At 44.8% G+C, this 72,089-nt stretch overlaps 1 protein-coding gene across 1 annotated transcript; it reads left to right on the forward strand.

Moving 5' to 3' along the window:
* The first annotated feature begins 22,221 nt into the window (after nt 1–22,221).
* On the forward strand, nt 22,222–54,081 carry ENDOD1 (endonuclease domain containing 1). The gene is made up of 2 exons (XM_085621414.1): nt 22,222–22,609; nt 50,060–54,081. Exons 1-2 carry the CDS (start codon nt 22,319–22,321, stop codon nt 51,143–51,145), a joined length of 1,377 nt encoding a protein of 458 aa, XP_085477540.1. The 5' UTR covers nt 22,222–22,318; the 3' UTR covers nt 51,146–54,081.
* Nucleotides 54,082–72,089: the final 18,008 nt, after the last annotated feature.

Raw genomic sequence — 72,089 nt, forward strand, 5'->3', positions numbered from 1 at the left:
AAAGGATTATCGAGCCTATTGAGGCCTCGGAATGGTTGGCGCCCATAGTAGTCGCCCCCAAGGATGGAAATAAAATTTGTTTGTGTGTGGACTTGCGCGACTTGAATAGGAACATATGGGTGGATAGGCAGCCGCTACCCAACATTTCTGAGATGTTGACTGCTATGGGAGGTGGAGTACTTTTCAGTGTTATTGATATGTCGTCAGCTTATCACCAAATTGACCTCAGTGAGGAATCAAGGCACCTTACTTCGTTTGTAACCCCATTAGGTGCTTTCCGCTATTGCAGGATGCAATTCGGCCTGGCATCTGCATCGGTGGTGTTCCAAAGAGTCATGCAACAAGTATTTGCTGGAGTTGAGAATGTTCTATTCTTTCAGGATGACATGTTAGTTGTAGGGAGAAATGGTGAACATCATGACGCAGTAATGGAGGAAGTTTTAAAACGTATCGAAAGGCATGGACTAACTATAAAAAGAGAAAAGTGTCGACTGAGGAAAAGTAGTGTGACGTATTTGGGTCATGAGATATCTGAGGCAGGAATCAAACCTAAGAAAAGCATTGTGTCGGCCATTAATGATGCTCCTATTCCGATCAATAAGGAACAACTGAAGTCCTTTCTAGGACTAGCGGAATATTGCTCTAAATTTGTGAGTGGATTTACAGAGTTAGTAGAACCCTTAAGGCAATGAAAAATGGTGTTGTATTTGATTGGAATTAGGAGTGTGACAAAGCATTCAAATGTATAAAGTACTGCATACTCCATGCTCCTACTCTAGGACACCTCAATGTGAATGCCTATTTGTTCAAGGACCTCCCAAAGTTTTGCACGGGGGACAAAATTAAAAGCCGATTTTAAGTCAACGAATATCAGATAGAGACTGCCACCCTCCTTAGACTGAAGTCTAAGAATTTGATCAATGGACTACATATTTTTCCGAAAACCAGCCTGATACGCGCTCAGTATTCCACCGTCCTCCATTCAAACATGGAGGCATTCAAGAAGGACTCTGGCAAATAGTTTCTGGGTAACGTCTATCAGGCTGATTGGTCTATAATTAATCTGCAAGAGGGGAGAACCCTTCTTGTAGACAGGGAAAATTTCAGCCCCAAGCCAAGAGTCCGGGACCTTCATACCCCTCAAAATGGCATTAAAAATTACACACAAATAAGGTCCCCAGATGTTTGGCTCGTCCCGAAAGAAGTCCCAAGGAATCTTAGCTAGTCCTGGTGCTTTCCCAAAGGGAAGCTTCCCAATTGCATTTAAAACTTCTTGTAATGTAATCTCACAACCCACTTCATAAAGTATCCCTATAACTGCATTTGATAAATCAGCATTCAATCCCAGTAAAGTATAAGCCCTGAAAATAAGCTTTCCAAACAACTGCAGCAATGTTAGGCTCTAGGGCTGGCTTCCCCTCGCAGCTACTTGCGCTCACTAAGGACCAGAACAACTTCATGTCCCTATTGGATAATGCTGCTCTAATGGCAACCCATCTATCCTGTTCCCACTTCTTTTTTGCTGTCTTGACATTAGCTCGGTAGTGGGACCTCACTTGTTTAATTAAGGGTCGGTCCAGGCTTTTAATGGTTTTTATAAGACCTCACCTTTGCCTTACGGCATGTGTCGTCAAACCAAGTTAGTTTAACACCCTTGTTAGACTTGGAATGGACCAAAGGGTTAAACATATTAGTCAAGCTATTAGTAAGTTCAGCATACAATGCCTCAATTCTACCAGTGGATTCAGGAGAAACTGGAGCTCTAACAGTTTCCTCCAGAGCTGAAAATGGAGAAATAATTGACAAATATAATGCAGCTACCTTGTCCGGAGACTGCTTCATTGTGCCCCATCTAATTCTCCTTCTATTATTAGTAAGTTTGAAGTTATTAGCTGGAGAAGAATCAGAGGCCACAGGATTATAAAGGCCTGGTAGCTCCAGCTCCAGCTCCAGCATCAAGGCATGATGGTCACTATCATGTCTCGGTATGACAGCAAAGTCAACAACCCACTGCCATAACCTTGTCTTCACTAGAATGTAGTCCAAGAGGGAAGTTTGTCCTGTTCTATTAAAAGTTAACTTCCCTGGCTGATACGACCATTTTATGCTTTCAAAGAGTGTGCTAGGAGAACCGCATTAATCTGGAGTTAAAATCTCCCCCTATAACCAACTTTAAATTCAGGGGGGCTGCATCTATAAATGGGATTAATGTGTCTATGGTGGGGGATTCCTGGGTAATACTTACCGGGCAAGAGTAGATGTTGACAAAAGCAACTCTATTATTCGGGGAGAACGTAAGTACCGTGCACTGAATATCGTCGGACAAAGTGTCCAACTGTTCAACAGTGCAATTCAAATGGGTGGCAACCAAGGTAGACAATCCCCCTGAGGGCCTACCTCTTCCACCTGAGGAGGCCATCACATTATAATTCGCAAAACCCATCCTCACAACATCTTCCTTTGCCCAGGTTTCCTGAAGCATACACACCTCAAATTCACCCAAAAATTACTCCCAATCAGGGGAATGAAGCTTGTTTTTAATTCCGGCAATGTTCCAGGATAGGACCTTCAACCTTTGGGCACAGTTTAAGTTGCTACGCTGGGGATTACTGTTGTTAAGATTATGGTTTGCTGGGGCCGACAGGGCCAAGATGTCCATTCCAGGTTTACTCCCTGGGGCTTCAAACCTGCAAAGAATGAAAGTTAAAGAGTCAGATGGATGAGGGGCTGGCAGGTTAAGTACCAGCCCACGGGTCCCAAGATAGACTATATCTCCCGCCTGTAATTCTAATTGGGAGCCCTTTTTCTCCTCCCCACTTCCACCATTGTTGGTCTGACTCTTCTGCCCGCTTGGACAGTCCCCATGTTCCCCAACCACCCTCCTGGAACCATGTCCAAAAACTTGGGGAATGGTCGACCCAAGTCAGTCAACGTCCTCAAGTACCCCAAATCTATTACCAACTGGGATGTTATATAAAAAAGGTCTAGAGGGAAGATGTACAATTGGATGCACTTGGGGTCAATTTACTGGGGTCCTGTTGTTTAAGGTCCGAGATTAGCAGTGGGAGTAAAAAAAGTCCAAAGAATGGGCTTTGATCCCAGTATTTGGAACAAAAGGACCAGCCCACTGGGCTACTAAAGTATGTACAGTCGAAGTGTTGTTAAAGTTGATGACTATACAGTCCCCTTGCATGGATTTGGGGTTCTTACCCACCCAACCCACTCTATGGACCATTATTATTTCTCCTGCCCTGTTGTAGGAAAACTGCTTGTGCCTAGCCAACCAAAAAAAACACTTGTTCCTAAGATCAAACTGAGTTTCCTTCTATCCTTTTTTTAAGCTCAGGTACACCAGTCAGTATGACAACATAAGGAAGTGAAGCAGGGGGCATAGTAATGATTGGTTCTATTGATGATCCCTGTCCACTACCTTCTACCTCTACAGGGTCCACCCTATCCCATCCCGCCCCACACTCTAAATGGGCAGGTGTGCTTCTAGTTAGAGTCTCCTTATTCAAAACAAGATTAGGAGACTCATTCGTGTTAGAGGAGCTCACTAGTCCAGTTCCAGCTCTCCTCTCTTGGGCGATGGAATACCTAAATCTTCTAGGTGCCCCAATGGGGACTCGACTGGGTCTGAATTGGAGTTTCCCACCCCACTAGCAGCTCCACCAACAACCCTTAGCCCATTAGTGTGTGCCGCCTCTAAAGGACCCAAATTGCCCAGAAAGGGGTGCCTTATGTTGTCCGTCTGGGAACTACAATCATCCCTTGTCCCTATGGCAGAGGCGGTACTAACAATTCAGGTTGCCTGACTACTGGAGCCGCGTAAGTGGCCAGTACCTAGAAGGTTTAATAGCTGGGCCAGCTCCTTCTTAACAATTTCTCTCAATTGTACCTCTAAGTCCACTATCATCTTCCTTACCCAGATAGGACAGTCTAGAGCCGATTCACGATAAATCCCAACGTTTATCCAATTGTGCAAAACAGATGGGCACGGACACCAATTCTTCTGTATTTGCTTTATTTCCCGCAGCTTGCCATTACGCGTTTCGATCTCCTCAAGTGACCTTGATCACATGGTAAACACTCTGCAAATCATAGTTTTTAACCCCTTGGTGTCGCATGGTGTATTGCATTAGTGTTATTGCGAACAACAATTACCATTTTTTAAATCCCACTTCTGCCGTCAATGTCTACATAGGAAAACATTATCAGCTGAATCTTGTGATACAATATTATACTATCGTTACACAAATTGCCTTAATTATCATAATATTACATATTGGTTGACATGCATTGGTATTAATACCCTTATTAATCAAATGTTTCAAATGTTATCATGTTGAACATTGAGAAATATTTTCTTTGTGTGTGTTCGCGTTGGCTAACGAATCCATTAAAAGCCCTGTAATTCATTAATGCATAAATGCTTAAAATTTAACAGGCATGGGTTCTTGAGTTGTTTCCAATCAAAATATTAAAGTGCTGTGCATATATGTGGAACATCCAACTAAAGTGCTTGTGCTACCCCAAAGTGCTCAGTGCCTGATTATTAAAGTGCTATGTGTTATTATATAAAGCCTACGTGTTTCTTACCAAAGGCAAAAAAAAATGTATCTAAAAGGTTTCGGCAGATAACAGGATTGTGTGGAACTGTATATCTTCTATTTTACTAGCATTTAAGATTTTAAATTTAAGATTTAAAGTCAAAAGTAGATGTCAAAGTCATATGGTGAATAGGCATGGTATATGTGAGGTATGAACTACTCCTATGCTCGTGGCCAGTAACCAGCTAATGCTTCATGATATAGGTGCATGAGAGCCACTTGATTCTAATCCCTCAATCACATTTTATTAGATTTTTCATGCAACAGTCTATCAATTGCACTTAATCCACATTTAATATGTAGTAGCAGCATATAAATATATAAATATACATATCCATATACATTTTAAAAATGAATAAAACGTACATAAATGTGTAAACAAACATCCACAAAATACATAATACATCATCTTAAATTTGATTTCATAAGAAATTGTGCAAATCTTCACTGTTGTTAAGACCTGAGGGGAACTCAGTGTCTAATTCTAGAATCATTCTTGATTCTAATCTCCTGAGCACTTTCTCTCTGTTTCCTCCTCTTCGGAGTGGTGGTATGGCTCCGATTACATAATATGTGAGACATTTTAAATTGTTGTTGTGTTCTTTCTTGAAGTGTCTAGCTACTGGGTACAAGGGGTCTGAATTAACTATGGCCCTTAAGTGTTTGAGTAGTCTTACATAGACCTGGAGTTTAGTACTGCCTATGTATCGTAACTTGCATGTACATTCAAGTACGTGCACTGCATGGTCAGTTCGGCAGTTGTAATTTGCTTTGATAGGTATCTGTCCTGAACTGAACGGAGTAGAGTAATGAGTGGTATTAACTCCAAACTTGCTGGCCCTCCAAGAACTACACTTGAAAAAGCCTTTCCTAGGGGCTAGCCAAGTAGTCGATGGATTTAATTCTGGGCTATTTCTGACCAATGTAGTTCTCATAGAGGAGGCCCTGCTGAATGTGAGAGTTGGTTTGTTGGGGGGTTTTTGTGCCATTATAGTGTCTGTTAAGATAATAGGCCAATTTTTAGTTATTATCTGCCTACATTTATTTTCTTGCCGGCTATAGGTAGCTATAAGCCTGACAGTGAGGTCAACTAACCCCTTCCCTCAGTGGTTGGGTTATTTTTGGCTTTAGCCAATACATTGTCTCTAGTGATGGAATTAGCTCTCACAATTGCCTGGTCCAATATTATGACATGGTTGCCCTTGTCTCCTGCTGGCATTGTTCGAAGTCTTTCTCTGAACTGCATATTCTCCTAAGTCTTAAAAATTACCCATAGGGAATACTATTGATAAGGTGCCTGGGGTGGTGGCTTCTGGCATGTAGTGTTGAATTGCCAGCAGTTCCCTTACGATGCAGTGTTGTTTCAAGTTTATCTTTAGTGGTGTATACTTTGACATCAAGGAAATTTGTAGTGTGTTCATCGATGTGTGAAGTGAATTCTAGATTGTACTGGTTATGATTAATAGCTTCAATAAAGCTAACTGCACTCTCGCTGGTACCATGACATACTATAAAAATGCTGTCAATTAACCTCATCCACTTAATAACATGTAAATCAAACAATGCGCCATGTGTATTTTTGAGGACCTGCTCCTCCCACCAGCCTACATGAAGACATGCATAGCTTGGGGAGAAGCAGACCCCCATCACCACCCCTCTGACTTGTCTGAACACCTCTTTCCCAAATAAAAATAAGTTGTTATATAGGCACCATTTTATCAGTTCCAGTAACATTTTGTTATGATTCAACATCTCAATCGGTCTCTTGTTTAAAAATTATTGCACCGCATTCAATCCTGTTAGATGATCTATGCTTGTATAGAGTGATGTTATATCAAGCGTGATAAGCAGGTATTCCTTAGACCACTGTATTTCTTGAAGTTTCATTAAGAAATCACCTGTGTCCTTGATGTAGGACGTTAGATGTTATACATGTTACTGCAGAAAGAAATCGATGTATTGTGAAATGCGTTCAAAAAGCCAATTTTTTGCAGCAATGATAGGTCTTCCTGGAGTTGGTAGGACCTCCTTATGTATTTTGGGAATAAAGTATATAATAGGAAGTACCGTATGTTCATTATGCATGAAAGAAAACTCATCATTTGTAATAAGGCCCTCTCTTTTCCATCGAAGTAGATCTTTTTTCAGTCTTTCTTTAGTTCTATTGTATTGTTTAGTGTTGGAGGGTTCCTAACATTCTGCATTGTCCAGTTGTCTGTAGGCCTCCGTGATGTATAGCTGCTTAGGCCACAGTACTATATTTCCACCTTTGTCTGAGTTATTAATAATGATGTTATTGTGGTCCGTCAGTTTTTTCATAAGATTGTCATACTGTTTTTGTTGAAATATTCGTTTCCTTGTATTTTGTTTGTTTTTATGTTGCAGTGTCTTTAAATCATCCACTACCCTCTCATGGAATATGTTTATGACATCCTTGGGCATCATTGACATCAATGTGGAATTTGGTTTAAATGGACTCTGGGCTCTTGTTTATATACGAATCCCTAAATCCTGTAATCTTTCTTGAGTAGATATGCTCTCATCATTGTCAATTATTTCATCACTGGCCAAACATTGCATCGTAAGTAGAATGTTGGCATCAGATACTTGCAGATTTGGTTGGTTTGGACTATTATTGTGTCCTTCTTTACTGCTTGGATTTAATCCCTCTTTGATTGTGAAGAATTTGGCAAGTTTTAGTTTTCGTATAAACTTAAAGATAACAACTCTTGTTTGCCCATAATTAAAATTACTTTCAGGACAGTACGATAACCCTAATAACAAGAGTTGAATCTCTGCCTTACTCAATGTTAAATCAGTCAAGTTGATGACCGTTCTATCAGTCAACGTTTCTACTTCTCAATGCAATAATAACTTCCTAGGCAATTGACGTGATTAATAAATTGATATTTAAAATGTGTCCAAATAGTATAGCCAAAACAGTTTTTTTTTTTTAAATTTCACATTAATGTTTATTGTTAATATGATTCTCACGGAATCAAGGACCAGATCAGTAAAAAAAGGGATTCAACAGTGCATTTATACATAATGTAGACATTCAATGTAATAATATTCATCAAACAACAGTTAACATTAAAACAAATCAGTGGCCATATGGTTATCTTCTACGCGCGTTTCGGCGAAAAGTACGCCTTCGTCAGGAAAAGCCACAATTCTTCAAAAGGCAGTCTAGCGTATAGATAGCAAATAGAGGATTTGTCAGGAGGTAGCATGAACAGCCTGATAGTTAGTGCAATGCTATTGGCAATGTACTTTCACAGTGGACGAAAAAACGTTGCAGGGTATTGCTAGTGATGATCGTGAAACCTATTCTATTTTTTGGATGGCTTTTCAGGTATAGAGAGCAATTGATTTGGACGGACTGGGTATTGATTCATAGGTTCAGGATATTTTCTTTATGCAGCAAGATTCTTTTGCTGTGTTAGACGAATGAACAGTACGCTGATATCCGCCCGACCTACTGCCAAGCTAGCGTTTACAAAGAAGCAATCGGTATTTCACCACGCTGCAGATCAGGACATCTGTTCTCAAAACGAGACGCCCGGCATCCACACGGCATCCATTAAAACATCTATCAGCGTACTGTTCATTCGTCCAACACAGCAAAAGAATCTTGCTGCATAAAGAAAATATCCTGAACCTATGAATCAATACCCAGTCCGTCCAAATCAATTGCGCATAGTGAAAAACCAGAAAAAAAAATAAAAAATAAATACATAACTTAGCATTTAAAAAACCGTACAAATTCACTGAAAAAACCATAGGTTTCACACACGTTATAGTTAGGAATTATCATTTACAAAACCTTGCAAATTCACTTAAAAAACCATAGGTTTCACACATGTTATAGTTAGCTGTACATTTCACTCGTAAAAAACCAATGAAATTCCACGTTATAGTTAGATCAGGTAACTTTAACTTGCGCGACCGCAATCCACAATGTGTAATTTCAGATGTCATCATTGATGTCATGAGTGATGTCACTGACCATGTCATGAGTGATGTACTATGTGATGTCATCAGCAGTTTATTGTGGGCGCGCAAGTTATAGTTACCTGATCTAACTATAACGTGGAATTTCATTGGTTTTTTACGAGTGAAATGTACAGCTAACTATAACATGTGTGAAACCTATGGTTTTTTAAGTGAATATATATATATATATATATATATATATTCACTGAAAAAACCATAGGTTTCACACATGTTATAGTTAGCTGGACATTTTACTGATAAAAAACCAATGAAATTCCCCCGTTATAGTTACTGTAGGCAACTATAACTCACGCGACCGTAATCCTCTGCTGATGCTAATACTGTATTTAGACACTTATTTGCCCATGTCTTCTTCCATTAAATTTTAGCTATACATATATTACAAATATTTTTTTTTCATAAAGACACATATGTCATCAGCAGAGGATTACGGTCGCGTGAGTTATAGTTGCCTACAGTAACTATAACGGGGGAATTTCATTGGTTTTTTATCAGTAAAATGTCCAGCTAACTATAACATGTGTGAAACCTATGGTTTTTTCAGTGAATTTGCAAGGTTTTTTAAATGCTAATTCCTAACTATAACGTGTGTGAAACCTATGGTTTTTTCAGTGAATTTGTACGGTTTTTTAAATGCTAAGTTACTTTACGCCATTTGTGGCGTGCGCGCCCACTTAACGCAGTTTGTTCCGTGCGCGCACGGTGCGCTTCGCGCACCGTGCGCGCACATTGAGCACGCGGTGCGCTTCGCGCACCGCGTGCCCACGTTACGCTAGATGGGCCATGAACGCACGATGCGCTTCGCGCACCGTGCGCACATGGAGGACATATGATGAGCATCGTTGTGACAGGTAAAATATATGTTTTGTTTAGCACTATTAAGCCATGCACAAAAGGTGCACTTCGGGCACCTTTTGCACACGGGGTGGGGAGAATGTGGATATTTTTTTTTTTTTTTATTATTTCTTACCGTACGCGTACGGTAAGCGTAATCGGCGAAATTTTCGAAAAAATTAAAATTGCCTTTTTTCACTTGGGGGATCGTTGGGGACTCCCTCGACATGGCTAGGTGCATGGGAGCTGTGTAAACAGCCCCTTTACATGTTTTTGCACTTGGTTTTTCAACCCCCTGTCAGAGTGCGAGAGAGAAAATGGCGGCCGCCGCTTCCTGGTTTCGACCGATTCGAATGTTTACTAAGATCTAAGGGCCAATCAGAATCGCGCTCGCGCACGCCACCGTACGCGTACGGTAAGCGCACCGTAAGCGCACCGTAAGCTGGCTCAGATATATATATTGATTTAAAGGCTATTTTCTCAGAATCTACTGAACAGATTTACACCAAACCTACAAAAGGCACTTCCTTGACCTGAGGACTACCTCTCTGCCAAATTTCAAGTAATTCTGTTCAGCCGTTCGGGCTGTAGCTGTGTCTAAAGGTCCTATGGAAAAATGCATGGGAAAAACGCGTTTTGGGACCCCCCTTTTATCTCAGCCCCCGCTTGACGAATCCCCCCGAGACTTTCAGGGTAGGAGCGGAGCGTAGCGCCCCACCTATTTTGAAAAATTCACGAGGATTCGTCAACCGGCGCCAAAGTTATTCAAAATAGAATGTTGCGGATTTCCTATAGAAACGTGGTCCTAACTATAACTACCTACTGGCGACCGCCAGTAGGTAATATATATATATATATATATATATATATATATATATATATATATATATATATATATTGTCCTGATTTCAGGCTTACAAAGCAGGCGCTGACACCGTGGGATGTTCTGTCAAAGAGAAGTATTTATTCCATAAAGATCACCTTAGACGCGTTTCGGCGGATGAAACCACCTTGCTCACTACATCTGGTATCTCTGCAATGTACTGCTTTTATCTACACGCTCGTAGCACAAAATACAATGGTTGTCACAGCAACCGTCATTCTTCAAAGGACATAGAAGAAGTGATATGTCAAGCATGTTAATACACTCTGTAAAGCACCTAACACCAAAGCATATGTGTGATTTACTGTTGTTAAATTCACAACAAATTAAAAGGTGTGCTATTTACAAATGTGCAGGAGTATATTTAGAGTAAAGCCACTGAATTATAAAGTACAAGTGTAAAAATGTCAAACATAGCGTGGTTGCATCATATTCGGTGCCAGAGGTGGATTACGGAGACATAGAAAAGTTGCCGCTGCCGTGAATTCCACAATCATCAGGGTGCATATGTATAGTACACCTAATAATGCTGCCTTGGTCAAACTGGGAAACTCAACACAAGTGTGTGATGCTTCAGTTAGGTGAGTAAATGTACATGACACGTTAATGGTAACTTTAAGGTGCATTGTGGGTATAACACGATCTCATCTAGTCTCGTCTGGTATCTTGACTCAGGCATGGGAACTTAGATGGTGGATGGCATGGTGTATAGCCCTGGAGGGCAATGTTGGTTTAATACTGTCTCCTGTTGTGTGTGACAATTGTTGCGTAGCCTACGTTAACTATGTGTATACTCAAGTTACAGTGTGGGAATGATGGTCAAAAATATCAGATGATAAAAACGATATACTTAACAGTGAAAATAATAACATTTGTGCCAAATGAAAATATATACATAATAATAAGAAAAGAGAACCTAATGCTGCAGACAGGGTTAAGATGCAAGAACAGCAGCACATATATTGGTGTTATTACGAGGCTAAATTAAATTAAAGGTGTACATTCAGTGCCTCGTCAGCATTCATCCCATTTGGAATTGTACAATCTAATAGGGTAATGTACCTGGATTCCAGTCTCCTGAGTGACAATTGTCTGTTTCCCCCTCTTATGTTTTTAGAGATACTGTCAATCACAAATTAGGAAAGTTCCTCTGCTTTGCCCCCATGGTATGTGTTTATATGTCTTGCTACCGGATACGCTGGGTCATCATTGCTGATGTGCTGCAATATCCGTACATGTACGGGGTGTATGGTGCTTCCCACGTACATTTTGTCGCAAGTGCAACGAAGAACATATACTGCGAAATCCGTCTTACATGAGTAACTTCCCCGGATTTCGAGGGGAAGTTGGACTGTTCGAGGTTTAACACCGTGCTTGCAGGCCTTACATTTTGAACACTTCTGAAGCCCTCTCTGAGGTTTGAGCCAATTGCCTCCTTTGTTCTGTACAGGTGCGGAGCAGCCTAGTTCTTGATGCATACTTTTAGCTCTCCTGAATGTTAGTTGTGGGAACTTAGTGCACGTGGGGTCTATCGTGGAGTCACTACGCACTAAGGGCCAGTGTCTGATAGTATATTTCTTAAGTTGGTATGGTAAGTGTTATATCCTGTGATGAGTCTAGGAGTGTTGTCTATCCCTTTCTGTGTGTCTTGTTTCTTGTGTTTGAAAATTAGATCCTCTCTTTTGATTTTACCACATTTTTGTTCTGCTGTTGTCAGTGTTTTAGTCTTGTAGCCTCTATTCTTAAGTCTCGTAAAGAGACCCTCAGTGGAGTTTTTAAGACTATCATGTGTGCTACAGTTGCGTTTCATCCTCAGGCATTCCGCATAGGGAATGCTCTCTATGAGGTTAGTTGGATGAAAGCTGTAAGCGTGGAGGTTAGCGTTGCCAGATGTAGGTTTTCTAAATGTTCTGGATTGTACTTTGTCGTTCTCTATGTACAGTTCTAGATCTAGGAATACGATAGACTCCTTGCTGATGGTACATGTGAATCTCAGGTTGAGAGAGTTGTTATTAATCTCTGTTGCTAAATCTATTGTACTCTGTTCCGTGCCTTGCCACAAAATGAAAATGTCATCTATGTATCTGGTATATAACTTGACATTTTCAGACATAGGTGTATGGTGTATCTTCATGAGTACTTGCTCCTTCCACCAGCCCATATGCAAATTAGCATAGCTGGGGGTGAAGCAAGTACCCATGGCAGTGCCTTGTGTCTGTTTGTAGAAAAGCCTGTCGAAAATGAATATATTATTCTCCAGGCACCATTCTGCCATTTGTAGTAGCATGAGTGTATGTTGTATATATAAATAAATATATGTATGACAGTCCTGCCACTCCTTGACATGAAAGCAGGCACCAGCAACAAGAAATCCAAACAGGTAATGTTTATTTAGGCAGACGTGGACATCGGATGACGGGTTTCAGTGGACACAGCCACCTTGATCACAATCAACTGTGGTTTTAGGGGAGGCTCCCCATTTCCCGTAACCCAGGTCAGAGGAAGGCTGGGAGGTGTTTGTGGTGTCACTTTGTTTTCCAGCAGTGCGTGTGTTTTGCATTTTTAAACATTATATGGCATCTCATTCTTTTGTAATGTGACCCACCAAAGGAGTTGCTAACACTTACAAACTATCAACTCTTACATTAAATGTGCTGGGGTATATTTATGTGTCTGTCAAACAGTTTATGAAAGATTGTCACTTAGTGTCATCAATAAGGTAAACCACATATTGATATGTAAAAACATACATGTGAAATAAAACGTAACGGCGAAATGTAAAATGTTCTGGTCTTATTCATGTGTGATTATGTTTTTGTAAAGCACACAATCAATCTGGAAGCAACTTCGGAGCGCTGATAAAGTTTACAAATGTTAAAAAAGTTTAAGCACAATGTCACACATTTTAATGTAACACAAATAAGTGCCTTTGACTTCAAGTCTTCCCCAATTCCACCATGATGTGTTCCCAATAAAATCAAAAAATCAAAAACAGAACCCCGAATTCGTGGGAGTTTTCTATCATGGTGTTGGGTTCATTATTCTTTTTTTACTGCCCCTCACCTCGACGGACAGTAAAAACAAGAGCCTTTTGCCTGCCATCTGTAAATAGGATGAACAGTGGGATGCCTTACCTGTGACATAACGCTGCTCCCTCGTGCCATCAGAGGAAGGTTTTACTTTACTCCAACATAGTAAACTGTACTCATCGACGTGAACCTGGTGGTCTACCCACCTCTAAACAGGGGGGCCAAAGCAAGAGTTTGGCAGAAAGGTTACTTGATCACTGTTGCGATGGAGCACTCTCTCTCCTTCAAATTATATCTCTGCCCCTTAATGTCTCAAACATTCAATTAATATATCCCTATACAGAATACTAAAATAGATGCATGAGATCACGAGCTCAAACTTAACCAACATAAGAGAAAATGGAGCACATATCAAGTCAAGTCAAGTCAAAGTATGCTTTATTCGAAGGATATTCATAAAAGCAAGATACAATATACAATAACAGTTCATTAGATACATTAAAATACTATTAAATACAATACATTTCGATACTACATACTTTTGCAAAATCTAATTAAATTAGATCCATAAGGGAGACATTATTTCATTTGGCAGCGGTGCTGTTCAGATCAGATGCGGGTTGACATAATTAAAGCCCTAGATTAGACATTCCGCAATAATTACAGTGGATACTTTTTGTTAAAACAATGATATTTAAATAATTAAAAATTTTAAAAGAGATTACATACAATAAAATGCTAAACATTAGCAGGGGGGGAATAGTGAAAAGACTAGCAGTCTCCCCCGGTTCAAGAGAATAGTCAATTGACTAGCAGTCTCAATCTAATCATCCACGCCCATCCTAGATACTTTGCAGTGGCAATTGAAATCCAAGGCAATGTGCTGGTGCATATGATGCGTAGAGCAACACTGCCACTAGTAGTTCCAAGATTTTTACACATTGGAGTAAGCCATATACGCCGTGGAGCAGCATAGATTTCACAAGAAAACAAGAAATGACCAATAGTTTCATTTTTTGTACCACAGGCAGGGCAAACAGCACTATTTCCCGCTTCCCATTTTGTTGTTAAAGATCTAAGGGGAAGTGCTCCAGCTCTTAGTTGGAAGAGAAGCTTCCTATCTCTTGGCTTGGTTATGATATCCCAATAAGGCTCAAGATGGGGGTACATCTTGGCCTCTAGGAACTCTCTAGTCATGTTACCAACACTTGGGCTACACCAGTTCCGCTGGGCAACCTTCTCCCAATAAATGATCTTAATCGTACTTTTAGAAGGGAAGGTTGCTCCTGCAGGATCTTCCCAAAGAGTGCTCAAGCCAAGCTCAAGCAAGGATGCCCTAAGCGCTTTTAGCCAGCCTATTTTATGATGGAGATCAGTTCTTATGATGTCTAGAAAGCCCCCTGCGTAGTGGGAAAGCGCAGGCGTGGTCCATAACCTGCGCCAGTACAATATTGGGCGGAGCCGTGCCATATCTTCAATGGCTCTTCTGCCCAGGTCATACTTAAGGGGCAGCAGCGGGGTGCTTTTGGGAACGCCGGTAATGGCCCTAAGAAATGTATTCTCTGCAAGTTGAAGAGCCGGCATTTTTTCAAACCCCCACAACTCGGCACCATAAAGTACAGAACCCAGAGCTTTAGCTTCGTAAACCTGTAAAACAGGTTTCACAGGTTTAGTGAATGATTTTCTGTGTTCTGAGCTGATTGCGCCTGCCAATTGCTTATGTTTGATTGTTGCAATTTCAATATGGTGCCGCCAGGCCTGTGCATTTGATATATGCATACCCAAATAAGTAAAATTATTAACTACCTCCAACGGACGGTTGTTTAAGGTAATTTTTGTCTTGAAGCTACGATGGGGATTAAAAGTCATCAACTTCGTTTTTGTGATGTTTACTTCTAGGCCATACTCTTTACAAAATTGGTCAAAGATTGACAAAGCACACTGCAATCCACTAGGCGTTTTAGCTAGGATGAGTGTGTCATCCGCGAACATTAAAATAGGAATTTTAATACCATCTAAAAAAGGGGCATCCACTTGGGCGGAAGTCATACGTGCTACCACATCATTGATGTAGAGTGTAAAAAGGACTGGGGCCATTGAACATCCCTGTCTAACGCCCCTCTCCACTGGAAAATCTGAGGTAACTGAGCCTAAGCCACCCCACTGTATTCTTGCATAATTTGATTCATGGAGTCTCATTATCATAGATAACAAATCGTTTGGGATGCCCTGCTTCTGTAAAACCGACCATAGCTTTAGTCGAGGGACCAGATCAAAAGCGGCCCTTAGATCGACAAAGGCCGCATACAGGCTTCCTTTGCCGAGGACCACCGTCCTCCATTGAATCATGGTAAAACGAAAGACCTGGTCCACCGTACTTGTGGATCGGCGAAAGCCAGCCTGGAAGGTTGATAGGGCCTTGGTCTCTTCCGCCCAGTCCAGGAGCCTGTTGACGATCACACGCCCCACTACCTTTTGGATGGTATCTATAAGGCTTATAGGGCGGTAATTGCCTGGCAATGATCGATCTCCTTTCTTAAAAATGGGGATAATCACTGCACCCTTCCAGGATTTTGGTACTGATGCACCCAAGGCAATGGCATTAATAAGATGGTGGATGTATGAGCACCAGCGCTCTTTATCGTTAACAAATAGATCCGCTGGCACGCCATCAAGACCAGGGGCTCGTCCGCAGGCAACTGCATCCAGAGCCGTCATGATTTCACTAGGGCAGAAAGGTTTTTCTTTTGGGAGGTCTACACAGACTGTCTCATGCCGTTCGGTAGTATTAAAAACAGCATATTGGTTTTTAAAAAACTTTACCCATTCAGTTTCAGGGACATTGTTTTGAGGGGATTCAGGGCCACCTGATTTTCCCCATCTGACAATGTGCCAGAACTGTCGAGAATCCTTGCTATCGCTAGCTGCCTTCAGCTCAATCCAATGTTGCTCATCCCAGGCTTGTTTAGCCCTCACAATACTAGTTTTGTAATTTTTCCTCGCAACTTGGATTAAAGCTGTTTGCCCTCCCTTAATAGCATTGCCCAATGCAAATCTACACTCCCTGCATTCATCGTTGTACCATTTAGCTGGCTTGGGGACCCTGTCACCTTTGTCCTTGGCAGGCTTAAGGAAGTATCCCTTGATTGCATCAAAAAGGGAATTATGAATTCCTTCAACCCTATTCAGGCCATTGCTCAGTGTATTACAATCCTCAAGGTCTAATATGGCTTGATCAACACAGCTATTCATACTATCAATAGCCTGTTGGTTGATTGCAACCTTTTCCCAGCGTAACCTCCTCATGTTGTTGGTGGGAACTATCCGGGGTGGTACGAGCACAGGAAGTCCCACAGGCAAGCCAGTATGTGGCCACCACTTGTGTGACAGGCACAAAGGGTTATGGTCACTCTCCAACCTTCCATCCACATACATATTACAAATAGATGGCCATAACTTTAGGCTGCATAACAGATAGTCAATTCTGCTATTGTGCCTACCGTTATCAAATGTGCTTGCACCTTTTCTATCTCCACTAGTCCTGCCATTCAGTGCTCTTAGCCCCTTACCATAACATAGAGCATTTAAACCAATGATATCAGCGGACCATCGCACTATTGGCGGCAGCTCTAGTTTAGGCACGCCCCATAGTCGATCCTCCTCTTCTCCAAAGAGATCATCATTGCTAATCAAGGGTTCAAATGTACTATTAAAATCGCCCGCAATGATAATATTATTAGTCGGCGAGTGTATGTCAATGAGGCTATCAAGATCTTCAAGTACCTCTGACCTCCCACTCTTCTTCCTCCGGACATAAACATTATAAATGTCTACACTACCCATCTTTTCTAAGTCTAATCTGATTAGTTGGATATCCCTGCTTCTTGTATCAACAACTTTAATGCCCAATTTTAAAGTTTGACGAACCCAAACTACTAGGCCCCCCATAGGTCTGCCCCTTGGGCCTTGTACCGCAGGGACAAAATAGTTCAAGTAGCCCTGCATAAAACATGCTTCACATGCCCAAGTTTCCTGGAATATGCAAAGGTCAAATTTATTAACAAAACTCATCCACTCTGGTGATTCCATTTTGGAGATCAGCCCAGCAATATTCCATGAAAATAGGGTGCCTACTGATTCCTGGGTAATAACCCTAGCATTTTCTGGAGTTGGCAGGGCATGATCGACCAAGTGCTCAAGAGGATATGTATTTATCTCGGGCGCCACAGGTGGTGCTCTCGTAGACTCATAGGTATTGAGTCAATCAACATCCTCCAAGCTTCCTAACACCTCAAATCTGTTTCTTAAGGGGATCATTAAATTATGTTGGATATTGGATGAATCCCCCATCACAGAGGTGACAGCTGGTTTTGGTCGCGGAAAAAAATAGGTGAGTTCCCAAGTTGTGATTGATGAACTCCTATACAGCGTTTGCCAGTTCAGAATATGAGCAACAGCTCTTGGGTCCCTAAAGTTGATGAGGATAACATCCCCGTGTATAGTTTTTGCAGTGTTACCCAACCAGGGCAGGCGTCTTACGTGTAGGATTTCCCCATTAATATAGGAAGGAAGAGGACGATTTTGGCCTAGCCAGTGGATAACTTTGTTTTTTAGTTGGTGGTATCCTTCTGCAACATCCGGTTTTATCATAGGAACCCCTGCAAGCACAACTACCAGGGGGACTGCCTCTGGTGGTAAATTAATAAACAACGGACCTCGTGGTTTAGTCGAGGGATCTATGTTGTGCCCCGGTTTGACAGACAAATGACCCTCGTTCTTTGGAGTGTTTACAGTACAGGTCCTAACCCCAGCCATGGTTGTGCAAGATGATTTAGAGGTAATGGTACTATCTGAATAGCTAACCCCTCCCTTGCCTATTGATGTAATCAATTGAGTCGCTTGTTCATCTGGGGATGAGCTAGAAGAAACTGTAGCAGAAGCCAAAGCTGTAGATGGTATTTGTGAAGGGCCAGATGTGGTCATGTTTTGTTCCATCTTATTTCCCACTAGAGATTCAACTTTCGCTAGTCTTTCTTCAATGTTCTTTAGACTTTCTACAATTGGCAACATAAATTTTTCCATCAATTTGCCAATTTCATCCAGTAACTCCCCATTAGTGCCAACTTGGTTCAAGCAAGATGCAATACTACCTGTGGGGGGTTGTTTCAGCGAACTAAGGGTAGCATTATTACCAGAACAGGTAGCATTAGAGTTACTTCTAGAAGTGTTATTACATTTGTTTTTATGTAACTCAGAGACTATCTTCCTTTTTTTCCTGGGCACTGGGCCGGTCAGTGTGGTCTGACTATATATAATATCATTAGTAGATGTCGACTCATTAACTTGGGGTGATAACTCATGATGGGCATCCAAGATAGTATTTGAGTCATCAGGGGGAGGGATAGGGGAAAGAAGAATAGGTAGGGCCATGTCAGTGCTTTGTTCGTGCACGATAGACGTAACAGGGCTCCTAGTAGAGTCGTTAGTACCCAAGGGTAGCATAGAGTCCTGGAAAGAAGAAACCTCAATGCCCTTACATGGAGCTTCAGGAAATAGCGAGGTTGATGCCATATTTTTTATAAGTTCTATTGAACAACGGCGTCTGGCCCTAAGTTCTGCAAGATCGACCTCCCGGGCAGAGTCAGTATTAGGTTTCTTAAAATAGCTATCAAGAGTTCCCTTTTTCATCTGCTCACTCATGGCGTAGGGATATCAGTATTCACCGGAGACAGTACAGCACTCAATAAAGTTTTTGTCAACACCCAGCTGATTTCTACAGATTTAGTAGTAATAATAACCGCACATACCAGTTCTTGCGTAGTGTCTCCAATTCAATTCAATACATAGAGTAAATGGGGTGGGCCCGTCCCGGCCTCAGTCGGTCCTCTGAGGGCCACAGAGGGCCCGCCCTTTGCCCGGGCTTAGCCCGGCGCGTCCCGCCCGCGTCCCGCGAGGCGGGCCTCTTTTCCAATTTGTAGGCGCCTCCTGGCGCAGTCGCGGCGTCAGGTCGCCGCGCCGCCGCTTGGTCTGCCGGGAGTTGTGGTCCCCGGGGCGGCGACGCGAGGTGTAAGGCTTCCTGACACTGGCGCTGGTGTGTTTGCACTCCCTGGGCTCTTGGCGGTGGCGGCGTCAGCGTGGGCCAGGTCGCGATTCACGGCAGGTAAATGGCTGGTTTGTTCCCCCCTGCTCCGCCGGCCTCTTTTCCAATTTGTAGGCGCCTCCTGGCGCAGTCGCGGCGTCAGGTCGCCGCGCCGCCGCTTGGTCTGCCGGGAGTTGTGGTCCCCGGGGCGGCGACGCGAGGTGTAAGGCTTCCTGACACTGGCGCTGGTGTGTTTGCACTCCCTGGGCTCTTGGCGGTGGCGGCGTCAGCGTGGGCCAGGTCGCGATTCACGGCAGGTAAATGGCTGGTTTGTTCCCCCCTGCTCCGCCGGCCTCTTTTCCAATTTGTAGGCGCCTCCTGGCGCAGTCGCGGCGTCAGGTCGCCACGCCGCCGCTTGGTCTGCCGGGAGTTGTGGTCCCCGGGGCGGCGACGCGAGGTGTAAGGCTTCCTGACACTGGCGCTGGTGTGTTTGCACTCCCTGGGCTCTTGGCGGTGGCGGCGTCAGCGTGGGCCAGGTCGCGATTCACGGCAGTAAATGGAGCACATATCATTAATCTACCACATATAAACATTTAAACGTGTGTTCCGGAGTAGCGTGCTACTTGCCGCAAAATGCGTCAATGCCTCATCAGGGGTAGTAAGCGCTCTATAAATACAGTTTACAATTATAATGCTTTGCATTCACATACAAGTATATGTACACGTATATTTGTTTTCCATACAAATGATATGTTCCATTCATGGTCACATTCATTTATAAAGTAAACACTTTATCTCAGCTTTGAATGTACAAAAGGCCCATTCCCTTTTAAGTCAGGAATATGATAATGCTGTGACATCACTTCCTGTGACATCACATCATGTGACGCCATTTTGTATTACCTATGTTAATTACTCCCCCCTCTCGTTGTATGTGACTTGTGCCCTGGCATACAGCTAAAGCAGCCCAGACCGATTGGATTGCCTGTGCTTGTTTATTACTTGCAGTTGTTCTTAATACGATCCTCTCCAGAGGCGTAAGTTATGCCCTTGCATCGCAGGTGGGAGGCTCAAAACTTTCAGGAGGTTCCCATTTAAACCCAAGGCCAATAAATAATTGTAAGATACTGGAGAATTAGGGGCACCACATCGCGCCCTGCGATGGGGCATCATTCTGCATTTGGCCACTGGTAATCACTCAAAATGATGCTAGAGGATGAATGAGTGACGGAGGGATACGACTACTGTTCATATGCCCACAGGAATGGGGAGGTCTGTGCCTCTAGTATCGCACCGGGTGGGTAGGGGGCACCCCAGATCCCTTCAGTACCAGCAGGCTGTGCCTCTAGTATCGCGCCGGGTGGGGAGGGGGCACCCCAGATCCCTTCAGTACCAGCAGGATGTGCCTCTAGTATCATGCCGGGTGGGGAGGGGGCACCCCAGATCCCTTCAGTACCAGCAGGCTGTGCCTCTAGTATCGCACCGGGTGGGAGTGGGCACCCCAGATCCCTTCAGTACCAGCAGGCTGTGCCTCTGGTATCATACAGGGTGGGAGGGGGCAACCCAGATCCCTTCAGTACCAGCAGGCTGTGCCTCTGGTATCGTACCGGGTGGGAGGAAAGGGTCACCCCAGCTCCCTTCAGTACCAGCAAGCTGTGCCTCTAGTATCGCACCGGGTGGGGAGGGGGCTCCCCAGATCCCTTCAGTACCAGCAGTCTGTGCCTCTAGGATTGCACCGGGTGGGAGGGGGCACCCCAGATCCCTTCAGTACCAGCAGGCTGTGCCTCTGGTATCGTACCGGGTGGGAGGGGGCACCCCAGGTCCCTTCAGTACCTGCAGGCTGTGCCTCTGGAATCGCACCGGGTGGGGAGGGTGCACCCCAGATCCCTTCAGTACCAGCAGGCTGAGCTTCTAGTATCGCACCGGGTGGGAGGGGGCACCCCAGATCCCTTCAGTACCAGCAGGCTGTGCCTCTAGTATCGCACCGGGTGGGAGGGGGCACCCCAGATCCCTTCAGTACTAGCAGGCTGTGCCTCTAGTATCGCACCGGGTGGGAGGGGGCACCCCAGATCCCTTCAGTACCAGCAGACTGTGCCTCTAGTATCGCACCGGGTAGGAAGGGGGCTCTCCAGATCCCTTCAGTACCAGCAGTCTGTGCCTCTAGTATCGCACCGGGTGGGGAGGGGGCACCCCAGATCCCTTCAGTACTAGCAGGCTGTGCCCCTAGTATCGCACCGGGTGGGGAGGGGGCACCCCAGATTCCTTCAGTACCAGCAGGCTGTGCCCCTAGTATCGCGCCGGGTGGGGAGGGGGCACCCCAGATCAGTACCAGCAGGCTGTGCCTCTAGTATCGCACCGGGTGGGGAGGGGGCACCCCAGATCCCTTCAGTGCCAGCAGGCTGTGCCTCTAGTATCGCCCCGGGTGGGGAGGGGCACCCCAGATCCCTTCAGTACCAGCAAGCTGTGCCTCTAGTATCGCACCGGGTGGGGAGGGGGCACCCCAGATCCCTTCAGTACCAGCAGACTGTGCCTCTAGTATCGCCCCGGGTGGGGAGGGGCACCCCAGATCCCTTCAGTACCAGCAGGCTGTGCCTCTGGTATCGTACCGGGTGGGGAGGGGGCGCCCAGACGCAGCCCCCCTCAGCCTGACAGCGCAGGCTGCAGCTCCCACAGGTCCCCGCTCGCTCTCCCATCATGCAGAGAGCCTCGTCTCCGGCAGGCAGGGCAGGTCTGTGGTGTCACGTTTCACTCCTCCAGTGGGCTGCTCCCACATTCCTCCCCGCCCGGCCTTGCAGCGAAGCCTCTTCTCCGGCGCAGGTAGCTCGCTGAGCGCACAGCAGGCTCAGCCCTCACCACGGAGCGGAGGATGGAGGCGGCAGCCGTGCTGGTGCTCTGCGCCCTCGCCTTCTTCCCGCACCCTCTGCAGGCCAGGGTGCTCCGGGCCGACGAGGACGGCTTCGCCGAGTGCAACGTCTTCTTCAAGGAGCAGAGCCCGCCGGAGGGCTTCGCCGACGCCGTCAGGATCTGCCAGAAATACAACGGGGAGCCGCGCTTCGCCACACTGTACAGCACCGAGCACAAGACCCCCCTGTACTCCGCCTTCAAGTACACCGAGGCGGCCCCCGGGAAGGATGAAGGCTGGCTCGTCGAGCCCCAGGTAAGACTGCCTCCTGCCTGGCAACAGCCCCCTGGCGATAGGGCTTTTATGGATATAGCGCCTTGAAGGGCACTGGGAAAGGTATACCTTTCATTGTGATTTTTCTCTTAGCCATGTGTAGGTGTTTTTAACATTGCTAAATATTACTCCATTTTGTGACCTGAGAGGGGCGAAAAGTGGAGTCGACATTATCTGGATTACAACCAGTTACCCGCATTGCCCAGTAACGTGTGTGGCACGTGCATTCGCCCCATACGCTTTTGTTTGATAACGTTTCTACTGGCACGTATGTAAGTTAACAAGCGCCATCTAAATGTAATTCCCAGTGCCCCACAGTACAACTGCGAAGGCTCATTACTGCCTGCGATCGAGCAGAGTGTCCGCGCCTGTTCCTCCCGCCTCTGCTGTAACACATAAACCCGCACAGGGCGTGACAACCGGGGGAATTTAGCACTTCCCAGAAGCTGCTCGCACGAGACATCTACCAGAGGCACCTGTACTGCAGACAAACACCCCGTGCTGGTTCAGTCCACGCACTGCCTCGACTACCGTGGCGGCGAGGCGAGGGTGCCAATGTCATAGAAGAGAGGGCAGTGGGCCCACGGCCTCCTGGGCGGTGGCAAAAGACGGTCACAATTGGGGTGCAGTGGACATCTTACACTCCTGAGACCCCAACACTAGGTGGGTGCACTTGAAAGGCGGGTGTTCTATCCATGGAACTGTGCGACGAAGTGACCCGTGAGACACTTCTCCAAAAGATGCTGCGTTTCTTCCTGCTACAAGCTTTGACATATTACTAGCAGAGGAGCTTGGCCCACGCGCCCTGAAACATCCCTTAGAGTGCATTTTAGCGCTATGTATGTCTACAAAAGGAAGTTAACATAACAGGCAAACCGCTACACACGGAGCTGTTATCCTCTCACAGCTCAGCTGTGTCTCTGTTCCATCTTCCACGGTTCTCACGGGCCTATACGACACTAACCCCACTTTTTCTGTGACATCATTGGACAGCTACCCTCACACACAGTCCACCACATTCTAAAATCCACTTTTTTAAATAGTGCTTAAATTTCGGGTTAACCGGCTTCCAGGCGCCCAGGCTCGAATTGGAAATGCGACTTACTGCTTCATTGTTTACCCTGTTAGGCCATTTTTGCCAAGTGGGCACCTGTCAGCCATACAGGGCCTTAAATCTGCCACCACACCCAATGATGGTTCAACATTTCCCATGCTGCTTCTGCCTGGCATGCTCCTGCTGATTTTTTGGGGTAACCCTGCCCAGCGCCAAGACGCATACCCGAGTCAAATTCCCCATTTTAGCAGCTGTGTTTCTTCCCGGTGCAGTGAGGGGAGGATCAGCCAGCCAGCCCCCCACCTCCCTCCCATCCCTGCCAGCCATTTCTTGGCTCTCCTGACGTGACAGTGTTGAAAAAGCATGTTTTTGTCATGTCAGGAATTCTAAACCCGAGCCTGCCTCCCACTCACGTCTGCAGAAAGCAAAGTAATCATCGGCCCCGCAGCCTGCACTGGGTGGGGCTGGCTGCAAAAGCACTGCAGCGAAGAGCAGCTGACAGGCCCGTCGGCCCCGCACCGAGTCCCCGAGGCTGCGGCAGGCGCACAGAGCCGGCATTGTTTGCAGGGCTGGGGACGGTGCGCGTCTGGAGCGTCGGAGTACGTGACACAAATACAGCGCGCAGCTAGCTGTGGTTATGCGCCTGTGTTTGGGCTTCTCAATAAAGCGTTCTTGTATCCATAGACCGCACAGTGATGCAGACAAGCGCTCGAGAAAGGGGTGGGTGGCCTTCCTTTGGTGTGTGCGCGGTTCCCTTCGAGCCCCATTGTCTGGGCCGGCCTCCCGTCCCACCCTGGCTGAGAGCAGCCCTAACCTGGGAATTGGCTAAATAGCCCTCTAGGGGAGGTTGCTGCTTTGAGGTGGAAGTATTTAACAAGCCTTGGCAAAGGCAGCAGGTTTCACCGTTGTGAGCTATTGGCTTTGCCAGTATCTTTTACCCATGCTGTACGGCATCAGCAAAAAACAGAAAGACACGATGATGTGCTACGCTTATGAGCGCGTGGCGTCATGATGTCATGCGGCTGCAGCCCGTCATTCAGCAGGCACTCACATGCTTCACTGCACATGCATACACCTATTGAATGACAGGTGCCATGTTTTTATTTACTGATCCAAGATGGTGGACTGCACTTGAAGCAGTAAATAAAAATAAACAAAATGACTTGCACAAAAGCAGACTGGCCTGGCAGCAAATCGGAGCTGCCAGGCCCTCCAAAACAAGTAAAAAAAAGCCTTTTAAGAACAGGGAGGTGTTGGACCAGTAAGATTGGGCTGTGTGGGCTTCAGATTTTCCAATACTCAGGCTAGCATATAATGTTTAAATACATTATAGGACTAGCAGGGTGTAAGAGTCCATTCATGCAGCCACCAAAGGAGCAAACTACCAACTGAGCATTCTGCAGAAACTTAAACCCTACCTACCACACGAAGATGTAAAACAAGTGGTCCAAGCCCTAGTATTACCCAGACTGGATTATGGTAGTGCCACACTATGTGGCCTACCTAGATACAAACTGGCCTATTTAAGAGCCTCCCTCAACGCAGCAGCAAGACTTGTCCTTGGAACTAAAAGAAATGCGCACATCTCACCAGCCCTAAAAGCCTTAAACTGGCTACCATACGAAGCAAGAATCCAACTGAAAATTGCTTGCATGACGCACAAAGCGTTACACTTCAACACCCCCAGTTACTTGGCCTAAAAGCTAGAAAAATCAGGGGACAGCAGACCCGCACGAAGTGCGCTCACCGTGCTTCTGAAACCCCAACAAACCCACAGAAAGGAAACTGGGGCTAGAGCATTCTCGGCCATTGCACCCAAGATATGGAACTCTTTACCACCGGACCTTTGCCAAATTTCCTCTACCTCCATCTTCAAAAAAGAAGCCAAATCTTATCCACCGACTAAGTTCTTATCCTAAGTCAATATATCGGTGACTTTGAAAAGGTTTAGATACCAAACTCTTATGTAGATTGTCCTTCCTAGTATTGGCTTTATTCCAGTCCAATCCCTGTTAACCTATTTTTAATTTATGATATGTTTGGCTCTCACGCATATGTTTGCCTGTTGACCAGACCAATTGTTAATCGTATTCTCTTAATGTAAAGCGCTCTTATACCCGCTAGGGTCACGTTCGCGCGATACAAAACTTTATAAATAAATACATAGGAGAGGGGGCTAAGGGGCAAAGGAAGAGGAATGCTCGTTGGTAGGAGTGCTAAGAGAGAAAATGGGAGCAACATGGATCAGGTGGGGGGGCGAGCATTGAACAGTTAATCGGCTCACGAGGGAGAGAGTAACCGACGGGAGTCAATGTTAGACTGGGACAGAAAATAGGCTCAAGCTGCAAAAAAATGTGCTTCACATTTGTGAATTTGATACCTAGAAAAGTAGCCCATGTTTGCAAATTGAGGCAGTTTTGAACTTGCAAAGACAAGCTGTATAAGTATTTTGCAAGGTGTGGGAGATTGCATGGATTTGAGCTGCTGTAGGCCATGTTTGTTTTAATATCAGCGAAATCAACGGTAAAAACCGTCCCATCAGACCATAAAAAGGCCTAAAAACAGCCAAAACACAGCCCACACACTGACATGTCAGACCAGCCCATCGGACATTGCCTGATTGCCCTATAGGCCCGTCCGACCCTGGAGGCATGGGGTAACAGCACGGAGCATAGGGTTGTGTACTGAGGGAGAAGAAGCCGCACACGAGGAAGAAAACAAGAACATCTGCTGTCTGGCAGGCGAGACCTAAAACTACCTCAAAACAGCACAATCTTCAAAGTACATTAAATAAAAAGTAGTAGGGTTTGCAGAACTCCCAATTTCTCAGGGTCAGACGCACGCATTCTCTCTAGACACATTAAATGATGTGCTTGCCTATAGATAGGTACTTTGCCTGGGCTTAATTTAAAGGCTAGAGCTACTGACCCCTCTTCTCTTTTCTTTGTTCAAGCAGAGATGGCGCTGCACTCAGACCACTTCATGTTAAGCTGTGTATAGACGGTAAATCCCGTTACACGTAAAAAGAAAAGCCAGAGACCCCACCTGGAGCGTGCGATGGAAGAGGGGAGTTGTGGCTAACACCTGATCACAAACTCCCCTGGCTGCCACGTGAGGCTCGTTCTCATGCTAACAGAACTCCTGCACATGGTTCAAAGACAGAGCACAGGTGAACAGGGCAGCACACACCTCAGGCACACACACAGAACACCCACACAGAACACCAGGCACAACACTCAGCTTGGGGATTGCCCCTCGTCACCTTCAGCAAGTGCAGCCTCGGCTGTAACCCAGAGCAGCCGTTTCCTCTCCATTTTTGCTCCATATATCCCCGCCCCAGGAGCAGCCCTTAAACCCAGGCTCACAAGGCAAGAAATGGGCCTGCCTGCCCCTCCAGCTAAGAGTCTCTCTGATAAGCTGATTGTGCTTTGCTATTTATCATCCAGACTCACATGTTAGGCCTATAAATGACAGAAGGGTTACTGCACATGTACACATGGAGGTGCACTCAGCAATTATTGCACAGGCACACATCTTTAAGGTACCCCTGTGTCCTCAGTGTAGGAACACTGCTTGAACGAATCCATTCCCTGCTCAGAGCAGGCCCTTTTCAGTGCACTCCCGCCCCATACAGCTCAGCGTGCTTTTCAGTGTACTCCGAGTTGATCAGTGAGACTCCGTTGTGTTGTGTGTGGGCTCTCTCACTCAGGAGACTGTCACCCCTGCAGAGCTGGGTCCTGGTTAGTAGACTCCAGTGGGCCTCAGAGGTGGGGCCTGTGGTCCTTCACCAAGGACACTGACTGCCTGGGACGTCACTCTCTCAGATGCCCTCAGTGCTAGCCTGCCAGGACAGGCTGGTGCGCTGTGCCCACATTCCTGAGCCCACTCCTGGCTGCCAGGGAACAGACAGAGGTCAGAGTCAGGTCAAACACTGACTCACTGATAACAAGCCCTGGCCTGGTGAAAGATCCTGCCAGAGGAGAAGATACCCAGCATGCCTCAGTCTGCCTTTGGCGACACATCCAACAACATGGATACCCAGTACAAGAAGAAACAAAGCACACAGCAATGTAATAACACTGTGGCATGTGGGGGAGTCCTCTCTCATGAAACTCCCGACATTAGAATACTCTTAATGAGATACGTACGTCATTAGCCACACGTGGACATATATTGTAGGCCACTAGAGACGTCAGAGCCCTCGGCAGCACAGTATTGTACATAGCGCTTCACGCCCCTGCTGAAGTGGCGAAGCACTTTGCGGGTGGGCTGCAAGTTACCCTGTTGGGCATACTTGGCTGGAGGGGCGTTGGCTCGTAGTCGCCTATGTGAAAGGTATAGTAGTGATATTTGCAATAACACCAGTTATGATCTTATTGTGTTATTTGATGCTCTACTTTGGCGTGTAATGGAGTGAAAATGAGAGAGAAAAATGACGCTTGAACCTGTAGGGTAGTGATGTGTTTGGTGGGGTGTGCAGCTGGCCTATGGGGAGTGTTTGTATGTGTGATTGGCAGAGGCAACTCCTACCGTCTTGCTCCTAACAAGTAGTTCTACTCATGCGTAGGGTGGTTCTGCTTTTACACTTATTTAATTCTGGCTAACTCTGACCCGGTCGATCCGTAGAGGTGATCAATGCTTCTATCTGGGGTTTGGATTGCACGTAGCAATGGTAGAAAGCAATTTACCTCTTACCTGTCCTTCTAGCAGCCCTATTGTTGCAAAGGTCTACCTTGGACTTAGTGGGTTGTTACCGACTTGACGGTGTAATCTAAAGAGTAAGAGAATAAGGATCTGACCACACAGTGGCCAGAATTTACAATTAGTTGTCATGGTACTTTTTATATATAGGATAAAGTACCCCCTGCTGTACATTCAAATGATATTGCAAGACACTGATGATTTCTGTGCAGTAGCGGCCCATGGAGGGAGTGCTGGGGGGTGGCGGGGCGTGGGAGGAGTAGGGTGGGGGTAGTAAACTGCGGAATAAGGCCTAACGGAGGTAAGTAAACAAATAAATAAATAAAACGAATTTCATTGCGCGCGCTGCATTGGCCGCTACTGGTTCTGTGAACACAAATAGGAGTAAGGCCGAAGATCGAGTTCCATTAGAAGGTCATGGAATTCCCAGGTTACTTGCACCATCCTTATAATGTACATCAAGAGTACTTTATTCCTTATAATACATGGTCACACCATAACTCTTCACACAAACCACTTAAATCCTTGATGTGGGACCCTTTCACATTAAGAGATTGGATGTTTGTAAACATGAAGAATACAATTAGAATCTCTTGTGCAAATTGAAAACACTAAACAGCAGTTAGAGATTTGTTGCAAAAAATATTAGGCTCAGTTTAACACAAGTCAGATTTAAAAAATGCTGTGGTTGAAAATGTGTAGAAATGTGAAGAGAAATTCTACCTTTCTTATAATCACCTACAGCCTGGAAAACATAAACATGTTGCCTTAAATATCTAATTTCTTCTTATAACTGTTCATCTAGAAAAACCGAGTAGAAGAAGGGAAAGAAACATTTCGCTTCAGTTTTTAAAGTTCTCCTATAATTATGCTCCATGACGGGTCTTTACCCTCGGCTGCTTTCCCTGGCAGTAGGTATTGTGATGTCACAACTCAACTGTAACAAGTTGTTTGAGTGGATTGGCTGCTTCATTGCTTAATTATAGGTGACTAGAGACGTCAGAAGTCGCATGTAATAAGGATATAAGTGAAGGGCTTTTATACAGGGATTGTAGGCTCCCATTCATTTAATCCCATAAAACAAGCTTGATTGCTCCTAGTATACTTGTGGGCTGGATTCTAAGTGCAGGTCGAAGTAGCCTAAAATGATGATTTGTGGATTGTCTGAATGAGATAAGATAAAATAGCCTAAGATGTAACCCTTGAAAAAAGGATTACATATAAACGGCTGACAATCTACAGTAAATCCAGTGCTTAATTTGAGCCAGTGGTTCCGGTGCTCGGCACCGGCACTTAATTGTCAACACCGGTGCTAGTGATAGTCTGCCACAAGGTGACGATGCCTGGCTAATTTAGAGATGGCCACGACAAGAGATTATTATTTCAATGTACATTAAAAATGACTATTACCGGCCGCCCAAGCCATCTGTATAGCTTTGGGGGCCTGAAATAGTCTGAATTGTCACACCTGTAGGAGTGTGATGGTTAGTAGTTGTGTTGTTACTATCATTGGAAGCATGCCAGGGGCAATGTATAGTGCAAGCTGCAGGGGCCTCTTGACGAGAACCCGGGCACTTTTTTTTTTTTTTTTTTACAAATTAAGCACTGAGTAAATCCATAAAATATGACTAGGTAATAAATCCCATTCTACAGTAAAATATTAAGTCCCTCATAATATCTTTTCAATTAACCATGAAACTTTTATTACATATACTTGTTACCACACCATAACGGGTCTATCTAAGTAAAACATCAAGAAGGCCTCAGACAGATTCAAAAATGAGGTCCCCAGACTGTGGACCACTCTGGTGGGATTCCTGGTGACATTCTGTCCTTAACTTCCCGATCCACTCAAGCACAATGGGTGTGAAGGAATGTTTACAGCAGGGCGCATGTCATTCTCCTGAGCTATATGTAGGGGCTAACCTTAGGCACACCATTATTAGTTCTAAAAAGTAAACTCATGTTGGTGTTCTAATAGGCCTGTTTGATACTTTGTAATGTTATATTTTTCATATTGATTTTGTGGGGGAAATGGAGCGAGTGACGAAGGCTGTAGAACACTTCAAGCATATTTTTTTTTTATTATGCTTCTTAGGTGGTGACTTGGTCATTTTAGCTGGCGTTCCCGACCATGCCATTCCCAAACATGCTGTGTGCCTCCTTTGTGGTCCTGATGCTTAGTTATGGAGTTATGGGTCAAACAAGGTGCTATGTGAGTGACTGCCAATCCCTAATATGTTCCCATGAGGGCATGTGGTCATCAGATGTTCATTTGCACATCAAACCACAATCAAGCACTTTCTCGGGAATAGTATATATGGGGTAAATGTGAACAGACTGTTTTGACAGGGATTACTCAGTGTAGAATGAGCGAATAACTGAAAATGCATCTTCCTAGTGCTCTATGGCTAAAATGTATTGTCTGCCAGGACTGTGGATTCTGGCTTCCCCAGGATGTTAGCAGGGGGTTTGTGTGTTCACCTCACTAGTTAAGAACTATTTGGCAGGTTAATCTGTGACCTTAAAAGAAGCATCACCTTAGCAGATACCATGGCCTAAGGTATGTCCTCTGCTTACACCTGAACAAAGATCTGTCGAGTGTCCATCCCCACCGCTGTGGTAAGCTCTGGCAGAAGGGACTGAAGCTCAATAACTAGTATCTGAATGGCTGAATATCTGTCTGACTGGAATGCACCAGCTCCAATGATGTTAAGAGATGCCTGCCTTCATCATGGGACCAGGACTTTTTATATGAATTGTTACCAAGAAACTGAACTGAACTTTCTGCACGATGCACTTGAAGTTGAGTGAATTCCTCCAAAAGTCATTGATTCGGAGCGGATGTTTCCCCCTACTACTAACTGACTTTTCATGAGACTGTACGGTGGGCCTCTGTGTTTGGAAAATGTGTTCCGCTTTGACTTCCATTGGAAGCTCTGTGCCCAGCCTGACATATGAATGCAGCAGGAAAAGAAGGTTTTCTGCGCTCCCATTAGCGGCGGCCATTCTCAAAGGATTGAGTAAATGGCTTGCATTACTGTGAGCTCTAGGTAGATTACTCTGCCTGCTTAGAACCTGAATTATCATCTCAAGAACTAAGGGTTAGTTGTTTGAGAGCTGCCAAGCCAATAGCTGCAGAACAGAGAAAAAGCTCTCACCACTACCACCACCTAACAGTAGGGAATGCATGAAGACCACTTGTACTTGTTTCCAGGAGCAAGAGAGACGAACACAGGAAACCTCCAGTGTGGACGTCTACGCCTGGACAAGTCACTCTTCTTCATCCTTTGACTTGAGTGCTGCTTTTTGTGCTCTCTGCAACATTGTGAACCTTCTCACGCTGTCGCCATAGTTCTATTGAGGCACATTTACCTGGCCTTCAAGGTCACACGACATCCCTAGGGTCATGCATTCACACATCTTTTTGTACTGTATCAACAGAGGTCTGCTTCCACTTGAGGACCATGAACACTAGAATAATGGTGGATATTGAGGATAGGTGCTGCACACCACCGTGGCGCTTGCGTGAGACAAGATCTCTCCACGCTTGTCCCTGAGCCCTCGCAGCCACACGTAAAAGCCAATCCCCATGTATCTATCTGCCAGCAGAGACACTTATGCCTGTTGCAAATATCTTCCCAGACGTTTCCAACTTTCCCTTGCAAACCAGAAGCGGTATTGTTAATTCTTCAACCGCAGATTGTGCGTTCATCCTCCCTACTTGAGAGAATCTCACTATTTACATTACTTGAGGTGAAAGTAACTTACTGTCAGTTTAACTGTGAATTAAAGTCATCACCTTACCACTGGAGTTATAACACTGATTGAACTCAGCACCACCCTTCAAACGTAAGCCTTGACGTAAGGGCATCGCTGCTACAGGAGAGTCAAAGCTTAAAAAACAGCTTCCTGCCATTCTGTGACCTCTCAGTTGTATTTGGTTCCTCAAGTAGGACAACAGGCAATACTTGTTAGTTTGCTCGCCCAGCTTCCGTGGAACTGCTTTAATCATGATGCGAGTCAAGAGGCTCACGCCATCAACATTGTTTCAGAGGAGATCACACACTCCCGACTGGCATGCAGAACATACATATGTAGTCATCTTTGAAATATCCTTGTGCTAACTGCCCCGAGGACCTTGCCTGGTGTCTATGAAGAGATCAATGTGATCGCATAATAACTCCTTAATGTGAGTGAGGACACTGATAACTGTATGCCGGCCAAGAGTTCCTGGCGGCATCAAGCGCCTCAAAAGCTGCATGCAGAACAAGTGTTTTACATATCTTTACTATGAGAGGGAAGCTTCTTAAGTCGAGGGCAATACTGAATAACCCCAGTTGACAACAAACCCACAGGACATTAGGTTGGAGAGGGCTTGGAGAAGATCTCAACCTCTGTTGGGTCCACACACCATGCCCAGTGCCTGAATGATCTCTTGGGGGAAGGAAGGTATAAATGTCCTTTTGACTTCCTTTGCCCCCACCTAGTAGAGTAAACAAGCATTAGCAAAGACAATAGGTTTTGCCTTTATGACCTATTAGCATAGGCAATGGTTTTTAGCCATGCTGCAAGCATCCTTAATGCTGTGCATCGTGGCTAAAATTAATTGCTTTTAAAAGAAAAGAAAAACATTTGACCCAAGCACTGCATTGTTTTGTAGGTCTGTGAGCCTACAAAATCACCCAGGCCGATCTGAATTGCAAGCAACCCTAGGGAGGTGGGAAGGACGGGAAAGCCAAAGCAACACTGGGGAGCGAGAGAGGTCAAAGCAGCACAGAGAAGGATGGGAGGGACGAAAAAGCCAAAGCAACACATAAGAGGGACAAATGGATTAAAAATGAACACAAGGGAGGGCGATAGGGACAGGAAAGTAACATGGAGGGCGTGAGTGGTGGGAAGCAACACAGAGTTTGCAGTTAGGCTACGGGTAGAAGCACATAGGTGAGCGCTCTCATGAAGTGCCGAACAAAAAAATGAAGTGCTTGAGCAGCAAGCAGTGGAAGCTGAGGTCCAACCAATCAAAGTCACGGTGAAAAGTCAATACTCCAAGAGAGAGACAACCACAAGATTGACAAGCCGAGACGTGAATAAGAACCAGGCAAATGAGAGTGATAAGAAAGCCAACCAATGGTAATCAATGGGTGCACTCTAAGCCGCTTTACATTCTTGGTAAGCCACAATATGTCTTGAAACAGACGGCGTTCGACCTAAAAAAACACAGGGCTTTGGGTGGATATTCTTGCAAGCACTGTTACCAGTACCCAAGCACCGTTGGTCAAAATGAGACCGTTATGAGCAAACAATCTTAGTCTGTCCCCCAGCTGTACCTGGGTAAAACAAGATGATTGTTGCCTGTAATCCGGAGGCTGGGTTATAGTTCGAGGTGTTCCTGCCAATGCCTCTGCCCTATCGAGCACATCCTCCTCAAGCTGCGGACAGGAAGGAAGTGTTCCAATGAGGATGGTCCTGCCACCCCCCTCTTCTGCAGGCAACTGGGGCTCTTTGAGAGCTTTGAAAGTATGATCAAACCGACAAGCGCTTTTGGCCTTGTCTGACCCCTCCAAAAAGGGCAGAATTAAACACCTCATCAAAGACAGGTGCATCTTCTCTAACACGGTAAATGTGTTTGCAAATTTGCTTCAATCTTTTATGAAAGAATCTCTGAAGAGCAGGCCTTCCACCACGGGGCTCGCCTCAGACGTGGGCAGTTCTGCCCATATAGGGTCAACTTGGAATAGAATTGATCTGCGCCTCTCGGGTGATATGCTGTAGTTAGCCTTTCCTAGAAGACAGATAGCTCACCACGCCAAGCAAGCCAATGTATCAGGGATTTTTGGATTGCCTTTGTTTTTCACCTGGTAGGCCATCTCAGGGTTTTTGGTATTGAGCCTGAGAAGTCGAGTAATTTATCACAACCTGTTGATTCCTTTTTTTGGTGTCTGGTGAACATTTTTATGAAAGTCAACATATATCAGTCAACATCAGGTGTCAGCGCCATTTTTCCCAGTGGCGAAGCTCGTGGACATTTCGCTTTGAGCTTGTTGCAAACCTCTTCTTCAAAAGTCCTTCATTGGCCAGATTGGACATACACGGCCATGGCTGGTCCCGGGAAACAATCATCTGACCTGAGGCGTATTATGTCCAGATCGAGTTTCGGCCAATGATTGAGTGGGTTGATAATGTAATTTTCTATCTTGTACTTTTCTGCATCAAGCTCTCTCTGTAAGCGGGTGGCAGAATTTCTAGGAGTCTGACAGATCCGATGAGCCCTACTCTGTGTTTGAATCACCCTTGCCCTAGGGGTGGGAAGGTGCTACATTCAGGGTCTTCTAAGAAGGCAGATTTTACTTTATCCAGGGCATCAGAGTGAGCGCAGTACTCGGGCTTTCATTTTGCCTTGTTGCCTTATTGTCTGGGACCCTCCTAGCTGTGGGTCACTCTGGCTGGAGATCAGGCCCTTCCTCCGAGTGCATATAATTCTTTAGTAGTTTGGTAAACAGCGACAAGGCTTATGGTAGTGCCGAAAGGACCTGAGAGTAGCATCTATAGCACCCGAAAAGGACTGTGTAAAAAGCAAAATGAGGAGACCTCCCAAAATCTTTCCTCCTGATCATCCAGCGGATTGGATTGACTTGATGCGGTGATGCATTCATCGTGTTAAAATTTTTCAATACAGAAAAACATATACCTTTATTACATGTGGCGTTCACTGGCCACAATGGCAATACAAGGGAGTTGCCCAGGTGAGTATTAACCTTAGGGAGTAGGTGGAGTCTTTACCGTATGGGGTATCGGGATGAAGATGTGCTGGCCCCCTATAGGCAAGACCAGTGTATTGAATTATTGCAACTGATTGGCTACGTTGCTTTGTGCTTCTCCCTATGAGTATCATGGGAGTTGTAGTTTAATACACTTTTGTAACTAATGTGTATAAGAGAAGCACAATCTGAGCCTCCCGTTCTTGCATCAAATTTATTTTAAAAGTGGTAGCCTGGAATGGTAAATACAGTGGCATACAGCTGTGAATTTGAAAGATGATCTTATTGTTTTTAGTATATTTCCATTTGACAATACGGTCTTTCGCTTCCTGTTTCTTCTCATGGTCTCTCCTGGTGAGAAGCTTATTTTGGAAAAGATGCTTAATCATGTACCACTCCTCAAGGACATACACGGGACCTATAAATACACATCTGCACTTGGAGGATGTTTGTAGATGTGTTTATTTGGAGTGTTTCGGATTTTGAAGCCAAAAGTAATGCGTGAAATGGGTGACTATTGTGTTTTTTGGGAGAACACCCGTCCCTTTAAAGGGAAGTTGAAATGTCCCAAATTGTTAAATATCAGCAGTGATTTTTCCGTGATGATAGGCAGGGGGCTGCTGAAAGTGTCCTTAACTGTGAACAAAATTAGATTTTCTTATTTTGTAATGGTGAGGTGGCACCGCACCTCAATGGAAGAACTGGTGGACGGTTCCCAATCGCCCCCATCCAAAGGGTGGCAAGGGCTCTACATCCCACTATTGACTTATAGCAGGATTATTTGGCACACCTTCAACCCCCTCACATTCCCCTTAAGTGCCTCTCTCCCCTGCTTGAGATATTTTTGTACAAATACCACTTCATACAAACATTCACACACACATTCTACAACTACGTCAAAGGGTCATTAAAGGGAAACACCCCCATGAAGACACTTGAATTGTCAAAGACCTTTCTTGCTCACACACAATGTTGATGTGGAAGTTCATAAATGTGCCCACTAAGGGCCACCATGCCTGTGTACTGCCTGGTATCCGCACCAGACCCATGGCAGAGCGCCTTGCTCCATTCTAATATTGGGAGCGCCCATCCATAAGCATGCATCAGCTATAGAGCTGCATGGCCGCCTCTGTTAGAACTAATCAATTGCAATCAAAATATCATTGTAACCCTGCTACACGCTCTCCTAAGGGAGACCTGTTCCATCAGTATGGGTAAAGAGAGGTCAGTGAGGGGCACTAAGGGCTTTTCTGTCCTACTGTGGCAGGCAGTGAACAGGCCCCCTACTACGAAGAATTCAATAAGTGGGGAAATAATGGAGGTAATATATTAAACTTAAAAAAAAACACAGGTTGAAGAGTATAACATGATAATTATATATATTTACTAAGGAACAGCATCAAACAAAATGTAAATAAATATTGAACGATAAAGTAGAGTTTTCCTGAAGTACATGTATTCCCGATTTTCGTGTTTTCCAGTTCTGTGTTAGCTTTTGCTGCTTCTGGCACAGAACCAGCCCTGCCCTCCCAAGCCAGCGTTAAGGTATTTCGTTTTGTGCTAGAAGCACATTGCTGGGAATGGGGGTGGAAAGGGAACTCTGAGCTACCACCACACCAAAACTATAAAATAGATTCTGAAAGTTCAAGGAAAGGGTTCATGGTGTGTGGGAAGCATTGAGCAACACTGTTCTGTTTTCCAATCCCAGGTTAGTAGAGCAGTGTTTCATTAACCTTGTGAAAGCCCTGCTTGCTTTTCTGCACAAACCACCGTATCGGGCATCACTCGAACTTGCAGGGGGGGGGGTAGTTATTGGTTAAACGCAGAGTTAACTCCAAAAAAAGGCCGAAGTCCAAAAAAAGGCTATTGCAGGGAAAGACAAGGTGGTACTCACAAGGGACATCTCACTGCTATAGGGTTAGATGTATTCTTTTGGGATATAAAAATCTCACTGCTTCTGTAAGAATAATTTTCAGTTCTATGTAAATTCCCATTACACACAGAAGCAATAGTTTTCAATGGCAAGAAAATAAGGCCATATTGTTACTTGCCTGGTTACTCCGTCACAACTGTGACGTAAATCTCATGGGCTGCAATATAAATGCCATTATGTACTATGGGATTTATATTTCGGCAGACGGGATATCTGTCACCGTAGTGGCAAAGTTACCCGTCCGCCAAGTTCTAAATCAGGCCTAAAATCTCTTAAAATCTACGAGAGAGTGATTTAAATGGAGCCAAACATACACACTTTTTTTACCGGTGTTACGTATGTTGAAGAGACCATGTCCACATGTCTATCGCTTCTGCTAGGCATGCAAATGAGTTATACACATATGCACCAACATGTTTCTATTCTACCTCTCTACTTGCTGAAGCTATGACAAGGCAAGTGAAAATGCACTTTCCCCCAGTATGTCAGCCCTGGGATTATAACTTGTGAATCATCCGGTCGTCTGTCTATGTCTCTGCTTCAGCTTTCAGGAGGTACATACAAATACAGCTCCTCCCGGAATCATATGTCGGGGGAGCTTCAGCACTTAGAACAGCTAATCGGCCTTCCAGTTCAGACCACGAAGCAAACCAGTCTCAGCTGTACGGCCATGCTGATTCCGCAACCCAGTCCTAAACAGGGCCGGACTGGCTGTAGCGGCCACCGGGCGTTTCCCCAGTGGGCTGCCAGGGTGGGGGCTGGTTTTGGACCCCTGGGGGCCTGTTGTTGTTACCGGCAGCCGGTGCAATATCGGCCCCCTGTAACAAAAGCAGATGCAGTGTTTTTCACGTGACCCCTTCCCCCCACTCCCTCAACCCCCCTCACCGCGGCCGGCCCGACTTAAGTCAGGGCCAGTTTGCGTTCCCAGTCCGGCCCTGGTCCCAAACCCCAGGGCCGGACTGCCCTTTAATCCTATCGGTCATTTCCCCGATGGGCTGGCGTCCTTGGAGGCTGGTTGTGAAAGCCCAGGCCCGCTCCTGGTACCCCTGTCACTTTCCCAAGCTCCCAGAGGTTAATTGCAGCAGGCCCAGGGACCCTTCAAGAGAGAGGGATAAAGGAGGGAAGTAGAGAGAAAGCTGTCAGAGAGGAAGGAGAGCGCGAGAGGAGGGATAGGTGGATGAATAGATGGATGGAGAGCGGGGAGAGGAAGGGAGCTGGGCTGCTTTGACATGTGTGCCAGGGCTACTTTTGGTTCCCAGCCCCTCCTCAGCTAAACTCCCAGAATGCATTAGTACTAAAGAGGAAGTCACCCCCCCAAAAACCGAAAGATCGTGTTCTGCTGGGACCAAAACTCAGCCAGTGCAACCGCACACCCTCATGAGAGTGGTTAAAGCAGAACCTTTCTAAGCCAGTAAAAAAAACATTTTCCAGAAGTTGGCAGTCCAGTGGGAAGGGAATCTTTGATGATTCCCGTAATGTATTCCAGACACACCGCAGAGCCCTGATGGGTTTCATGCGCTTTCCCCATCATTTATTTTTTGTATTTATATCCAAACTACCGACATTTTGTAAGAGCACCGATGCATAGGGTTTTCATAAAATTACACAAAGGAAACAATGCGCTGGTGGCCCCGGCCTACTGGAGAGATGTGTAAACAAAGGCATTCACAGAACAAGGGGGCTTTTCTTATCGTCTACATTCATCCACAAAAGACTAGGCCCAGGGAGAGAAGGAACAAGAAATACACAAACATATAGTTGTAAAACTGGATAGGTAACAGAGCCTGAGCGGAAAAACCCGAAGAGTGGGAACGAAACATAGGACCAATTGGAATTGCACACTAAATAGTTAAAGTAACCTATACATTATTTAAAGCACTCATCCTAATCTCTTGGGAATGCTCTCGTGTATGGATCATTTCCATACTGATTCTCCTAAAAGGGAGACCCAATTAGTCTTAAGACACTTTCAATCGAATAATGTGGACAAATCAATAAAGTCATAAATGTATACCCGAGTGGTGGGGGGATCAAGGGGCGTTTAATGCTCTTTCGCTGACCCTGCAGGCCAGGAAAGGTTTGCTAACGAAGTAATGAAGCTTTGTTATTGATACAGGGCGGCCTCGATGGATGCACTCCCAGTAAGTCTGGTCTCAGGTGACATGTCTGTAAGAAAATTTAGAGAGGAGAAGGCAGTGAGATGGCCCAACCTAAACCGGTTCTTCATGATTGAACCCTTTCAGCAAAGGAGGTAATTACCAGCGGGTGTGGAGGTCTGGGTTAGTTATGGGCGCTGGCCAATAGGAATGGCGGCGGGCTACAAAAAAAAAGTGTCTGCCAGGTCTCAAGTGCTCCATTCCAAGTACTCTTAAGGTTTTTTGATTTTTTTGATAGTGTAACAAAAAGCAAAGGCTTCATTGTTTTAATACAGAAACTATTTTAGCACTCTAGTTTCAATTTCTAGTTAATAATTGTATGGCAAGGAATGATTAACATTAAAATAATATGACTGCTGTTGAGAGTCCAAAGGCACAACAGTAAAAAGGTAGTTCGACATAGCCTTCTCTTCAGGCTGCCAGTCCCAAAAACAGACATGTCCCCATTGTACATTAATGCAGACACCCTATCAGTTCTCATTCCATGTTTTCAAGTGAGTGCCTTCAGGAATTTGGAACATCATCTCAAGTTAAATATATTAGCCTTTTTAAATAAAGAACATATAATTCACCACTTATTAGATAAACAAGTGCACATTGGATTATACTTGTTTTCTTAACATATGTAATATATTCTGTAATTATATTTCTATCAATTTTAAAGATGCACATTCTACATATACTATAGCATGCTACACCCATTCTCATATAGTTTTTTCTCTATTTGTACGCTCTTTTGAAAATTGTGAAAATACGTTTAGAGTTCCTTTCATTTGATGGGAATTGGTTTACAAATTATCGCATGTTCCAATATTAAAAAATAACCAACGCATATCTCTTAAAAACAAGCTTCCATTGGCCAGATAGTAAAGACTGAGGGTACTCTGACTATGTATATACTCAAAACCTCTACAGTGTGTGAACAAAGCAATATGCCCGGGTAACATCTGAGGTCATGTTTGGAAGAAAATAGCTCATGACATCAGTGGGCTAGAAATGCTTTAGGGACCATTTGTGAAATAATCGATCTTAGAATGATCATTTAGGAAGTATGTTCAGCTGGAAGTGTTTCTCCTAGACAACCTCTACAGAGAGAGAGAGAGAGAGAGAGAGAGAGCGGAATTGAGAATGTAGATAAAAATACATCATCATGAAATGTACTGATGAACAATGACAAACCAATGACTGAAAAGGTCTGCACTTCGAATTGTGCATCTTACAGAAGCCCGCTCTCCATGCTCCTTAGGGTGAAGATGATTCTGATCTTGAAGTTGCTCGAAGGGTCTTATGTGGGGGTTTTAAACTGATGGAAAATATTCACCACCCTGTCCATTCCACTGTTTCATCTGACCTTGACAAAGCCGCAGCACTGGAGAGTAGTGGTGTCAGTACTTAATTTGAGGCGGTGGCTGCAGGAGGGGGCCACGGGCGCTTATATTTAGGGACCGTCACTTATTTTTCGGCATCAGATATTTACCGAGCGCAAGAGAGGGAAGAACACAAAGATCGGAAAGACGGAGGAAGAGAAAGTCAGCAAAACCCTCCCAAAGAGACAAAGCAGGAGGCTGCACGCATGGGATAAAAGAGCAGGCAGGGTGTGGAAGTGGATTCAAGTGGCATCAAACAATCAATCAAACAGCATTTAAAAAGCACAACACTGTCACCCTAGGGGTATCTGGGCGCTGTGTCTCTGTCGAAGAGCCAGGCCTTGAGTCTCTCTCTGAAGTCTGCCAGTGAGGGGGCTGTGAAGCTGGAGGGGAAGGCCGTTCCAGGTCTTGCCAGCGATGTAGGAGATGGGGCATGAGGTGGATTTAACACTACACAGCCTTGGTGTTTTTTTTCTTCACACACAGCCACTCTTTCTTTCACAAATCAAGCACTGGTGTAAGGTCACCAAAATCTTAGGAGTAGCAGAAGTGAAGTTACATGCCACCTCAGCATTGACTGCATCACAGGAAGTGACATCACTCGGCTTTGGACTGCGATGATGATGATGGACAATTTTTGAAACAATATTTGAAACACACACAGTAGGATCACATCAAAAATTGATTCATAACAGCTTAAAACAACCAGCTACTAAAAGTATCAGAATGCATTCATACTTATAAAGGCCACGGGTCAGGCGGATTAGACTACAGGGCTTACACAACAGTCCCAGGAGGGTGTGTGGTGTCAAATGACTGCATGACCCTTTATTCTCCTCCCTTGGTTTCTTGTACTGCATGAAGAGCCTGCAGGCTGTGTAGGACGTGTAAGTAGCAGCATGGGAGAGGTGGAGATGTGAGTAGGAGCGTATGACCTGCTATGCAGACAGTAGAGCAAGCATCCACTTATGGGCCTGGTAGAGAGAGTCTACTTCTGAGGGTCAGCAGGACAGGATGACACAATTCAGTCGAGGTTTGTGACAAGTAGTATTCCTCATCTGACACTCTTGGCGGGGTAAACCTGATGGGCAGGAATATTTCAGAGGTAGAATGCCTTTGGTAAGTCGGGGAGGAAAAAATTAAAATTCTCTGGCTCTCAGGACTACAGGGGGCACGTGCGGTGTGTGCCCTTTTTGACTGTGCCCAGGAAAAAAAGAGTATATGTGGGAATCACAAGTCTTTCTTTGTGCTCATGAGTGGTCCGCAAAGGCCTTACTTGTCACTGGGGGCTACAGCCTGTTAAGTGGGTTACTACATTATACAGGTTATGCTTCTTGGAGCTAATAAGGGGCTTGAATATGGCCACAATCAATATGTTTCTACGTGAGATCAGAATATTGTTTGTTAAAGAAGCAGATTTTTGTGGTGTGTCAGATTAGTTGGTTGGGATATTATCCTATTCCAGTGTGGTCAGAGGCAGAGATGCTGAAGGGCTTGAACAGAAAAATCTCAACCTCCCTATGTGACTTTGTGAAATACCACATCATCTGTTGAGGGCACCTGGCTGTGGCACATGGCTTTGTACAGAGTGTGGATGTTCCTACAAGTCATTGCTGGTTGAACGGTTTGTGAGCAGTGCGTAGCACTAGCACATACTGGCAGAGTCAAGGGTGATGCCTAGGTCCTTGATAGTTGCCTTGGTTGATACCAGAGAGGCAAGGACTAGAGCTGGGCAGGCATCGGTCCCATGTCTGTAGCTGGTGAGAGCATTTTGGGGTGAGCAATCCTTTAGTGGTAAAGGCTTGCCAAAATGGAAGCCTAGAGGAAAGACCTGGACGGTAGAACTGAAAGACATGTCTTTTATAATTGGAGGGGATGTCAGATGTGGTTTTGTGGTTTATGTCCCTTAGAATATTTTGGAGGGTCTGCTGCCTTCCGGGTGGTTGGTGGGTGTAAGGTCCTGTGCTGGTATCTGGGTGACCTGTGTGAACCTTGTTATCCATTTGCTGAAGTTGGGGATACTAAATTGTGCAGAACACTTAGGGCCTGATTACGAGTTTCGTGGAGCAGGGGCGGGACTGTCCCGCTGCCGCATGCCAAACCTGTGTGTACACTGCCTGCCATATTATGACTTTTTAAGTCATTGGCCGGCGGTTCTTTGGTGTTCCCGCAGCGGTGCCTATGAAATAGACAGGGCAATGGGAATGTCAAAGCCAGTGCCTGTACAGCACGGACTGGTGCTGTCCACATGCGGTGCAGGTACAGGGGTGCATGCACACAGGGGTGGACAACATGTGCCTCCCTGCATGCACCCCATGACCCAGAGGCAACAGGGGGCCCTGTAGAGCCCCTTTGTTTCCTCCTTGCCACATGTTTTCATGGAGGAGGAACCACAAGGAAACTTGTAATATGCTTGGCAGGACCGCGACGGTCTCACCAAGCATATTGCGGCCTCAAGACCGCTGGGCCACAACCAGTGATCTCTGATCCCTAGCGGTTGCGGTGGTGCAATAGCGGTTCGACCACCCTACTTAAAATAGAGCGGTCGGAAGACCGCCAGTGCCGCACCCCCGCAAGTGTGGCGGTCCATTGACAGCCAGACTTGTAATCAGGTCCATAGTGAGATCAAAGGGATAACTCTCAAAAGGCTACCTTCACTTAAAAATTCAGATAAACAGCCCTCACAAGTGACCGTAGGCATACTGTAATCACTAAAGATAGTCGTATGTAAACTTACTTTCCAGGCCACGTCCCTCCTAAATCTCATGGCAATCTCATCAACAAACGTGTAATAATGGCTGCTCTGTTACTTCTCAAAACTTTGAGTAATGCCCTTAGCCAATGCTATTTTCATCTTGTCTAAGGTCAAATCAAAATTCACTGCCTCTAAACAAGCATTGGCTCCTTCCTGAGCTTCAAGAGACAACTAAAGGATCTCCTCCTCAACTGTCACCATAGCTGAACATCGATCACCCTAGGCAGCATCTCTCTAGACCCTTAGCTCTCCCTATACCCACTCTATGCTATTTTCCCACCCGCATGCCCAATCACTGATGTGACCCGATTTAACTAATTATCCAATCAATCAGTCAGGGTTGGTAAAGTACAACTACTCACCCGTGAGGATCTCAAGGCGATGGGAGGGGTAGGGGACTGCTCCGTTGAGTGCTGGGGTAATCTGAAGAGCCAGGTATTGAGGTCCTTCCTGAACTGGGACAATGTGGGGTATTGCCGGAGGTGGAGGAGGAAGGTTTTCCAGGCTTTGGTTGCGAGGTAGGAGAAGGACTTTCCTCCCATTCTGGTCTTGTTAATCAATGGGGCGATGGCCAGAGAGAGCTGGGCTGATCGGAGGTGTCTTTTGGGTGTGTGGAAGGAGAGGTGGCTGTTCAGGTATGCGGGTCCGGTGTTGTGAAGGGCCTTGTATGCGTGGGTGAGGAGTTTGAAGGTTATTCTTCTTTTGACTGGAAGCCAGTGGAGATCACTGAGATGTTGGGGTATGTGACTGCGACAGTGGTTGTCGAGGATTAGTCTGGCTGCAGCGTTCTGGACAGTCTGGAGTTTGTGAAGGAGTTTCTTGTTGATTCCGGCATAGAGAGCATTGCTGTAGTCCAGTCTGCTACTGATGTGTGCGTGTGTGACAGTTTTTATGGATTCGGTTGGGATCCATCTGAAAGTTTTTCGAAGCATGCACAGGGTGTTGAAGCAGGTCGAGGATAAGGCGTTGATCTGGCGGTTCATTGTGAGCGATGAGTCTAGTATGATGCCAAGGTTTTGTGCGTGGTCCATCGGGGTGGGGGGATTTCCGTGGGCAGAGGGCCACCAGGAGTCGTCCCATGCAGAGTGGGTGGAGCCAAGGATGAGGACTTCTGTCTTTTCTGAATTGAGTTTAAGGCAGCTGTTCTTCATCCAGCTGGCGACGGCTTTCATCCCTTCTTGGAAGTTGTGCTTGGTGATGTTAGGTACGGTGGTGAGGGAGAAAATCAGCTTTCTTGAAGGGGGTGAGTGTGTCAGAGCAGTTCGTGATCCAGCAGTGGAAGTTGCGCGCTGCGGTGTTTGTGCCTGACGTAGGTGGTTGTGGGGTGCTGACGAGGGCGGAGGTGAGCTGGTTTTCTATGACGTTGTTCCAGCTTCTGCGGGGAGGCGATGGGGGTGCTTGTGTACGGTGGGTTTTTTGAAGTAGAAGTGGATGCAGTGGTGAATTGTCCAGAGGAGATCCCTCGTGTGGCTATAGGAGATGCTGTTTCCTCCGGTGAAGATGGGGTCGAGTGTGTGTCCTGCTGTGTACATGGGGGCGGTGACTAGTTGTTTCTGTCTTATTTTGGCAAAGTTCTTTCGGAGGAGGCAGTGTTAGAGTCGTCGTGGTTGTAATTATTCTGATTACAATCGTTATGCTGATGTTAACATGTATGTATGTAAAGCACTCTGATACCCTCGGGTCTTGCCAGCGCTATTAAAAACTCTTAAACAAATAATGTAAAAAGGGCAGGCGGTCCTATAAGTAAATTTGCTTCCTCATTGATACGCGAGTTTGTGTGAATGGTTGTATGGACTGATTATGGGCTGAATGTAAAAATGAGCAAGTGGTTGGATGAGTGTATGCATAAACACTGAGCCATTCTCCTGTGCTCATATAGGATTTAGAATTATTTCCAGAAGACATTCTCTTCTTGCCTTCTGGAGCCCTGACTTCTGTGTACTTTCCTCTCCTCCTCACTGCTGATGTTCATCATGAATATTGTTCCTACATCTGCATTGCTACCATGTACTAAATCTTGTTTCCCTGCAAGGTTTTCCACTGCGCCTATTGCTGAAGTTCGCTATATAAAGATGTCTGCAAAAGAAAATAAATGTGCTTCTTTGTCCCTTTGCTTACCTCTTTGTGCATGGTGAAAGGAAATACTTTGGCCAATCGCGGCTGAAATACTCTGGGTCATGTTGCCATCTTGCCCCTGCTCTGGCCCGTCATTTGCAGTGAAAATACCCTCACTTTTATTTTTTAATAGTGCTTATTCAGTTGTATAGCACTATGTGGCTCTAGATCCTTCAGAAATGTCTGTGTACAAAAACACTGAACATATTGTCGCCTTTGTACAAAATTTCACATGGTTATGATTCTGAATACAAATAAGGACACACCTACAATACACTGGATCTGGATAGAAGTAATGTTGGGGTCAGTCAATGGCAGAAGAGGACTTAGGAGGATTCCACAGGCATGGGTTCACGCCACCGCATTTCACAAGTTAGCTATAACCTAGCAATTGGACTCAGCGTCTGGACTTTGGGCGCGTGAAAGACAACTGGGCTAAATACAAGGGCATAGAATTAATTTTGTTGTAAATGCAGTGTTTAGCCTCAGAGAGTGATGCATTATTTTCTCTTGAGTCAATGTCATGCGCATTAATTTGAAATGGAATGATGATTAATTTGACAAACTGGGGTGATGAAATACTTGTCAGTCGATGTTATGTACTCAAGCAATTTAAGTGGAATAAATAGAGCATGTGGTGTTTACTCACTAGAGAGCAAGTATTTCTGTCTTTAGTCTGCTGTGTTCGTTAATTTAAAAGTAATTTCACTCAGCACTAAAACGTGGTAGGTTGTGCCGTCTCATGGACGTCAATTAGGGTTGACTAAGCATGACATGTAACTCCTTACCACCACCCCTCTCAGTGATCTGCCACCACCCCTATCAATGATCCACCATCACCCCTATCAATGACCTACCACCAACCTTATCAATGATCTACCACCACTCCTATCAATGACCTACCACCACCCCTATCAATGATCAACCACCACCCCTATCAATGACCTACACCACCCCTATCAATGACCTACCCCCGTTCCATCAATGATCTACCACCACCCCTATCAATGACCTACACCACCCCTATCAGTGATCCACCATCACCCCTATCAATGACCTACCACCACCCTTATCAATGATCTACCACCACTCCTATCAATGACCTACCACCACCCCTATCCATGATCAACCACCACCCCTATCAATGACCTACACCACCCCTATCAATGACCTACCCCCGTTCCATCAATGATCTACCACACCCCTATCAATGACCTACCACCGCCCCATCAATGACCTACCACCACCCATACCAATGACCTACACCACCCTTATCAATGACCTACCACCGCCCCATCAATGACCTACCACCGCCCCTATCAATGACCTACCACCGCCCCTTTCAATGACCTACCACCACCCCATCAATGATCTACCACACCCCTATCAATGACCTACCACCACCCCTATCTATGATCTACCACCACCCCATCAATGACCTACTACCACCCCTATCAATGACCTACCACCACCCCATCAATGATCTAACACCACCCCTATCAGTGATCTACCACCACTCCTATCAATGACCTACCAGAGCCTCATCCATGATCTACCACCACCCCTATCAATGATCTACCACCACCCTTATCAATGACCTACCACCACCCCTATCAATGACCTACTACCACCACCCCATCAATGACCTACCACCACCCCCATCAATGACCTAGCACCACCCCTATCAATGACCTACCACTGTCCCATCAATGATCTACCACCACCCCTATCAATGACCTACCACCGCCCCATCAATGACCTACCACTGCCCCTATCAATGACCTACCACCACTCCTATCAATGATCTACCACCACCCCTATCTATGATCTACCACCACCCCATCAATGACCTACCACCACCCCCATCAATGACCTACCACCACCCCCATCAAAGATCTACCACCACCCATCAATGATCTACCACCACCCCATCAAGGATCTACCACCACACCTGTCCATTACCTACCACCACTCCATCAGTGATCTACCGCCACCTATATCAGTGATCTTCGAAAAGTAATTTGTACATTTGGGCGCTCTTTACCTGGGTCTGTTATGAATCCTCACAGCTTATTAACAAATTGAAAAATCTACTTTTTTTAAAACCAGTCTACCCCACTGCAAGTTTCCAAATCTTTTATTTCATTTTCTGCATCTAGAATTTGTAATTAGTAAGGTGCCAAGCCTATTTCCAATACATGCCTGTTATTCTGTTTCCTTTATGACATCCCACTGGTACCAAGAGTGAGGTCTAACACTCACCGGGTCCCTTAGGGTGTTCATTGACCCCAATTATATATTTTTTTATTAACACTGCCCTGTTTAATGTAAGTGGTGCACGTGAACTTTCCACTCCTGCACAACAGTGTGATACATTTAAATGGGATCTCTTATTTTTTTGGCTGCCATGTTGGCTCTTGTCAAATCAAAGTGTACACATGATGTCGACCGACCAGTGTATAATCATGCGACCGCTTTCAGTAATTGAATTATAAACTAATATCTTATAGCTGGAAACAAACAATTTGATATAAATCGTAAAGCATAGGTCACTTTAGGTAAAACTAACAAATGTTCCAATTGGAATGCATGGGATGACTCCTGGTTTCCCAGCTTCCCGTGTATGGAGCCCTACAAGATGCCACTGGTGTGTTAGCGGGATCCATGTTCACATGTATGTCACAGTTGCTGTTGTTCTAAAGCATGCCACAGAGTTAAATAAGCTTCCTAGCACTCCACAGGTACCACTGGAAGACTCTATCTATTGCTTTGTCCTGCTTCTCTTCTGTGGCAGAGCTATGTGCTCAAATGTCCAGAGGCCCTCCAATGAATAATCCTGGTGATTTAACGCTTTCTAGGCCGCACGTTTTGTAAAAGAATATGTATGACATATTTACAAGCCCCTATCGCCACCACAGCGTCACTTTTTCTGATGTTGTTGTGGCGATAGGGGCTTCGCCTTATTTACAAGGCAGTGTTAAGCCACTTGATGTGGCTTAACACTGCCGTGTAAATAAGGCACCCATGCACGCTAGGGGCTGGCAATGGGTGTTGTGGTGGGCGTTCCACCGGAACACCTATTGATTTTGACGCTGGCCCATATTTACAAGGGTGGCGTAAATATGGGGCAGCGCCAAAATTAAGACCAGGGAAAACCTGGTATTACCCTGGCGCAACGAGGAGAAATGCATTGTGCAGCACACATAGAAACAGCAAAAGGCTATTGATTGTTTATGTGCAAGATAATCATTAAAAAAATATATGTTTTGTAACTTCTATGTGTGCTGCGTTAAGCAGCACACATAGACGTTACAAAACACCATTTCAAATTGTTTATGTGCAGGAAGGTGTCCCCTCCTGCACATAAACGATCTTCCTCTGCAATGCAGGCACCCTTGCACTATGCTGCAAGGGTGTCTCTGGCTCTAGGTGGCTAGTGGCTAAATTAGCACCAGCGCAGGGGGAAACGCAAGGCTCCCCGTATCCTTGTAAATACAGTGCTGCCCTGCGTTTTAGGCGTGGCAGAGGGCGGCGTTAAGCCAAGGAGGCTAACGCCGCGTTCCACCACTTCCTCGTAAATATGCCCCTATTTTTGGTGATAACTTGTCTAGTCTTTGAAACTGCCTGGCATATGGTTAGGGGATTTTAATCCTACAAATACCGTTAGGTATTATTTTTAGATGTTTCATTTCCATTTAACCCATTAGCAGCAAAATGGGTTGGATTATTATTATCCCTCCACAAATCATTTTTCTCCAATTTCCTCTTTTCGATTTTCTTCTCATTTATAAGTATTTAATAGCTAAAATGTGTTCTTTGTATGGACTTGTTTTGGACATTGTTTACTGTTTCACCTGCATTGATGTTTCTGTGTTTGTACCCTTACACCCCAATTTCCAAGAGTAATTCTTAACTCAGGCTCTGCCTAGGCTACACAGAGAGAGGCTAGGATGCTTCTGAGAAGTCCTCATTTGCCTCTGAAGTCCCCACCCCATTACTAAGTAGTTGTGGGAATTTAGCAACCAGACATAAAATGGGTAGTATGTCAGAATGCCAAATACAAATATTTCATAGCCAGAATACCGACTACCAAACCACCACAAAGGTAAGCATACATAGATAAGCAGAGATTTACTTTTCCTAACTCCACATCTACCTACTTTGAAGACAGTTATACTGACAAAGTGCATGCATGTAGAGTTAAGTATAATAAAGCTATACTTACCTTTGTGATATCTTGTTAGTTGATATTCTGGCTATGATATTTTGGTGTCCCAATATCTAACTCTTGCTATTCTGGTAATAACAGACCTCCAAAAATAAATGCTGAATAGGGAATAATGTGCTTGTGTTAATCAATTCAGTTGTCTGTGTTCTGCTTTAAACAATAAAATACTTGATCACAGAGTAAGTGAAGGTCTATCTGGAAGGAAGGCTGGGCTACAGAGACCACCTAGTAGGGATGTCCCTAAAGGAAGTTGTAGAGGGGATAGCTAGTGTTTGAAAAGCATGTGTCATCAGATAATCTAGACCATAGATGGCCATATGAAACAAAGTTACTCTTACTAATTTCTTTCCATTCCTTTACAGTTGGACGACCCGGAAAGCGGTGCTGAGGAAATGATGGATGAAGCAGAGGCCAAAGAAAGCATTGCTGAGCTGGGGTCTCATCAGAGCGTATATGAAGATTACGCATCGTCAGATTATCAGCCTGTCTCTTTGAATCCAGATTTCCTCAATGAAGGGGACTTCCAGCGAGCTGCACACACACTGACCAATGTGGTACCCGTCACTCCAAACTTCCGAAAGGGTTGGTATACAGAGGTGGAGCGTATTGTCAAGGAAGCATTAGTACCTCAGTGCGAAAGCAGGGAAAATCTTTACCTTATTGCGGGAGCCGTACCTTCTGACCAAACAATGACCAGCAATGTAGCCATACCTGAATTCCTGTGGTTGGCTGCCTGCTGTAACGCTGATGAGGCCTGGTCCATGGGATTCATTCAAAAGAACATAGAGACACATCCTGAAAGCCTATCAGTGGAAGAGCTCAAGAAGCAGCTCCCTGGAGACATCCAACTTTTTGTAAACAGCTGTGGAGAAGGCACTGAAAATGCTCATCAAAGTCAAGTATTGGAGACAATCAGTCAAAGGAGGTCCGAAGAGGCAGAGGAAGCGATAGGACCTTTCTTCCGGTTCATCCGATTCATTGCCCGTGTTGTATATGGAATTTTTAGAACCATATTCTATATTGTGTGGTTTATTGTAAGACAGATCTTTAGCATCATAGCAGGAGGCCTCTGCTGCCTTTGGAATGGGGTCACCTCTTACCTGCTGGCCATCAGCAAGGTGCTGGTGAACATTCCGTATGATATCCTACGTGTGTTTGGGAACGTCCTCATGGGCTGTGTCCGAACCCTTGACCATGTGCTGAGTGTGGTAGGCATGATAGCCAGGATACCGCTACGCTTTATTCTTGACCTTGGAAGCTTCCCTTACTACACAATCTGTGCAATCCCAACCGTGGCAGCAGAGATTGCCACTGGACTCTTTGGTTCTTTCGGCTTGCTTTTTGACAGCCTCTTTGGCGTAACGGGCGGGTCTTATTCTGTGACGTCATTTGCATGCAATAGGTTTATCCAAAGGTTTGCTGGCCTGACTGGAGGCTACGAGGAGTGATAGACCCATAAAAGTATGGCAGATCATTTTGAAAGTGAACACTTCACATGTGTCCGGCACTATTAATTCTTCAAGTGGTCATCCTTTTAATTTTGTTAACACAATTTCGCATAGATTTCTAAACTGATATTCATTAATGTCCACATTCTGTAGAGTGTCCAGAGCGACCAACCAGCTAAGAGGGATATAGTCTCATTATTAAACCACATAGGTGACGCTGCACATTGTTGCATGTGCTGAGTTTATTTGATATTAGTGTGCAAAGTAACCGCTGACTGGATTGTTCCCTGCAAGAATACAATAGTGCAAAAAGCGGGTTTGCCTCTCTATGCGCCTCATGGAATAGTGGGAGAAAGGCGTCACCTTTAGGACCCTTTCTCGGCTAGCCTTGTGAAAATGCACTTCATATGCGTTCTGCCTGATTGGTAATGTTGCAGACTACAGCTATAAGCGCACACAAGAGACAAACTCATGTATCTAGGGGAGACTTTATAGAGTGGAGCACTCCATTTGTAGGAAGAGTAAAATCTTGGGGTGGCAGGTTATAATGGGCGGCATCTTAATATGGATGCCAAGCAATGTCCATGCCAAGAGAAGATGGTGCCTGATGTGGCCTTCACAAAGCTAAGCAGTTTCTCATTTTGTCTCTAAGAACTCACAATAATGTAAGGAGCCTTCTGGCGCTATTGCTAATTTATTTGATGGAGATCTAGGTCACCGCGATCCTGGTTACGTGCATTGCAGACACCTGTAATGATAAACAGTTGCAGAGCGCAGCATGTCCTAACCTTCCTAGACTGCTACGCAGATATTTTTCAGCATCCGGCACCTCCCCCAAGTCTTTGATGGTCTCCCCAAATACCTCAAGATGCACTGCTGGCTCTACCTAGGTGAATTCCCTCTGATCTAGCATGGGCTGAAAGAATAGGTTTCTTATCATACCAGGACACAGAAACTTCGCTTCGGTGAAGCACTCTGCAATCCGCGCATCCCTCCTGTCGAAGGTAGTCCTCTATGCCCTATTACCAGTGGTATTTAAAAAACTGGTAGGACTGAATAATTGTAAGTTCTTTGTGGTCTGTTTATGCTATTTTAGGGACTTGGGGTTTTGGTTACTTTTGTTCAGGTGAAGCTGTATGGCATTTTATTGAATGAAAAATGTATTTTAAGCAACAGTTGCAATTTATGTGTACATGTGTATTGCACTTTGTGCAGTAGGATCACAGTGCGATATCAGACATGTTTAAAGGGTGAGCTAGGGACACCAAGATGTTTTGTGACCTCTCCATGACCTTTTCCATGCTCCACTACCTTTTGGTTAGGTTTGAGCTATAGAACTACCATATACATACATATATACATACAAAATAGTGAGGCAAAATTTGCAGTTTAAAAAAACATATTTACCAGTGCCTCGTGTCCTTGGGTCCACGAGACAGGTTCTCTTTATGCAGCCCACCCACAGCTAGACTCTTGTATAAGCAATAGCTATGCTAGCACAGAAAAGTGGTGGGGCAATAATAATTAAACAAAAAAGAAAAGAAAACTCACCTGAAGCCCACCACCTCGATGCTTTTTGGCTCTCAATGCACAGGCTCCCAGACTCCCCAGCACCAATCCTGACGCTGCTCTCATGCTGATATTACCCAGCATGAGCGAAGCCCTTGGATTGGGCAGAGCGGGCTGGTTTTATGCTCCATCAGGAACTGGGAGCCGTGCCTACTGTTCTCCATGCAACAGCCTGGAGATATCTAAAATATCTCAGTGCGCATGTCGGTTTGGTCGTCCTAAGACAGCCGGCCAAGTCCCACCACTCCTCCTGCTGCTGTGAGATGATGGCCTCGCCCTCAAGACTCGGCTCCGGCTTCGTCATGTAAAATAAAGTGATAATAAAGCAGTTTTATTAATTGCTTTATTACCATTTTAATTTACATGTTTTCATCTGCTGGCTCCAGCAGGGAGGCGACGCTCTTCCGCCATAACGGAGAAGCCACCACTGTGTATGAGACCTAAAGTAGAATAGGACTTGGTTAGCCTCCTGACATGCTAGCGCCTTCTCTAATAAACATTCAACCTCTAGTATATGCAACGGTAAGGCCTCTCACGGAGAACCTAACCACGAATAGCCGGAGTGCCCAAGCTTCACCCTGGTGGATTAAAATACAACGTCCTGGAGTTAGAATGAGGGAGTGAAACAACTCAAATACATAGAAATGGGCTGTATTCCACATTTAAAGAATAGATGTGTTCACAAAAGCACATTTGAGGTAAACAAACCCAAAATGCATTCTCGGTGGCCGCTAGATGGTCAAAAAAAGAAAATGATACTCTCTCTCTTTGTATATGTACTCTTAGCAAAAGTAAGGAAAGGAGTGAATAATCTGAATGTAATGCAATTTAGGGACAGTTCGTTTTTACAGTGTTATTTTTCAAATGGCTTTTAGACATGCACTGAAACTGGAATATATGTGTTGTCTTATTTAATGTACGTTTTTTTCCACAGAAAAAAATAATAATCAAGAAATTGACCCTTAACTAATCATTCCACAGTGGCTTTTAAGGCTTCCGCCATTTTGTTTCTGTTAAAAAACACTTTATGGACCTGGGTCATTCATTGGTGGGATCTTTGATGCAGGGATGGGAAGAATAGGAGGCTTGAGGGTTAAAAAGAGCAACATTTCCTATCAATTACTGAGACTGTACCCTGCAGAAACGTGCACTGAAACTCCTGTCTCGTTTCCCTGCTCTGTAGTGTAAATACATGTGTGTTATTCTTAAGACGTCTTTTCTCATACGAAAGTATTCCTGCTTGTGGGGATGCCGGAGGAGTCCTGTATTTCTGCAAAGGGCAGCTTATTTTGGGATTGTGAGTTTTGGCAACAGCAGCAGTGTGTCATTTCCTCCTCTGAGATTAATAATAAAAAAGATTTAATAAATTAGATTGTTTGAGACTGGTTTGTCTTCACCTTTTAAGCGTTGCTTGTTTTGTAATGTTTTTTTTTCCTTTCCATTGAATACTTCATTGTCTGCAATTAAGTTGAACATGACAGATCTGAGATAAGGACAAATGTTAATCTCCTGTAATATGCAGAGGGATGATTGGAGATTTAAACTGAAGAAAGTGTAGGATTAGGCCTTCAATACACTAAGCACAGAGTAGCAGTACAATAACTTAATTCTTTCAGAGGGGCTAACTTGAACCTAATATTCCTTTGTGTCACTTAACCATTCACATGTCTGAGACTCACACTGGGAATAAGTCTCCAATTTGTCGAGGCTCAGGCGGGGCAGCGCATTAAAAGCCATGACAGCCATCTTGAATCCCACTGGGAATCCCACAGGTTGATGCTGAATGTAAGAGGGTGTGTGTTGCATGCAGGAGGTTGAAGCATCATTTCAGTAAATTAGGAGTAGGTTGGGCAGGGTGGGGCTCACTCTTGAATGTTCCTCTATAACCACTGCTGTGAGCAGCAGACCCAGTATAACCAGTTTGCGGAATCAAATGCACCAAGACTAAGCTGCTGGTATAATTAGTTTCTCCTGAATGCTTTAGTCAAACATACAACATGTTTTTCACTCTGTATGACCAGCTGGACTACACTATTTTAGCTCCATTCTGTCCTGGATTGTGCAGTACACCACAGAGTGCTTTTGAGCCAAAGGGGCACACAGCACATATCACAAACACACTATATATGTGTGAAAAACGTGGCTTTATTGAAGACAGGTGCACATCACAAAATTAAACCTAGGCCTTTGCCGTACGAAACTAAACCTCACTATACATTCGTTCACCTACTTACACTTCCTCCCCCACCCCTTACATTCCCACCCCTTTTACATTCTTTTCTTGCAACTGTTTAACTCCTCCTTTGTATTTACCTGGTTATCTTTAACTCCTGTAAACTTCAACCTACTTCTATTAACATCTAACTATCTAAGTATCTTATATCTTAACATCTCATTTGTTGCTTCCTACCGGTGTAACTTGTTCACAACTCTAATCTTATCCTGTAAACCATGTAAAAAGTAGCTGCCAACCGCCTTACACCTGCTCCTAGCAGCAATCATATTCAAACAGCTCCCCTGTGCTCAAATGAAGTGACCGGAAACAAAACCAACGTAACCGAAAAAAAACAATAACAGGGAGGGCAGGAGGGGAAAATCTTTTTAACTCCCAATTAGTACGGCTGCCGTGTCACCTTGTTAAAATGGTGACACTGGACCTAAAATGGCTGGCTAAATACTAATGAAAACCAGCCCAAGGATTTGAAGCCCAAAAGAGCCCAATTGGGCCCATGCTTCACCATTGGCCCCAAAACCCCGGGATGCTTACCTCCCTGCGCTTGGGTGCCCCCCTCCCCAAAGCCCCATTGCATTATTTTCTTATGTTCACATTGAAATATCCAGTGGACATTTTGGGGTGTAGCTATCCTAGCCAGCAAATCCTTGTGATGCTTTTTGGGGGGTTCTCAGACAGTCAAGTGTTACTGAGTAGCATTCTGTGAGGGTACTGTTATTTTGTCACTGATGTACAGGGCCTCAGTACTAATGCACTCTAATTGGATAACTAACTTACCCTTTTTGGCCACATAACTCTCTGAGGGCAAGGAGGGTGAGCAGGCAAAGCTTACTGTGCAGCATATTTAATACTGCCAAGTTATGAGCAACCCTTGAGTAACTCCAACGTTCACAATGAGCCCTCAGGATATTGCAACATGGACTTGGAAATGTTTAAGCACACCAATTGAAATTATGCAGCAATCGTGCAGTAGTTTCTTTTAATAAGGCTCATTCATTTAGAATCCACTCCAGAATATCCTTGAGAGGAGAGATTTATTTGTCTGAAAAGGTGTGGCACATGTATGTGGTTCAGATAACAAAATGTTAGAGTGGAAAGACTCTGTCTGAAGGGTGTCTGCTTTGTACTCAATTGCGAGGTTGTGATACTTTTGATTCTGCCCTCTGTGACATTGTTTTCACTCCTTTTGAATTTAAGATAGCAGAAAGATCTTTTTGTGATTATATTTTTGCAATTGTTTTAAACAAAGCTTTGCACCATGTCAGAAGGATTCATTTGTCTTCTTTAAAAGTGTTTTTGTGACTTATTTGTGAAGCTGTCTGTCTGAACCCCTGTCAGGGGCCACGGGGTACACAGGGATTACTGAGTCCAGCTGTGGTGGTTGAGGCCTTTAACTCCCGATGTCCTGGGGCCCGGCCTCCTATGGATCCTCAGCAACTGGGCCAAGTTCCTTTTCTGCACTTGACTCTCAGTGGCAACTCTTGATAAGCAGTAAAAGGGTGTAGTGTAGATACAGCTGAGTGAACACAACTCATAACCTAAAGAGCACCCAGCAATGTAAATACATCAATGTCCAGTAAAATACATATTTTCATTTTAAAAAGAAGTATTTTATTTCTAACAACGCATTCAAAGAAGTATTACGACATTCATAAGCAATAACACAATCCCTTTGAGGTCAGGCTCTAGTGTTTCACTGGCAAATTCCTGCCCCACCCTCTCCATGAGATGTGGTTGGGGTTATACTCCATTCACTGGTGGCTACATAGACGGAATGATCAGGGCCGGACTGGCCGTAGCGGGCACAAGCCGTTTCCCCGGTGGGCCGCCAGGGTGGGGGTCGGTTTTGGGCCCCTGGGGGTCGGTTTTTGTTACCGGGGGCTGCCAACATCGGCCCCCTGTAACAAAATCGGCTGAAACCGGCCCTAGCACACAGCTCGGCTGCTCCCGCCCCCCTTCCCCCGGGTGGGGGGGGGAGGGCAGCCGAGCAGTTTGCCAGGGCCGGCTTCGGTTCCCAGTCCGGCCCTGGAAATGCTCACTAGTAGGCCTTACTCAAGAGTCTACTTAAAAAGTAGTCAAAAGTATGATTGACACTGCAGCACCTTTAGCAGCGAGTACCACAGCACCCGGTAGGCCCATAATAAGTCTTGCCTGCTCCAGCAGCGAGGTAGCTTTCAGTATCTCAGTGGGTGCCCCACCACGGGCACTCGTGATGCTCCAGTTCTGCTCAAGTCAAGTTGGCCTACATACCGGAGGTGCAGCAGCACTGGGCAGGCTCTTCGTGAGCTTACGTAGCTGGCTCCATCAGCGATCCACTGCTTCCTTCTACACAGTAAGTTTAGTGGGGGAGTGGGTTGATCCTGGCACTCCCGATCTGGTCCAGCGATGTGTTGATGCAATCACTGCATCCTCAGTCCACGGGGCAGGCCAGTGTGGTAAATAATTTAATTACCGGGACTTAATTTGATACAGAAACATAATAAAAATAGCTCAGTAAATAAGAGGCAGAATCCGTGGTATTAGAGGTTCGGAATGGGCTTTATTCCAATGGACGATTCGAATCGGTTGCTCCAAGTTCCATCACCACGAAGGTTCAGGAAGTGAAGTACATACATTATTGATAATTAATCACTTTTATACAATAGGCATTACAGTGAAACAAATGCAAGAGGCGTAACAATTGATAGTGTAGATAAGACATACATACGTAGCAAAAGTAGGTGGAACTGGGTGTGACTAAAGAACATCATCAGGTGTGATGTCATAATAGGGTGGTTCCATGAAAGAATTTCGCAATGTCAGCAGAAATACTTGGCAGAAATGCGTGCGCAGCAGCATGACGCGTGATTGACGTGCAACTAGGGGGTGAAGGGGACTTGACATTTAGCTCTACATGTGGCGACAGATGTCTGGAGGGTCAAGTCAACCTAATCCCCAAATCATATCTAACATCCTATGTTTAAAGAACTATGTTATCCAAAAGAGAGGTCTCTTAGAGTAGAATCTTATTCTATACTGACTATACTGACTGTTAGTGCGTGTACAAGCGTCTAAGTGTCTACACTAGATGCGAGGGCAGAAGTCTTCCATAATAATAAGGCTATGAATTACTTGCATAAAGACAGAGAAGCCGGGCCTTTGCTCGGTAGCTGGAAGAATGTTTACTGAAACTACTAGACAGGAATGCATTGGGCAGGGAGCGGAGCAGATAATTTCGAAGGTGAAATACAGTTTCTTGGCAGGCAACAGGCTGATGTCAGGCTTCGTGAGCCGCGCAGGGAATGAGACAAAGTTCATGGTCACAGATGCAGGCTCAGACTGGAGCTTCAGAGGCAGAAAGCAAGAAAAGCTTGATGACAGAATCAGGGCCTACTTGCCTGGACTGTAAAATGGCATAAGTGAACCATATAAAGCCGGTGGCCTTTCATACTTAGGAATGGAATATCCGGCCCATTCATGGCTGATCTGAAAGAGGACATGTTGACGGTGGACGCACATGTGTTTGCGTCTTCATAACTGGAACTGGAGGAAACATACATGTACTTGTGATTCATACATGAAACCGTTGGGGTCCAAGATAGGGGACATAACTGATCAGAAAAATCCATATTTCCACATTCCCTCCTTGTCCCCTACTTGCCCGTCAAGAGATATCAATCTTCATCAATCCATTGATCTGTTCATATAGCATCATTTGTTCTTCTTTTTTCTTCTGGGACGAACGAGATCTTGGTGGTGGAATACACGATGTGGCACACAGACCACAGATCGCTGGTCCACATTGTAGGCATAGACAGCAACTGAATAGTATGAGAAAGCCAATACCTAGGAAGGATAGGACCTTCCATCCAAAGGTAGATAATACACTCCAAAACCAACCGGACCAAGTCCAGGTGCCTGGATTCTGGTGTATCTGGCTTACAATCTTATGAAGGCGAGTTATGGCTTTATATACAGATGGCGAATTTTCTGGTATGAAAATACAACAACTTGATCCGATGACCCTACAAGCTCCGCCCCTATCGGCCAGGATGACGTCAAGGACAAGACGATTCTGAAGCACAACAATCCGCATAGCAGACTGTTCTTCTGTTAAATTGCCTAAGGCGGAAATAGTTTCATTCACTACTGCTTCAAGGGTTCTAGTTAATCTACGTAGCAGCTTACTATTAGTAACGGTACCTATATAGGGAAAGAGACCTTTATTGAAATCTGTGTATTTTTCCCATGCTGTTTCAGTGTAATCGACAATTGGGAGATCTCTCCTTTCTCTATTGTGTACTAAATGAGTATTTCTGTGATAATCAGGAGGAGCTAGGAAAACAGGTGGCAAAAGAAATCCAATGTAACAGGTACCATCCCAATCTAGAGGTAGGCGTACATATGCCGTCTGACCACATATGAAATAGGAATGGCGGGAAGCTCTAAATATCGACTTGCCTTGATCACTGAATTCTATTACAGTGGTGCATCTACTATGGCCCATATGTATGGAACCATTCTTTCTTACACATAATTCACCTTTTACTGGAAATATTGACATGGCGGGCAAAATTGGAGTAGCTTCGGATTCGACATTTAGGATCATAAGATTAAGCGTAAAATTACCTAATCCATATACTTCATTTTCTAGATCAGTTCCTGTTCTCTTGGGAAGTCCCTCCTTGTTAGGGTAGCAGACTTTAAGTAAAACTAAGTTTAAATTTCCCCATACCCAGTTGTCTTGATAAACTGCAGAATTTGAATCTAGGGGATTAATTAAACTAAACCATGCTCCACAGGAGCCGTTGTGTGTGAATGGGTATGGAAAGAGAGGTAGAATTCCTTTATAATTCTGATAGGGAGGGAGTCGGCCACATATCCAACAATTTGTAGCATTGCTAACCTGATGGGAATGATGTAACATACTAATAAACGTGTTATTGCGCAGCGCAAATCTATAAGACAACTCATGCGGAGGTAATTCACTAACAGAATGTTCAGCAGTAACATTATAAACATGTCTAGAAATAGGATAATATATGTGCAACAATATACTTGCAGTAATTATTAAAAGACTTAAGAAAAACAAAATTAATAACGTCACTGTGCAATGACTACGCAGTGATTTACAGTATGCATGTCGTTTCAACATTTTTCGGGTGTTTTCTCTATTCAGATCTAAGGGATACATGTCAGGGACAAATTCAACCGCTTCACCTTGGAGAGGACTTAAACAATCAAATTTCCCGACCGGTTAGATCTGAGTTTTAGTTTATATTGTTCGTGACTACTTGATTCAACAAAAGGAAGTTTTGAGTCAATGGGTGAAGACACACGAGGTGTGGTGTTTACGTCCGATGGTAGTCCATGAAATTTCTTGATATGACTTGAATGTATCCAGCCTTTTCTGCCTTCGATCTTCACGGCTGTCCTTGTGGTGAGCAAGACCAGTTGCGGTGACTTCCACCTAGGATCCAGCTGAGTCTTTCGATCAAAGTTCCTCACGAGGACCAGATCCCCCGGAACTATGTCATGGGGTTTCACCTCAGTGTTGTCAGGAAAAGCTGCAGCTACCTGTGAACGACAAGATTGTAGTGCAGACATCAAGGAAGCCAAATAATCTGTCAGCATATTACAGTCAATATCAGTTATTTTACGTGGTATAGGCGTCCCCCACATATTTGGTGGTCTGCCAAAGATCACCTCATACGGGGATAGCCCTGTTCAAGAGTGTGCTACCATTCTCATGTAAAAGAGTGCAACTGGTAAGGCTACTACCCAGTCGACACCTTTCTCTCTGCATATTTTGGACAATCTGATTTTCAGGATCTGATTATGTCTTTCTACGAGACCTGCTGCCTCGGGGTGTCGGACACAGTGGAATTTCCACTGATAGCCTAACAAAAGTGAAACGTGTTTCATTAGTTCGGATGAGAACGGCTGGCCGTTATCTGAGTAGACAGCACGTGGTAAACCGTATCGTGGGAAGAATTCTCGAACTAACTGTTTGGCAGTAGTCGGGGCAGTGTAATCTGAAACCGGGTATGCCTCTGTCCAACGGGAAAGAGCACAGACAACTACAAGAACATATTTGAATCCTCGACATCGTTCCATCTGGATATAATCCATCTGGAGCACTTCAAAAGGGTGATCAGGAGACTGAAATCCACCCTGTTCTACGGGAACGCTTTTTCCTGGGTTAAACTGACAACAGATCATACAGGTACGAACTTTTTGCTTGGCTGCTGCTCGTAAATGTTTATTGAACCAAATGTGTTGGATGCTGTCTAGCATAGCTTTTTCTCCTAGATGCGCTGGACTATGTATAGTGTTAATAATAACTTGGACCATTGAATCAGGAAGGAAACACACAGATTTTTCCTTCGTCATCCATCCTTGATCCTTTTGGATCCCTCCTAATTCAGTCCATTTCTTTATTTCGTCTGGTGTAGCATGCGTCTGTATGTCAATTACGTCAAGAGCGGGATCTTTAATCGTCATACAATGTGTTGGCGTCGGGACTATTGTCTTTGTCATGTCGGATGTTTGAGTTTGAGCAGTCTGTTTAGCTGTTCTGTCAGCTAGATCATTGCCTTGAGAAATGATATCAATAACTTTCGTATGAGCTTTACATTTCATAATTGATATTGCAGTGGGTAGATGTATTGCATCTAATAAGGCATGAATGAGGGGTCCGTGCTGAATGTGGGCACCGTGAGAAGTTAAATAACCTCTCTCTCGCCACAGCACGCCGAAGTCATGTACAACTCCGAATGCATAACGTGAATCAGTGTATATGTTGACTCTTTTATTTGTGGCTTGAATACAGGCTTGTGTCAGAGCGACGAGCTCTGCGGCTTGAGCTGACAAGGTATTTATGCAATTTGTTTCAATGATTTCAGTGTCTGTTGTGACTGCGTAAGCGGCCACTAACTCTCCTGTACTTGTCCTCATACATGAACCATCTACATACAACGTCAGGTCTGGGTCTGACAATGGGACATCTGTCAAGTCTTGTCTGGGTTTCGTCGTGATTGTAATAACGTCAATACAATCATGAGCTAGTGGGTCTGTTCCGATTACGGGTAAGAGTGTGGCAGGATTCAATGTGTTACAACGTCTGATTTCTATATGTGGCTGAAACAATGTTAATTCATACCCTGTAAGTCGCGCTATAGTCAAGTGCTGTGTTTGCGTTCGATTCACGAGAACCTCTACTGCATGTGGTACTTGAACTGTCAATGGATGTCCTAACACTATGGCATCGCTTTGTCTTATTGCTAAAGCTGTTGCTGCCACCGATTTCAGGCATGCAGGCAAAGCCTGAGCTACGGGATCTAATGTACTAGAAAAATAAGCACATGGTTTGTGGGATCCTGCCTGTTCCTGTGTGAGTACTGACAAGGCAGTACCTTCGCGTTCTGTAACAAAAAGTGTAAACTGTTTATTGTAACATGGTGTTGCTAAAACCGGTGCTTGACATAAAGCTTTCTTTAAGCTTTCAAAAGCTTGTGTATGTTCCTGAGTCCAAGGGAGAACAGTCGATGTGGCTGCCTCCTGTGTTGTCAATTGAATGAGTGGTTTTGCTAGAAATGCATACTGAGGGATCCACTGCCTACAATATGAAATGAGGCCTATGAAAGCCCGCACCTCCTTTTGTGTCTTGGGTATTGGCATGTTAGCTATTAACTGAATGCGGTCGGGTGTAAGCTGCCTTCCCTCCTGGGACAGCGAGTGTCCAAGATAAACAACTCGCTGGACACAGAATTGCAGCTTAGAAGGGGACACCTTGTGCCCCTTTTCGGCTAGAAATTGTAAAACTGTCAGTGATGCTTTCTCACATTCAGGTTCGCTTCTAGCGGTGATCAGCAGATCATCGACATATTGAAGCAGGGCAGTGTTCACTGGCATGTGGATACTGTCGAGTTCTCGTTTCAGTGCTTGGCTATAGATGCTGGGGCTTTCTGTAAATCCTTGAGGTGCGCGTGAGAATTTAAAGCTACGTCCATTTAAACTAAATCCGAACAAGTATTGGCTTTCCGGATCTATAGGGACGCTGAAAAAGGCATTCTTGAGATCAATTACAGTAAAGAATGTTGCTTCAGAATCAATAGCTGTCAGTAATGACGAGATATCTGGGACCACAGGGAATTGTGGCACAATGCATTTGTTCAATTCGCGCAGATCAATAACCAATCGATATACTGGCGGGGCCTTTGGATCTGTTCGTTTAAGAATCGGAATTATCGGTGAATTACATACATTGGAGTCTGTTTCCACAACCACTCCTTGGGCAATGAGCTCGTCAATGATTTGTAGTAAAGCCACTACAGCATCTGGTGGTAACTTGTATTGTCGCATTCGTGGTAGTACCACTCCTGCCTTTAGTGTAACTCGATATGGTGTAATATTCATGCAACCAACGTCAGTAGGGCCTTGTGCCCATAGATGTGTAGGTAAAGTCTGCAGTCGGGGATCCATGTCTCGAGACACATAGTGACCTTTGAAATCACGTAAAAACAATCTTACTCCTTCCGGAGAACAACATATTATAGCTCCTAGAGCTTTCAGTGTTTTTATACCTAACAAGTTTTCTGGACATGATTTAGTAAGCAATAAATCTGTAGTTCTGGTCAAGGGTCCTATCGTAAGTGGAAGAGGCTGTGATACTTCATTAACAATAGGTTTTCCTGAAAAACCAAGGGAAATATTCTGTGAGCCTGAGAGGGGTGCCCCTGGAACTTCACTACGTTTTATGGTTGTTCGACTTGCCCCTGTATCGAGTAAAAATTTTCTATCTTGGCCTAATAATTCACTATGTACATAAGGTCCTTCTTGGTCTACCGGGACCTCGATAAGGGGTAAGTCAACTTCCCTCTCTAGGCTTGTTCATGCGTATCGTTGATAATCAGGATAGTCGTACTGTGCGGTCTGGTACAGCTGTCGTGTCGTGGTTTGTGTGGCAGCAACCGGCAGTGCTGGTGCAGCTGGCACAAACTGTATAGACTGTTGTGGAGCTGGCATGGACTGTGCATGCTGCGGGGCTCCTTGTTCATTCTGATCCTGTCTAAGTGGCCGTGGTCTTTCTTTTGTAATACCTGTGGCGATATTACGCTTCAGGACTGGGCAATCGTGTATATAATGACCTGGTTGTTTACAATAGTTGCATGTCCCTTTTACAGGTCCTGCTGAATCACCGGAATGTGTTGTACCCTTTTTATGTCCTTCAGCTGGAACTGTCTGGGAGACTAGCATTTTCATTTTCGTGTCTTTCATGCGTCTTTGTTCATGATCTTGTTCCTCTCTAATTCTATTGTGATGATACTGTAACATTTGTAACATTTGTGATGGGGTGTTACCTTGCCAGGTACTCTCGAATTTTAATACTCTATTCTTCACTTGGGGCAAGGAATTTTCAACTAATTTTGTCACAAACAGATGTGGGTATGATTCGCTACTTGCTTTTATGCCACTATTTATACCAAAACATTTTTCAAATCGTGCATAGAAATCACTAGTGTCTTCATCTTGCTTTTGTTTACAGGCTGAAATTGCACCCCAGTCTTCCTTTTTCGTAGTTAATAAACGTGGCAGTACCTGTACTAGTAAACCTGGTAGTGCTTTAGTTTTGTCCCCAAGCCCCGAACCTGGACCTCGGGCCTTTTCTTCATTTTCTAATGCTGTCCAGTCTATCTTTTGGTCTCCCACCTCCCACTCTTTTTCCTTGAGTTTTTCATAAATGCCAGCAGGCATCAATACCTTTAATATTGTCATAATGTCGGGATAGGTATACTCTCCCATGAGTAACATGTCTTTAATTTCTCGGTGGAAACCCGCTGGGTCTTTGTCATGACTGGGTACCACTTTCTTCATCTCTAACAATTCTATTTTCGATATGGGTGTATATACAAATACACGTTTAAACTCATTGTCCTCGCCCTTTATTGGGTGTACTTCTCGTAAGGGATTCTGTCTATCCATGTAATACGTCGTTCTTTCCTTGATGGGCAGTGAGACATGTTCTGGACATACAAAAAGAATGTACTGCTTTCTTGATTCTAGTATTTCTTTAATTAGCTTAGTACCTGAACCTCTCCATCTATTCGTGAGTAATTCAGTCAATATATCAGGTAAAGGACCAGGATCTGAATGTTGGCTTTTATATAGTATAAGAAGTTGTTGAATCATATAAATCCCAGCTAAACGCTGTTCATCTGGGGTGAGATTCAAAAATGTGTGGGCCACGGTATCATCACCATATTTTCCGGGACTGTCAACCCAATGAACGGCTGACCTGGCTAATTCTTGTTCATCCATAGAATCGAGAAAATGATAACCCCTTCGTTCTCGCAGTAATTTGTCAGCGGCTTGGAACGAATGCTCGGGGGACCTTATATTTATTATAGGTGTTTGGAAATTCCTGTTATTATCTGGACATATCGGACGTATCGGGTCAGTAAAACATCTAGTACTATTACAAGATCTTCCTCTACCTACATAGGCTATGGTTTCTGACTGTCCTGTGGGCAGTCCTGATCCTTCCTCCTCGCTTTGTTCGAACTGGTCTACCGCTAATCTCTCTTCGTGTAGGCGTTCTATTTCTTTACGGATCTTTCGGCACATGGCTATTATACAGTTTTGCTTATCATGTCTCCCTTCTGATATATTCTGGCTCCATCTGGTAAGAGTTTGCATTGCTTCCGGGTCTACCCCCGGTCGGTCTTGATTTCTGATCACACAATTTATAAGGAAACGTAACAGTTCCCCCTGTATCTCCACTTTCTGGTATTCCATAGCTCTGTTAATACATTCAGAATCTCGCCCTGTTTGGACAAAATGATATATATTATCTAGATGCACAGTCATTCCTGGTAACTTCCCTAAATACACCGCGGCTCGTCTGATACGTAATGATGCCATGATCATTTCGTCCTCTTTGCCGGGCACAGGGTCATATCTACAATCTATAAGAAGTTCCTTAAGCGTACGGGCATTTATGAGTTTGGGGGTACGTGGATGTGCTGATTCTTGAAAGGTAAGTTTATTTATTCTGGGTGGCGTAGAAAAAATATTGGTAGCACCTCCGGTAGCCCCGTCTGGGGTATCGGGCGTGAAAGGATTCGTTGAACGCGATACAGCAACTATAGGTGTGGACACAGCTATAGAAGTAGCTGTAGGAACAGATGTAGAAACAGATGTGCTTGCCGGAACTTGTGTCAGGATTTGTCGCTGTAGAGATACAGATACAGGATCTTGGCGTTGAACCTCCCCGGCCGACGGTCTATGTGGGGCGGGGTTAGCGTACTCGGGAGCTGCGTCATCTAAATATGAGGAAAGAAAAACATCTTCTGCGGTTCTAGGATGCCCCTTAGGATGTACTTTTATTGGAAATAATGGGGGTGGCAAGTCTTTTGGTATCCCCGGAGTAGCCTTAGGTAATCCCTCGGCCAGAAGGGGATACATACCCTTCATAAGGGCATTTCTTTGTCTGTCTACTTGTTCTAATTTCACTCGTGTACCTTCTTCAATTAATAGATTTTCTCGGACTTTATTTGGATTCTCCTTATTTTTTCTCTTCCTGTCGGAGTGCTTTTTCTGTACGTCTATGAGATTCTTTACGCCATAACTCAACGGCGTCTTTCTGTGACTGTCTGACTTTCCTTTTCCATAACTCTTCCTCTACTTTCATGATGCACTCTGCATCCCAGGTCCCAGCTGCGGGCCACCTCTGACTTTCTGGTAATTCCTTGGTGTAGTCTACCCATAAATCAAGAAATAATACAGCGTCTAAGCCGTGTTTATGATACATGAAGTACCCTGGAGTGTCCCTAGGAGGAATAGGAACAGCTTCTTCGAGTACCCCTTTTCTAGTTGTGATCTGTCTTAATTTCGAAAAGAGCGGCATATTGAGAACTGATCTGATACTTGATCTTGAACAAACTTAATACAATAAACACGATAATGAACAGTCATTCATACCACAATATGCAGAACGTATTAACACATTTAACATTTAACATTTAAATGAGCAAACAATGATGATGACGATCTAAGGAAAACTTAATCACTAAACATAATACTCGGCATTATCTGGATTATTCTGAATTTATATACTTGATATACTAGATATACTGCTAAACAGTACAGATACACTGCTGAAACAGTGCAGACCGGATTTGTGTACCCAAACCCGTCTTGACCGGCACAACCTATGTGCACGTCAGAACGCCTCCCCAGTAATGGTACTCACAGGGTAGCTCGGAACGGAAGGCCTCGGAACGGAACTGAACTGGACCGGACTGGACTCGACTCGAAAACTTCGGACACTTCTGAGCTTCGGGAACCTGGTGGGCCTCTGTATACCTCAGATCTTGCTCTCTCAGCTAGGCTCTGGTCGGGATACTTCGCACTTCTCACCGCCTCGTCTGGGTGTTGATCGCAGCCTCAGTCGCCCCCGCTTGACCGGAGGGAGATACAGGAAATCCTGCTGGTACGCGTTGTTGTCCGTCCAGCTGTGGCAGGAGACCGGGCCTGCAACGCACCGCCGGCGCGTGAGATGAGAAAGTGTCCCTATTCGGGCGCCATACATGTGGTAAATAATTTAATTACCGGGACTTAATTTGATACAGAAACATAATAAAAATAGCTCAGTAAATAAGAGGCAGAATCCGTGGTATTAGAGGTTCGGAATGGGCTTTATTCCAATGGACGATTCGAATCGGTTGCTCCAAGTTCCATCACCACGAAGGTTCAGGAAGTGAAGTACATACATTATTGATAATTAATCACTTTTATACAATAGGCATTACAGTGAAACAAATGCAAGAGGCGTAACAATTGATAGTGTAGATAAGACATACATACGTAGCAAAAGTAGGTGGAACTGGGTGTGACTAAAGAACATCATCAGGTGTGATGTCATAATAGGGTGGTTCCATGAAAGAATTTCGCAATGTCAGCAGAAATACTTGGCAGAAATGCGTGCGCAGCAGCATGACGCGTGATTGACGTGCAACTAGGGGGTGAAGGGGACTTGACATTTAGCTCTACATGTGGCGACAGATGTCTGGAGGGTCAAGTCAACCTAATCCCCAAATCATATCTAACATCCTATGTTTAAAGAACTATGTTATCCAAAAGAGAGGTCTCTTAGAGTAGAATCTTATTCTATACTGACTATACTGACTGTTAGTGCGTGTACAAGCGTCTAAGTGTCTACACTAGATGCGAGGGCAGAAGTCTTCCATAATAATAAGGCTATGAATTACTTGCATAAAGACAGAGAAGCCGGGCCTTTGCTCGGTAGCTGGAAGAATGTTTACTGAAACTACTAGACAGGAATGCATTGGGCAGGGAGCGGAGCAGATAATTTCGAAGGTGAAATACAGTTTCTTGGCAGGCAACAGGCTGATGTCAGGCTTCGTGAGCCGCGCAGGGAATGAGACAAAGTTCATGGTCACAGATGCAGGCTCAGACTGGAGCTTCAGAGGCAGAAAGCAAGAAAAGCTTGATGACAGAATCAGGGCCTACTTGCCTGGACTGTAAAATGGCATAAGTGAACCATATAAAGCCGGTGGCCTTTCATACTTAGGAATGGAATATCCGGCCCATTCATGGCTGATCTGAAAGAGGACATGTTGACGGTGGACGCACATGTGTTTGCGTCTTCATAACTGGAACTGGAGGAAACATACATGTACTTGTGATTCATACATGAAACCGTTGGGGTCCAAGATAGGGGACATAACTGATCAGAAAAATCCATATTTCCACACCAGAGGCAATCCTTGGTGCTGAATACAACCCACTAGTCAAAGCATTCAGTTTTTGGGCAGTGGCAACAGCTCACTCAGTACGGGCAGCTCCACCTGGCATACAGGGTTGCTGCGGCACCTTTCAACAAAGTGCCGGTCTTCGATGCATGGCAGTTCATACCACAACAGCCTCTCCTGGCGTACAGTGTCACCACTAAGGCCCCGCACAGGACTTGGTGCGTGTCAGCAGCAATAACTTCAACAGCAACCCCTCCTGGCATACATGATTGTAGCAATGATGCTGTATGGGTTTGACTCTCACTGCACAACACTCAGCTCATGGCCATCTTCATAACAGCCCTCTCCTGGCATATAGGGGTCACTGACCTGAATCTGCACACAGGCAACGACCCATCAGGTGTAGCAGCCGTCTCCTCACAGCTTGCACAGGGAGTCCTGGCAACATGGCTCCCCGCTGGACCTCGCTCCCTCCAATGTTCTCCTCTTTCTAACAGGGCACACTGATCTTGGCAAGGATGCAGGCACTGGTGCTCTAGGCTCCGAAGCCGGTGGTTCTGGATGTCCCCTCACCCAGCAGGGAGACTAGGAGGCCTTGGCCTCCCATCCTGGTCACAGGCAAAAGTCATGCAGAGCTTCATCTCCTCACAAAGCCTGTCTGCTCTTTGCCAGATGAAACATTTTTGGATTCTCAATCTCCCTACTTATAGTCCATTTCCAGCCACCAAATGTGATTTAGGGTCTGGGTCTTTGAAGTGTTATGTTCTGGTTCTGCTTCTTTTGAAGTGTACACTTTTCCTCTCTTTCTCTTTTGATACGGTCTGTCACAGTAGTACACACTTTAAAGCTGATAGTCCCACACACAGGCCATGGAGGTGACTAGAGTTCACTCCTGGATGTCAGCCACGTGAAATGTGCATCAAAAGGTTTATCCCGGGCTCCCAGCCCTACTCTTTATGATTACCTTCTCTGCCCCATCTCCTTCATGAGATGTGTCCAGGACCTTTGTAGTGCACAGGGGGAGTCTCTCTCTCCCTTCTCCATGGGCTCCCACCCAGTGGACAAGATGTGGAAATACATAAATCTGTCTGGGAGGATTTCTGCACCTCCTCTTGTCTTCCACAGGCAGGCCTGGGCTTCCCAAAATGGAACCCAGGGTCCCCCATGTAATATACTATTACAGGAACACTTGCACTCAGTGTATGTCCATAGCACACACACAGTCCAGCACTGCTACCGCCATGTATTGTGCTACCCCAGACACACACATTCAGCACACACATTCACTCTTCATGCTTTGCTCAGTGCTATAGCCTTTCTATATTGTGGCACTAGCAGACACACATACAACCAGCACACAATTCACTTTGTGCGTGCTCCACAACACTACACCCTCCATGTATTGGAAAAATACAACTTGGACAGGGGACCTATTACGAAATATCTGGCACCAATCATAAACAATTATGCCAATAGAATAAAAAAAAATGAACCTCAAGTCGAAAAAGTTTCTTCTTTACTGGTTAGTTCTTTAAAAGCCACAGCCAACGTGTTTCGTCCTGTCACGCAGGACTTCTTCAGGGCTGTAAGTTAGAAACATAAATAACGTATACAATACATTGAAATATACATGACATACATAACATAAATATATATATACATGAATAAAAAGATGTAAATCAAATGACAACACAATCCCTAGACACCACAATACAGGCGATAAATAAAAACACTGTGATTTATACATAAAACATTAAGATAAAGACCACACCCCAAAAGTCTAACACATGTGTACAATATTGTGTGATGATCAACAAAATAAATCACAACCTCTACAAGAGATTAGATAACCAGACAATAAAGACATATGACAAAATGAATAGATCAACAAAGAAGAAGGAATAAGAATCATGATGAGTAAAAAGAATAGCAACAGAGAGGGTTGATGCTAAAACAAAAAAAAATGATTAAAATGCACCAAAGATACAGTCGTCTATTGGTAATCCACATCAATACCCTTCTGAAACTGAGTCCCATATTGACACTCAGTGCCATCACTAAAGTGATGATCCCCATAGATCTCATAGTAACAGGTCACACTATGATGAAATAGCGTAACCTAATAGAGTATAGATAAAAGCCAAATACGACTTGACCTCTAGACCCATCCTCATCTTTTAAACATGAAGACAGTAAAAACATGTAGTGCACTCTCACACCATAAAACAGCAAACTAACAGAACCGTGTCCAGTGACACAAGTGGAGTAATATGTGCCACCATATCGAAGAATCCAGAGATAAGAGGGTGGTAACCTATCATTTGCGATTAGCAGTAGGCGAGAGGAGGTTGGTAGTAACCATATAGAATTAACTCCACACAATATTGACGGCAATCTGTATGGGACAAAAAGGATCCCATATAGAACCAAAGTCACATAGTGAGCCAAGTGATATACCATATCCAACAATGAGTGTGCACCATATACATCCTGGAATGGACTTATGCCTATCTCGTCTGTATTTAGAAGTGTACATCCAAAATTCGAGTCACATCATACGTCCATCAAGATTCAATTGAAAGTGGGATGATAGTAACATCTGTGGAATAACGTGATATGATGATCACGGTAATATGAGCCAAGTGCTGATAAATTAAAAACAGCACATATTATACCTGTGAGGGGCAAAAAAGACGATATAAGTACCAATTAGCATGCAACAACCTGTATAGATACAATAGTGCATTCCATACGATGACCCGATTCCGCATGAGGACACTCATCCATAGTGTTGTATGCCCATCGGTATTACTTGTGGTATGTCAGGCTGGACTGTTCTAAGGGTGAACTGTTATATGGGCTTATGGTGAAAACCACGTACATTCATAAAGCATGGTATGATACTGCAAACCCCAAGCCTAAGCTATAATAAGATCTCCCACTGATACGGAGACCGTAGCAATTTGTGGGGCACACAGTGTATCATGGGTGCTCCTCAATCCCCATTCGGGTAAATAACACGTGTATGAAAGACGTGGTACGATACAACAAACAAACAGCATAAACTATATTGGTCTCTCCCACTGGTACGGAGACCTTAGTAACACGTGGGCGCACAGTAAAGCATGGGCGCTCCTTCTCCACTCACTGTGAAGGATGACCCCAGGCACGCCACATTACACCCCACCAGAAAGACCCAATGCTTACTTCATACTGGCTGTCCAGCCCGACGTGATGTATGTCAGTCTACTCCCGCCTGTGGTTTGCTCGCTGGGCCGATTTGCGGCATTTCTAAAGATAAACATGCACACGTCAGCAACACGCGCATACGATCCCAAGGGCGTTGGGTGATTAAGTTTAAAGGAGAGACCCGGTCCGCCATGTTGTA

This window comes from Triturus cristatus, chromosome 8, assembly GCF_964204655.1.
Source record: "Triturus cristatus chromosome 8, aTriCri1.1, whole genome shotgun sequence".
Taxonomy (NCBI): Eukaryota; Metazoa; Chordata; class Amphibia; order Caudata; family Salamandridae; genus Triturus; species Triturus cristatus.

Bases quoted from the DNA above. Each gene is read 5' to 3' on its own strand.
- ENDOD1 (XM_085621414.1), top strand. From the start codon at position 22,319: ATGGAGGCGGCAGCCGTGCTGGTGCTCTGCGCCCTCGCCTTCTTCCCG. The intron at 22,610-50,059 runs GTAAGACTGCCT...ATTCCTTTACAG, and splicing joins GCTGGCTCGTCGAGCCCCAG to TTGGACGACCCGGAAAGCGG.